This window comes from Hyaena hyaena, unplaced genomic scaffold (assembly GCF_003009895.1).
Source record: "Hyaena hyaena isolate Hyena2069 unplaced genomic scaffold, ASM300989v1 scaffold_345, whole genome shotgun sequence".
NCBI classification, from domain to species: domain Eukaryota; kingdom Metazoa; phylum Chordata; class Mammalia; order Carnivora; family Hyaenidae; genus Hyaena; species Hyaena hyaena.
Genome location: NW_024080976.1, coordinates 1,376,288 through 1,445,556, shown reverse-complemented (window position 1 = coordinate 1,445,556; position 69,269 = coordinate 1,376,288). Strand labels below are relative to the sequence as shown.

At 41.5% G+C, this 69,269-nt stretch overlaps 2 protein-coding genes across 3 annotated transcripts in view; one reads left to right on the top strand and one right to left on the bottom strand.

Moving 5' to 3' along the window:
• Positions 1-16,678: 16,678 nt before the first annotated feature.
• Positions 16,679-50,379, top strand: ZNF793 (zinc finger protein 793). Of its 2 annotated transcripts, none has more exons than XM_039249729.1 (6): positions 16,679-16,858; positions 16,993-17,207; positions 41,436-41,496; positions 46,468-46,597; positions 47,120-47,215; positions 48,944-50,379. In XM_039249729.1, exons 1-6 carry the CDS (start codon positions 16,847-16,849, stop codon positions 49,894-49,896), a joined length of 1,467 nt encoding a protein of 488 aa, XP_039105660.1. In that variant the 5' UTR covers positions 16,679-16,846; the 3' UTR covers positions 49,897-50,379. The 2 variants fall into 2 exon arrangements, with proteins under 2 accessions (XP_039105660.1, XP_039105661.1); XM_039249730.1 differs by lacking the exons at positions 16,679-16,858; positions 16,993-17,207 and adding exons at positions 29,227-29,318; positions 30,228-30,369.
• Positions 50,380-63,012: 12,633 nt separating this feature from the next.
• Positions 63,013-69,269, bottom strand: part of ZNF829 (zinc finger protein 829) — a 22,556-nt gene continuing 16,299 nt past the window's right edge. Inside the window, exon 6 of the mRNA XM_039249627.1 lies at positions 63,013-65,168. Coding sequence (XP_039105558.1) covers positions 64,189-65,168 — 980 coding nt within the window. The 3' untranslated portion in view covers positions 63,013-64,188. The remainder of the gene's footprint in view (positions 65,169-69,269) is intronic.

Below are 69,269 nucleotides of genomic sequence, written 5' to 3'. Positions count from 1 at the left end.
CCTTCTCTGCCTGACTTATTTCGCTCAGCATAACACCCTCAAGGTCCATCCATGTTGCTACACATGGCCAGATTTCATTGTTTCTCATTGCCATGTAGTATTCCATGGAATAGATAAACCACATCTTCTTGATCCATTCATCTGTTGATGGACACTTAGGCTCTTTCCATGTTTTAGCTATTGTGGAGAGTGCTGCTATGAACATTGGGGTACACGTGCTCCTATGCCTCAGCATTTCTGTATCCCTTGGGTAAATTTCTAGCAGTGCTATTGCTAGGTCATAGGGGAGTTCTATTGTTAGTTTCCTGAGGAACCTCCACACTGTTTTCCAGAGAGGCTGCACCAGTTTACATTCATGGGTGGGTTTTTTTAATGGGATCTCTTGTTCTGTTCTGTTGATCAATGTGTCTGTTTTTATGCCAATCCCATACTGTTTTGATTACTGTAGCTTTGTATTATAGTTTGAAATCAGTCAGTGTGATGCTTCCAGTTTTATTCTTAGTTTTCAAGATTGTTTGGCTATTTGAGATCTTTTGTATTCCTTGTGAATTTTAGAAATTGTTTTTTCTATTTCTGTGAAAAATGCCATTAGAATTTTGATAGGGATTGCATTGAAACTGGAAATAGCTTTGAGTAGTATAGATATTTTAACATTGTTAACTCTCCCAGCCTATAAACATGTGATATCTATCCATTTATTTGTGTCTTCCATTTCTTTCATCAGTGTTTCATAGTTTTAGTGTACATAGTTTTTAGTTTTAGTGTACAAGTGTTTCACCTCCTTGGTTAAATTTATTCCTAAGCATTTTATCCTCTTTGATGCAAATGGAGTTGTTTTCTTAATTTCTCTTTCCAGTTGTTAGTGTATAGACATGTGAATGATATTAGCTTGTTGATTTTGTATCTGTACCTTAAATTAATTAGTTTATTAATTCTAAGAGTTATCTTTAGAGTTTTCTATAAGTAAGATTTTGCAAGGTACTTTGCAGATGTTAATTTTTATTTTAATTATAGGTATATATCATACCCCTTAGTAATCGATAAGGAAATTGAGGCTCAGAGAAATTAAGTAAGTTGCCAATAAGTAGCAGAACTTATTTGAAGCCAGTTTTAATTTATGTCAAAAATTGGGAAAACATTTCTCAAGTGATTAATTTTGTATCTCTAACCACACAAGATGTTTCACAAAGTATCCCTTGCCTCCCCTCCTTCACCCAGTGCTCATTTAATTATCATTTCAACTTTGTACATGTTGTGCACATTTTCAGAGAAATGGGCCCATAGGAAGATTTAGTGTCTTGCCCTGTTTTAACATGGTAAATGAATTAATGCTATAGACATGAGTCATTTTCACTAGGCTGTTTCACTCTTAAGTCCATCTTCTTAACTGCTATTCACTACTGTATGCCCCAGGGCTTGTGACATTTGGCTCAGCAAAAGCAACCCTGCTACATGTGGACAGATGACCCCAGATCATGTTCCGCCTTGGATGTGAATGTGCTCACAGAGCCTCACCTTCTTGAGTGCGTCTCCAGAGACACTCAGCTGAGTGGAGAAGGCCTACTCTTCAGCAGGCTACACGTGCACACTAGTGTTCCGTCTTCCAAGATTTTGTCATATATGCTCCCTTGGAGGCCCCTTTCCAGTTATCTTTTCTTTTTTTAAATATAATTTTTTAAGTTTATTTTACTTCTTTGGAGATAGAGAGAGAGCACAGGAGGGGCAGAGAGAGATAGAATCCCAAGCTGGCTTTGCACAGCCAGCATGGAACCTGATGTGGGGTTTGAACCCATTAACTATGAGATCATGACCTGAGCTGAAATCAAGAGTCAGTCGCTTAGCTGACTGAGCCACCCAGGCCCCTCCAAGTTATCTTTTCTTTTCACATTTATATTTGTTTTTATTTCTTTACTGTTATTTTATTATGATTTCGTAAAGGAGGAGAGATAAATGCTACTGTATTTCTTTTGTACATTATCTCTTCGTGTCCCTTGCATATTCTTCTGTTGAGGTTTTCAGCTTATGAATTTGTAAACAGTTTATATATTTGAAGAATAGTAACTTTCTGGAGAATAGTACAATCGTTTTGTTTTGTTTTTTTTTTCTTCTCTGCTAACTTACTCTTGATACACTTGTTAGAAAATGCCAGTAGAGTACAAAATCAACGTACAGAAATCGGTTGTATTTTTATACACCAACAATGAAGCAACAGAAAGAGAAATCAAGAAACTGATCCCATTCACAATTGCACAAAAAGCATAAAATACCTTGGAATAAACCTAACCAAGGATACAAGAGATCTGTATGATGAAAACTATAGAAAACTTATGAAGGAAATTAAAGAAGACACAAAGAAATGGAAAAACATTCCATGCTCATGGATAGGAAGAATAAATATAGTTAAGATGTCATTACTACCCAAAGCAATCTACACATTCAATGCAATTCCAATCAAAATTGCACCAGCATACTTCTCAAAACTAGAACAAACTATCCTAAAATTTGTATGGAACCACAGAAGACCCCGAATAGCCAAGGAATACTGAAAAATAAAACCAAAACGGGAGGTATCACCATCCCAGACTTTAACCTCTACTACAAAGCTGTCATCATCAAGACAGTATGGTATTGGCACAAAAACAGACACATAGACCAATGGAACAGAATTGAGAACTCAGAAGTGGGCCCAAAAGTATACAGCCAACTAATCTTTGACAAAGCAGGAAAGAATATCCAATGGAAAAAAGACAGCCTTTTTAACAGATGGTGTTGGGAGAACTGGACAGCAACATGCAGAAGAATGAAACTAGATCATTTTCTCACACCCTGCACAAAAATAAACTCAAAATGGATAAAGGACCTGAACGTTAGACAGGAAACTATCAACACCCTAGAGGAGAAAGCATGAAACAACCTCCTTGACCTCCACCGCAGCAACTTCTTACTTGACACATCCCCAAAAGCAAGGGAATCAAGAGCAAAAATAAACGATTGGGACCTCATCAAGATTAAAAGCTTCTGCACAGCAAAGGAAACAACCCACAAAACTAACAGGCAGCCAACGGAATGGGAAAAGATAGTTGCAAATGACATATCAGATAAAGGGTTAATATCCAAAACCTATAAGGAACTCACCAAACTCCACACCCGAAAAACAAACAACTCAGAGAAGAAATGAGCAGAAGATATGAACAGACACTTCTCCAAAGAGGACATCCAGATGGCCAACAGACACATGAAACGATGCTCAGCATCCCTCCTCATCAGGGAAATACAAATCAAAACCACACTGAGATACCACCTCACGCCAGTCAGAGTGGCTAAAATGAGCAAATCAGAGAACTCTAGATGCTGACGAGGATGTGGAGAAATGGGCACCCTCCTACACTGTTGGTGGGAATGCAAACTTGTGCAGCCCCTCTGGAGAACAGTGTGAAGGTTCCTCAGGAAACTGACAATAGAACTCCCCTATGACCCAGCAATAGCACTGCTTGGAATTTACCCAAGAGATACAGAAATGCTGAGGCATAGGAGCACATGTACCCCAATGTTCATAGCAGCACTCTCAACAATAGCTAAAACATGGAAAGAGCCTAAGTGTCCATCAACGGATGAATGGATCAAGAAGATGTGGTTTGTCTATACAATGGAATACTACATGGCAATGAGAAACAATGAAATCTGGCCATTTGTAGCAACATGGATGGACCTTGAGGGTGTTATGCTTAGCAAAATAAGTCAGGCAGAGAAGGACAAATATCACATGTTTGCACGTATAGGAGGATTAGGAGGAACTTAACTGAGGACCATGGGGGAGAAGAAGGGGGGAAATGGTGGGGGAAAGGGAGAGAGGCAAACCATGAGAGACTCTTGAATGCTGAGAAACAAACTGAGGACTGATGGATGTGGGGGGGAGGGGGGTATGGCCATGGAGGAGGGCAGTTGTGGGGATGAGCACTGGGTGTTATATGGAAACCAATTTGACAATAAACTATTTGTGAAGAAAAAAAACCAAAATAGAAAAAAATTAAATTAAATTAAATTAAATTAAGTTAAGAAAAAGAAAATGCCAGTAGAGGTTTCAACTTTTGTAACTTTTCAAAATGGTTGTTCAGGGAAATGGATCCTGAGACTAACTGGCTGTAAATTGACTCTCGTACAGATGTGGTTTCATCTTTGTTTTTACCATCTTATGGAATCCATACAACCTAACCATGCTTGGGAAGATTTCACCAATGAAAGACATTGGGCCAAGAGTAGCCTATCTTTTGTATCTCTTCTACCAAGAACTCAGAGCATGTTGTCCTGTAGGCAACTGGAAAGATCTTGCATCAGCTGGGCTGAGGAATATGAATGCTTAACTGCCCGCCAAGGATGTGTTGCCTCAGACCATCCACATTCCCTAGAAGTTATAAGGAGGTATGCCTTGAAAGGTATAGTATAAGGTGGCTCTGATAAAAGTAAAGCCTCTTCTGCATTTATCAGTGGATATATACCCATGAGGAAGAGAATTAGAGGAAAGAATGAACAGAAACCCACCATGTGTCTCATGTTCCCTGTGATACATGTTAACCTTTCTCTGTTCATGGGAGATTAAGACTTCTGGTGTTCAAGTGACTTGTGGTTTGACTATGTTCCAGTTCTTTTTCCATTTAGGTTTTTTTTTAAGGCATCTTCTAGCCAGTGTGGAAGGAATGTTCTACATTAGCAGATAAGAAAACTAAGTTGGTTATAGGAAACTTTATCAGAAAGGAACTAATGGTCCTAAAATATAGAGCTTTGATTGGACCACCTACCGGAATTAGTTTGAAATGAGCCATGAAGAAATCCCAGAACACTATCTCTGTGTCACTTCTCTTCTCCAAATCCCCTGCTTTACTAGGGAAGTGGTTGTAGTGAGTGTTCAACTCTAGTTTGAAAGCCCACCCTGATTTTATTTTTCCACTTCAGAATAGCACCAGATTTGTCTTTTTCTCTGTCCAATTGTTACCTACATAAAAATTCCTTTCTGAGGCCTGGTTTTACTGTCATAGCTTCTTAGCCCAGCACCTTGATTTAGCGTCTTCCTTTCTAATCCATCCATTATGCCACTGCCTGACTTATCCTAAATGCCAATGGCATCAGATTGCTTCCCACTTAAATACTTGCTGTCATTTTCCGGTATCTGGCTCATGACCCATATTAACTGAGACTGACTTTTCCTGTTTCTAGCCCTTCAGTATTGAATATCTAGCAGTTTGATACTGTATTGTTCCAATTATGATGTGTGTTTTAGTAGGAAATTGGTGATTCTTGAAGACAAGGGTGGTTACCTGTATCTCTTTTGAATTCACCACCACATATAGTTGATCTTGTAAAAACTTTCTGTCAAGAGGCACAGTTCCCAGATGGCAAAGTGCTGTTGTGTAAAAAATGTTTAAAAAACAAAAATTACCTTGGTGAGCTGACGAGAAAGTCACAGCATTATGACTGGTACTTGGACTTTCTTTAGCTTCAAACCTACTAACTCACATAACTGGGTTTTCTCAGCTATAAAAGGAGAGAATTGGAATAGATTATCTTTAAGTTCTTACTCAGCCCTAAGGGGTTAATTTTCCTTCATTCGTTCTCTTGATCTTTCTCTTGAAGTGAAAACTGATAAGCTGTTTCTAGATCTTGAGCTAGATTTCATTCATTTGTCATTCTTTCCCTTTCAAATGTTGCAGTTTTTTTCTCCATACATGGTGCTAATGGAACTTTGGATTTGCAGTTTGGCTGCTTTTAGGATGTTAGACAGACATCCATGCCATTCTGTTATTCCTGCTTTCAGCTTCCATTTATGAATGTAAAGCTTTCAGTTTGGTGTTGGTTCAGCATAATTCTTGCTCTTCTGCAGCCATGATGAGGTGACTGACACAACAGAATAAGTTTTAGCATGGATTTTGGCAAGCAGTGGATAATAACCTGTGATATGACAACATCCACGTTTCTCTTGTGACCTGGAAATGTTCCTCTTCCTCTGTCAACCCCAGATTTAATGCTATAATCATGGACTATAATAAAGAAGAAACACTCCAAGGAATGCCATCAACCTTCCATTCTGTTAGACATCCTCTGGTAATCTTGCCTTGTTTTCCATAATACAGTGAATTACAGATTGATCTTTCACGAAGAACTGTGTGATTGCTGGGTGTATTAAACTTTGATGTAACTGAGGTTGAGTTGCATGTGGCCTGCTAACCACATCAGTTTTTCCTCTAACACAGACTACTGAACAGAATGATGAACTCAGTTCTGGGCATGCCTGTATGGGTTATAAAGATTATAGAGGTGCCTGGGTGGCTCAGTTGGTTAAGCATCCAACTTCAGCCCAGGCCGTGATCTCGCAGTTTGTGGGTTCGAGCCTCACGTCGGGCTCTGTGCTGACAGCTCGGAGCCTGGAGCCTGCTTCAGATTCTGTGTCTCCCTCTCTCTCTGCCCCTCACCTGGCACATATTCTCTCTCTCTCTTTTTCTGTCCCTCTCTCTCTCTCTCTGTCTCTCTCATTTCCTCTCTCCCATCTCTTTCTCAAAAATAAACATTAAAAAATTAAAATTTAACTTTCTCATCACTTGCAGCCCATTGACAAATACTTGAGGCTGGCAGAGTGAAATGTTTCCCCAGGAATTGGCTACTGTCTTAATGTAAATGTTTTGCCAGAGGAAAAAACAACTTTAGCTTGGCAGTAGCTAGGCCTCCAGTAATCTGTGAGTCCTTAGCATATGAAAACCTCTTGGTAAACTTGCCAACTGACTTTACCTTGCCCAAGCTCATGGTATATAAACAGGCATTCTTCACAGAAATCTTAATAATAATAATAATAATAATAAATCAGAAGCAATGCACTGAGGGCCAAAGTTGTTCACCTCACGTGACAGTGGAATGAAGCTGGAACTGTTGACATGACCACCATTTCCTAGGCAAGCTTGGTGTCCTGAGAGTAAGAAGGAAACCCTTGAGGGGCTGGGATAATTCACAGACAAATCTGGGAGAATTTTCTGATGTTAATCATGGAGTTGTGACTAGTTCCCAGTGACCTGGGATAGGCTGAGCCACAGGAGTCCATGGAACTCTTCTTCAAGACCTGCCTTTGTTGCCGAATCTGGTGAGGATCCCTGGCGGAAGAACCAAGTGGCACTCGGAGATCTTGGAAGAGAGGAGGTTTATTTGACACTGGTGGGCTCAGAGGAGATCATTCTCCAGAGGTCTGAGCCCAGAGCATCAGCAGAGGGAATAATTTATAGCCTGTTAACTTCCGCATTCTTCATTAATGCATGCGACAAGCAGGGTGGGAAGAAGTACCCTGAAGGGGGAGCCTTTGATCAGGTATAGGTATTTCCTTATCCATCCTGTCAGCCATCTTCTAACAGATTTTTCCCTATCATTAATTACCCCCTTTGACATCCCTTTAAACAGATATAGTCTGTATTAGAGGGCATCATCTTTATTAGGGACTGGTACTTTTCCTTAGTTCCCTGACTTTGCTTGTGACTATTCCTGACTGGTTTACAAAGTAACAGCATTCTTCTCCAAAGAAGATGCAGATGCCCTTTTTCTTGGCAGAGAAGAGGTTAAGTGCCCCCAGGAGGGCATTTCCTGCCAAGGAACTTACTTGGCTCTTTAGGGACCCTAGGGAGTCAGCCTGTTGTTAGTCCCACAGAAGAGCCTATGCCTCCTATGCCAGTCCCTATGCCCATGGCTATTTCTGCCCCTAGGAGTACAGGTCTGAACCTTAAGGCTGAAGGTTAATCTAGGCACAATCTCTTTTTCTTAAAGTGTGAGGCACATACATCAGTACAAACACTTCCCCAAAATGGCATTAGCAACCAATGGCAGGCAACCCAACAAACCGAAAGAGATTACACTACATTTAAGCTTTTAAACACCTCAGATTCTTTCACTGAAGGTGCCCTGTTTTTAATAAACAGGGCCCAGATTAGAAGCAATCAATACCAACAGAACCTCCTATCCATAAGAGGAAGGTGAGTGTGAACAGGAACCTCTCAGTTTTCCCCAGCTTTCTGGGGAAACCTCTGCCAATCCAGTGGTAAAGAGTAAAGACAGTCTATCTTATCGAATTGGTGATTCCTCAAGCTTCTGCCATGCATAGACCAGCCAGCTTTCAGGGTATGGCTGGAACAGGGCTGAAGATCGGACTTGGGTCCGTCTTCCAAGTTTGGGACTCCTCAGAATTGGCCCTCTTTCGACTCTGGAGTGGTGGATTCACTGTAAGGGTTCTGGTCCACTGTGGTTTGAGAGGGTCTTTTTCTAGTCTTTGACCTAGACTGAGTTCCCTGGTGAGAGGAGGTGTACAAGAGATTCTAAAGAGATTGGGACCCTTTCAAAAGGGAGAAACCTTGAATTCCTGGTGTGCAACGGACACACAGGAAGGCCAGGGGCAACAGGTCTGGCCATGGGAGATCTGATGCCTGACAGAACTTGGCTAAGGTTCCCTTGAGGTTGTGATTCATCTGCTCTACTTTCCCTGAACTTTGAGGTCTGTAAGCAGTCCACCAGGAACACAGGCCTGTTAATGCTGTAGGTTGTGGCTGGTAAGCCAAACCAGGGGACAATTTCTTCTTTGAATTCCTGGTCGCAGCACAGGTAAGGGAGGGAGCTACATCTACCTCCTTATTAGCTGCTATCTCTTGTAATTTCCAAAGACGCTCATAAATTGATGGAGGCTCTATCAGTTTAACCATTTGGTTTTTGTCCTTTTCTTTGCCCTTGGGCAGCCAGGAGCGCCTGAGAAATGTCACACATATGCCACCTGGGGGTGGTCAGGTAATGCCAGCTGGTGTTTGGCCCTCAGTTTTCCTTGGATGGATGATTCCCATTTATCCAGTCCACGTGTGTTTGTTCCTTCAGAAAAGAGTGAGCTTGGCAGGAGACTGTGGTATTCTCTTTATTCCCAGAATGATCCCATGCTCATGGGAATGAAGATCTTTGGCTTGCTGTGTATCCATTGCCATCCCCTTGCTTTTTTTAGTCAGTCCACCACTGTGGGGAATTCAAGGCCGGACCCAAGAGCAATGTCCCCTCATTTTCATTTTCATCTTGACTCTGGCATAGGTAGGGCAAAAAGCCTCTTGGGACTTGCCTTTTAGAAATATTTTGACAAGGCAGAGAAGGACAAATATCATATGTTTGCACGTATAGGAGGAACTTAACTGAGGACCATGGGGGAGAAGAAGGGGGGAAATGGTGGGGGAAAGGGAGAGAGACAAACCATGAGAGACTCTTGAATGCAGACAAAAACTGAGGACTGATGGATGGGGGGGATGGGCATGGAGGAGGGCACTCGTGGGGATGAGCACTGGTTGTTATGTGGAAACCAATTTGACAATGAACTATTTGTAAAAAAATTTTTTTTAATTTTTAAAAATCCATTCAAAAAAATATTTTGACAAGAAAAAGACATGGGGCACTTGAAGGGGCCGGATGAAATGGTGGTGTATATGCAAAGCCAGAGAATTGGGAGGAAGCATCCTCCATTGTGGGGAGAAGACCAACAGAGCTGGTCAGTTTCATGTCTGCTGAAATGAAGACCTTTGACCCATCGTGTATCCATTCTAACCCCCTAGCTGTTTTTCTCAGGTGGTCTGGAGTCACATTGAAATGTGGTAGGGCTTTCACCCACACAGCGAATGCCCAGGGACTGGTGGCCAGCTCCCACTCCATTCCTATGCTAGCCTAGAGTAATCTGTTTCTGCTATCCCCCAATAACAATTAACTGTCTGTTAATGACCCTGTGGCACTTGGCATTGATGGTTACCTGCTATGCCTCCCTGTCCTGGCTGCTTAAGATGACTTCATATGGTAAACCAAATGATTCCCAGGTCAGCATTTAGCTTCCAGAACTGGCCAGTGCATTGCCCATTCAAGGAATACTTCCACAGAGCCTGATTCCAAACACATAAGTGTCAAAACCCATTACACTGAAACCACTGGTGGCTATTCACTGTAGGTCAGGGTAAGAAATCCACTTAGTACCAGAAGCTTCTCATCCCTTTCTGAAGTCCCAAATGAAGAATTATTGCAAAACTGGTTGCCAGGGTAGCCGGCCAATGGAGGATTCCTCTGTCCCAGCCACAAGGTGTTTCTCATTCCCAAGACAGCCAGCTTGCCAAAAGAGTGCTGGTCACTTCATTCTCAGATTTATTCCATTCTCCTCTGATCAGGAGAACTTTGGCACTCCATGTATCCATTTCTATCATTTGGCCCTGGTTCAAACTAGGTCTTCCCTGTGAGACATTCATGGCCAGTGTCCAAGAGATATCTCCTCCACCTTTAGCTGGACAGTCACATTGAACACAACTTACTCGGGGATAGGTTGAGCAAGGGGACCTCTTGAGACTTGCCTTTCCTAACTGTATTGACAAAGGGATGCCTAAGGCATTGGTAGGTGCCCAGAACAGAATTTCTGCCCCTAGACCAAGTCCAGAGGAGCTGGGAGGGAGCTGGCCTCGCTTGTGGGGCCAGAAGGAGCCTAGCTACTCATTTCACTCTCAGCGTTATGCTGTCCTCATCTGCAGTGAAGAAGGTGGGCCATTGATGTCTCCATTCCCATCCCCTTGCACTTTTTCTACCTAGGCATTCACTGTGGGGATACAGGGCCAGAATGTAAGAGCCAGAATGTCCTCTCTTGTCAAGTGGGGAGTTGGGCCACCTTCTCTCAACGTGGAGAAAAGTTGGGCAGCTTGGGCCCACCCACAGGGCTTGCCTTTCAGCCTTACTGTTGGCCACAAGAGACATAGGGCATTTGAAGGAGCCCAGCACAGAATGTTTGCATGTAGCAGGGACAGAGGAGTGGGATGGGGCCAGTCTCAGTTCCGCAGAAAGGGGGAATGAAGCTAGGCACCGTATTCTAAGGTATATCCTACCTCTCTCCTAAAATAAAGAACTCTGGCCATCCATGTGTCCCCATCCCTTTGCGGGTTTCCTAACGAGGTTTTGGGTCACACTAGGGGACATGGGGGTGTCACTCACATCAAAAGCACTCAGGGATTCATGGAGAGCTCCCCGTTACTGACTGTGCTAACCAAAAGCAGTTTCTGATATCCCAAAGGGAAAACTGCTCTCCTTTTACTGAAAATGTGGTGCTTGACAGCCTGCCTGCTGTCAAGGTGGCAAGCTGATGTTTACCCTGAGTGTATTCACCGGGCTCACTGAGCTGCCTTCATTCTGAAAAGCAGAGGTCTGTCAGATGGGCAGTTTGCTCCCAGACATGGGTTGGCTCAGAAAGAGTCCAGTCAAGGACTCCTGCACCAGAGCCTGGTTCCAAACCCTTGAAGTTCAGCAGGGACACTGACCTTGAATCCCTGAAGGAATATTGCATCTATAATTGATGGAAAGGGTAGGAAAAATTGCAATGGACATAAGAATTCCTGCCTTACCAATGTTCTGGATGAGCATTTCTTGTGGGGGGTTGGGGAGGAGGCCTTCAGGTATAGTCAAGGGACATTTCCCTGGGCCCAAACCTGATGTGTCTTACACATGAGATTATGCTAGTCGCTTTATTCTTTGTTTCTCCTATTCTTCCCTGGAAGAAAGAACTTTGGGCCTCTGTGTATCCATGTCCATCTTTGGTCTTTTGTTCAAACTAGGTTTCCTCTGGTAGGCATTTGAGGCCGATTTTAAGAGTAATTCAGTCTCATTTGAACTGAGGACTTGGGTCAAATTCTCTGGACTCTGGAAGTCTTTGGGCTATGAGGCCTTTCACCACTTGTGTTTTAGAACTATGAGTGCATCAGGAAACCTAGCCCACTGGAGGGGCCCAGCATGAAATGTTTGCATGTATGCAGGCCCAGAGGAGTTAGGAGAAAACCAGTCCTGCTTCTGGAACAAGAAACCACTGAGCTATACAGTACATTTTTAGTTGTATCCCATTGTCATTTGAATTCCAGGTGAAGGTTCCCACTGAACAGGGCTTCCTGGTAAAACCAGTGGTGTTTTTCCCTTTCCCCACTGCAGAGTTGCTTCCTATTCAGAAGACAGCCAGCTTCAAATAGATTATACTAGTCCCTTTATTCTTTGCTTGATCCCTTTCTCATAGAAAAGGAAGAGCTTTGGCCCTCCATGTGTCCATTCCCATTCCCTCACTTTTTGTCTCTTTTTCTTAAAAAATTTTTTTTAAACATTTTATTTATTTCTGAGAGAGAGACAGCATGAGCAGGGGAGGGTCAGAGAGGGAGGGAGGTACAGAATCTGAAACAGGCTCCAGGCTCTGAGCTAGCTGTCAGCACATAGCCCGACACAGGGCTTGAACCCATGAACTGTGAGATCATGACCTGAGCCGAAGTCGGATGCTTAACCAACTGAGCCACCCAGACGCCCCTGTTTCTTTTTCTTTTAGCCTTTTTTTTTAAATAAAGATTTTTCATTTTTGGAGGGAGGGAGAGAAGGAGAGAGAGAGCCCATGAGCACAGTGGGGGCATAAATAGGGAGACAAAGGATCCAAAGTGGGCTCTAAGCTGTGAGCACAAAGCCCGATGCAAAGCTTGACCTCACAACCATGAGATCATGTCCTGAGCTGAAATCAAGAGTCAGCCACTTAACCAACTGAGACACCCAGGTGCCCCATCCTTTGCTGTTTGTCTAATTATATCTGAGTTCCCACTAGACACAGTGGGTGCCCCAAGAGTTATTCATTTCTAACAACCCAGAGGAAAGATTGCTCTGCTGTCAGAGAGCACTTAGTGCTTGGCCTCAGATTCTAAAAAGCACATAATCCATGCATACGAGGTATGTTCCAGGACTGCATCAGTGAGGGAAGTGGCCCTTCAAAACATAATGTGCCACAGGAACGGTTCCAAACACTTGAGCAACAGCCCGGAGCATGAACACAGTATCCCTGAATCCCTGCTGCCTCTTTCCCCTGATGGGAAGGGCAGGAAAAACAGCTAAGGACAGAAGCTTTCCCTGTCTTTCAAAAGGAAATATGCAGACCTCTTGCAGACTGGGCTCTCAACAGGTTTCCCTTTAGAGGTTTAGTGTGTCTCTGGCCACAGGTGTTTCTTACTCCTTAGACAGGACTTTGCTAGGAAGTTGTCATTCTAGACAGTTTATTCCAGTCTGTGTCCCATTCTCCTCAGTAATGAAGCACTTTGGCCTTCCATGTTTCCATTCCAATAAATATATTTTTTCTATTTGCAAAGTAGTTTCTCCCTGGGTGCCACTCAGAGCCAGTGTCTCAGAGAAATATCCTTTCCTTTAAGTTGGGGAATCTAGCCAAGTCCTTATGTCTCTGGCATGGGCTGGGACACAGGAGCCCTCATCATGTGCCTCTCAGAAGTATGTTGACAAGGTATAGAGCACTTGAAGGTGCACAACAGAGTGTCTATGTGTAGGCAATGCCAGGGTTTGGGAGGGAGCCAGCCTTATTTCTGGTTGAAGTCTAACTATGTTAGACATTTCACTCCTAGATTCATCCTAATCTCCTCTGTGATGTAGTACCTTGGCCTTCCTTCTAGGCCTTCCCATCCATTTTCTGTTTTCATAACTAGGTCATGGGTCACAACCAGGTGGAATTGCACTGTCAGCCACATAACCAAAATCCAGGATTTGTGATGAAATACCTCTCTGGTTCTGTGCTGTGTGAGAGAATGAGTTACTGTATCTCAAAGAAGAATGACCTTCCTGTCCATGAATGGCAGTTGCTTGACTGGCCCGGGTCAGCCAGCTTGCCTCCCTCCCCAGGCTGATTGAAATGTCTTCATCTCCTACGGCAGATGGATCAGGCATGCACAGTAGACTGTAGGACAATTCAGCCCAAAGAAAGCCCTTACAAGGAATACTGCACCAAGACTTGGTTACAATACCTAGAGCACCAATGGGACCACTAACCTACCACTGAATCACTGCTCTTTCTATGCCCTGAGGGTAGGCCATGCAACGGAGCCAAGGTCAGGACCTTTCCTTCTCTTTCTGAAAGACAAGTGCAGGCCTCATGCTAACCAAACACCCAGGTGTACGCAATGGATGTTTCCCTATGCCCCTGCCGTGGGTGCTTCTTACTATAGACAACAGTTAGCTTCTCGGGAGATTGTGGTAGGCGTGTCCTCAGCTTCATTCTGCTCTCCTTTGTAATGAAGCACTTTGGCCCTTTGTCTATTTGTTTGCACCCTTTTGCTCTTTTTTCTCAAACCAGGATCTTGCTGGACTCCATTCACACTCAGTGTCTCCGAGGAATATCCTCCACTTTAACCTGGGGGCCTTGGCTGAGGCCTGGGGACTCAGGCATAGATTGGCAACGGGACCTCCTGTAACTTCCCATTAGAACTCTGTTCACAATGAGAGGCCTGGCGCATCTGCAGTTGCCAAGCAGGGTATGATGGATGTCTGCAGGCAGTCCCAGAGGCTTGGGGAGGCACTGGCCTTACACATTCAGCAAGGACAAACGAGGTCGATAGACATGCCCAGCATTTTCCCATTCCCATCTGTAACTTAGAACCTTGGTCTCCCTTGTAGGCATTCCCACCAGTTTGCTATTTTATAAGTCTTGGGTCGCATTGAGGGATGACTGGGCTTTCACTCACTTCACACAAGCAGAGCCCAAAGATTGGTACTAAACTCTCACTTTGGTCCTGTGCTATGTGAGAGCAAACAGTAACTTCAAATCAAAGGATGACCTTCTTGACGCTGAGTGCTTGGCATATGGCCAGCTCTGGTAAGTGCAGTGAAGGGTAGACCTGACTTCATTCTGTCTCACAGATGCTAGGCACACTATGCTTCAGGACCCAATCAGCACCAAAAGGGCTCTTTCAAGAAGTACTGCATCAGGTCCAGGTTCCAAACACTTGACATCCAGCTGGGAGCAAGAACCCCTTGCCTCTGCATCAATGGTGCATCTATTTCCTGATGGGAAGGACAGGAGAAACCACCAAATCCAGTTTTCCCTCTGTTTCTGAAGGAAGAATACAGACCTCCTGTGGAATTTCACTCTCAGGTATAGCCAAAGAAGGCTTCCTTTGACAACAGCCCTCAGGTGTTTCTTACTCCCCAGACAGCCTGCCAAGAGAAGGGAGCAATAAGTAAACTTATTTCTAACTTTAGCCCATTCTCTTCTGCAATGAAGAGGTTTGGTCCTCAGGGAGCCTATTTGCATTTTATTGCTCTTTTTCAAACTAGGTTCTACCTCAGAGCCATTCAGAGCAAGAGCCTCAGAAGAATGTATTCTGAACTGAACATCCCAGAATCCATGGGTCTGTGTCAGGTACACAGCCCAGGTCCAAACAGTGGTGTGGAGTTCCCAGTCAGTTCCTATGCCAATCGACAGCTCTCAGTGTTGTGTACCCCAGAGGGAAGCAGTCTCCTCTAATTTGGGGGGCTTGGTGGTATGTCAGCTAGAGTAACTGCAGGGATGGGTGGCCACCTGGCCTCCCTCACCTGGCTGAGAGAGGTGTCTTCATCCTGCAGATTAGATGGTTCATGCACGTGTACTCTGCTCCAGGCCCTGGATAGTGCCCAAGGGGACTTTGAAGTGACGATGGGACCCAGGCCGGGTTCTAACCACTTGACCATCAGCCAGGAGCCCCAAACTGCTAACACTGAATCACTGCTGTCCCTGATCTCTAATGGGAAATGGCAAGAAACAGAGCCAAAGCCAGGGCTTTCCCTCTATTTCTGAAGGAAGATTGCAGGCCCCTTGCTCCCAGGCTCCCATGGGTAGCCTGTAAAGGGCTCCCTTCACCAAAAACCACAGGTATTGCTTATTCCTGAGACAGACAGCTTGCTAGGAGATGGTGCTAGTTACTTCATTTTCCCCATTATCCCATTCTCTTGCCTAGTGAAGGACTCTGGCCCTCCGTGAATCTATTTTCATCTCTGTACTCTATTTTCAAACTAGTTTCTCTTTGGGGTCCATTCTGCATAGTCTCTCAGAGGAATATCATTGGTGTTCAGCTGGGGATCCTAGTCCCATCCTTGTGACTGTATGGTAGGCTTGGTTACAGGGCCCCTGGCAAGTTGATGTCAACATCATGCAGGCATTCAGAGGCCTAAGGAATTGGAGGGGCCCAGGTTAGAACGTCTACACTTTAGCTTGGGCCAGAGGTATGGGAAGGGAGCTGGCCTCCTTTCTGGGCTGAGGGAACATGAAGTCACACATCCTCTTTCCAGATTGTTCCCATTCCCATTATAAACATTGAACTTTAGCCCTCCTTATGGCCACTCCCTCCCATGGTTTTATGTCTAACTATGTCCCTGTTTAGACTTAGGAGCCATGGATCTGTCACTCACTAAACCCATGCCCAGGGATAGCTTTTCACACAAGCCCCTGCTAATTGCAGCAGTTAGACTTACTCAGACTTGGATTTACCTTCCAACTGGGGCACAGAGGGGCCAGTGGGACCACAGGGATCGGGGACGGGTGTAGATCACCACCACAAGAAGGTTTCTGGGTCAGGTGCCAAGGCATGAATAGCCCTGTGCATCAAGGCAGTGCCATAGCAACCTCAGTGGCCCTGCAAAGCCATTCTGAGGTCATCGTGTGGCAACCATGGCATGGGCCTGAGCAATAGTGTATACTCAATAATAGCAACAGTGACAGTTCTGGCTGGCAGGACTAGGTCCACAATAGCCCCAGGGACAGTGGCAGAAGGCAGGGACTGGCAGATAGGGTGGAACCCATTGGGGCAGCACCTGGTGTTTGCCTCCTTACCAGTTCCCTTCTCCCAGCCCACGTTTGGAGGATTCAAGTGCTCTCACATGTGTATCCTTGCATGAAATGTATATGCATGGTGTGATGTGTTGAAGAATGCCAGGAATAACCTAATATAAGGATGTACAGAATCAAAATGCTGGCCAGTGTGCAATATGCCTGGAAGAAATGCAGAATGAGGTACTAGAGCAGGGTTGCCTTGCCTACTCAAGTATCATTTAGGTGGCACTGGTTTAAAATAAATAGATCTTGCCCTGAGCATCATCACATACTGTAATAACTTCCCATTTTACAGTTATTCTTATCTTTTCAAGGTGCTTGAAACCCTGAGAGGCTCTGAGGATCTGTCCATGGCAAAACAAAATGAAAACCACAGGCCTGCTGGGCCCAAACCTGAGTTCTGCAGGACTGGTGCAGAGATGAACAAGCATCCCATGAAAAGTATCCTGCTGAAGAGCCAGGGGCCTTTTGGCCCAACATATGCCACAGTCACAACGAATGGATCAGGATCCCCACTGGAGAGCCCAGGGTATGAATGTACGACAAACACATGGAGTGGACCCCAGGGAGGGCTCACAGTTAAAACAGAGCATAGGGGTGACAATGTGTAGTGGGAAGGCCAGAGTTCTGAATCAGAGACAAGAATGACATAATGCAGAGAGTGACCTGACTAGCATGGTCTTCCCCAGCTCACTGACTGACTCAGGAAGGAGAAACACTTGTGAGCTTTGGCAAACAGTGCCATCTTTCAGTTCCACCTGAAAGCCCTGTCAGCAAGGAGCCTGCCCAGATTCTTTCTTCAGAATCAGAGGGAAAGACCTGGCTTTAGGCATGTGTCTTACCCTTGCCATCAGTAATTAGGGTTAGCAGTGATATAGGTGTAGCAGGGATGTGTCCTGAATGATGGAAGTGTTGGAAGCAAGTCTTAGTTCAGGATTCCATCCAATGGTACTTTCTGTGTTCAGGTACCCATCCTGCCCACATGAAACCGTGCTCTTCTTCAAAATGAAGGGATCTCTATTAGTGAGGGAAGGGAGGCCCACTGGATACCCACGCTCATGCATACCCTAGCCAGCTAAGCAACACCATGTTCAGGGAGAGAAGGGCCAGGTTTCATCTGGGATTATAGAGCCATATACCTTCAATTTCCTCAAGAAATGACTGAGAAACCATCACCATTCATAACAGCCATGGCTCCTGAATATGAATGGAGACCTAGCCAGGAAAGCAGCCTTGGGATGTGTATGAGTAGAAGCAGTGCCAAAGTTCTGCATCTCCAAAGGGCTGGCATCCCTCAATGAAAAAGATAGCTTTCCTAATCAACTCTTGATCCAGACACGAGACCAGCTCCTTTCCTACACCTTTGGCTTAGCCTACACACAAACATTCTCCACCGGTCTCCTACAGGCCTGGTGATGCCCACAAATCCTAAACCCGACCCCATGGTGCCTGTGGTCAAACCTATTGCACACTTACCAGGATTGCACCAGACTCCCAGCTTAAAGGGAAAGGACATGCCTCTGAGACAAAGGCTCTGAAACAATTCCAGGGAGACTCTTGTATCCACAGAAGAGAAATTATTTACTATAGCTATACAGCCTCCTAAGCAACAAGAGCTCAGGGACATGTGAATCAATGTCCTCTGGGACATGAGACACTCAGAGTCCTCTATTGGGTCAGGAACAGACTAGAAACTCATTTACAATCCTTGTAACTCAGATGTGTATGGGAGAGTCACATGGTCTCGGTGTGTGAAGTGAGACCAAATTAGAAAATCAGCAATGGGAGAGAAATGACTGCAAGGTGAGTCAAAGCTGTCCTTTCAAATGGGCATGGGGAAAATCGAGGAAAGAGACCTCTGCCTTCCCTTCCTTTTGTCTCACACAGTAGGCGAGATCCACCACTAACCCCTGGCTTAGCCTTCCCACAAGCAGTCTCCCTGGGTACCTTGACATACCTTAGGTTTGGGGAGGGCCACATCATTCTGAAACCAAATTGAGAAGGGCCCAATGCAACATCTCTGTTACCATCCCAAGGACACCATGAACCCTCCAAACTGAAAAAAAGAGGATGTTACTCTAAGACTCTGCCTTGGAATAGTCCCCATGCAAACCCTCTTTCATCACAAGGACTAAGTGGGTGGCAGTGGAGATACACACTGCCAGAGTTGTTCTTCATGCATGAGATTTGGAGATTGTTGAGAATGAAGCCCCCAGTGCAGTCTCCTATCCACCAGGTTATATCTGGAAAAAGAAAGACCTGTGGGCTTAGCCATGGGAGCCCCCCGAACAACTACACCTGAGCGCCCTGTAAGCAAGAAGCTTGCATTCTTTCTTTGGGAGCCAGTAATTTCTGCATTGTTCTATCCCTGCCACGATTTCCATCAGTTGAGGGAGGCAGCAGTGCATGAGATATAGTTCTTGGGTTATGAGGGCTCTTGCTCAGTAATCTGCAACAAGGGCTTGGTTCCCTAATTCCTGGCAAGGGCTTTTCCAATGCTAACCCTTCCCAGTTTTACTACCCATGTGTAAACTGTCTGCTTCCCAGAATGAAGACAAGTCAGTTATCAGGTCAGTGAGGCAAGCTGGCTCCCCTTCACCCTGCATAGCACAGCAGGCCAAGCACCAAGCACCTAGCTACTAAAGGCCTTCTTTTCTTTGGTAGTGCAGAGCCTGGTAGCCCTCACTGAGCACAGGAGCACAGTGAGATTGTGAAGCTACCCAGGGGTGCCAGCTGAGGGAGTGATGGCTACATGGCTCCTAGGGAGAAAAGAAATAAATAAATTGTCAGAAATACAGTAAGGGGAAGGAAATGGGAGCCAAATGGGCCAAATCTCAACACTTCCTGTGGGAACAAGGATCCACCTGGAAAGAAGATGCCTTGCATCTATCCTCAACCCAAAAGGATACCAGCTCCCTGCCAAATCTCTGTCCCAGCCTATGCACCAAACATCCTCTGCTAGTCCCTTTCAAATGCCCTGGGCCTCTGAATGGCCACATAATTTTGAAACCCAGTGAATTAATGAAGAAGGAGCCCTGTGGCAAAACCGCTCCCCCAGTCATAAGGACTGGATCAAATTTCCAGGTGGAAGGCAGAGCATAGGACTCTTGAGACCCTTACTCTGAGAGGATTGTGAGAAGAACCTTGATTCTACAAGACAGCAAAGATGTGTCAAGGTGGATAAGGAGGGCAGGAGTTCTGCAGACCTTGGATGGGTAAATCTATTGAGAAGGGAGTGCCCAGCACCAGCTTCTGGCAATCTGGCCCTAAGAAGAAACACCAGAAGGCATAAGAAATGGCGTCCTCTAGTGTCTCCATCTGGGAGCCCTGTCAGCAACAGGACTGCCTTCTTCCAGAAAGACCTAGAGATCCCTGGGGCTTGGTCTGTTTTTCTTGCTTTTCCCATCATGAAATGGAGTAGGCAGTGACAGTGCTGTAACTTTGGCTTCTGGTGTACTTCTGCCCATCATATCCATCGAGACAGGTAGCAGAGGTTCTGAGATATGAAGAAGGTGCCTCCATGTGACAATCAAGAGGTAGGGATGAGGCCTTGGTGCAGTATGTATTCAAAAGGCTTTTTGTGCCCTGATAGGTCATGGACCTTGCTGCTGCATGTGCACAGATTGTCCGTTTTTGTGAATGAGGGTAGCTCCCTCCATTAGGGGTCCATATGACTACCCATTCCCACAATACTGTTGCCTGCCCAGCACCAAGGGCTCTGGGATGGTTTTGTGAGTTCGAGCCCCATGTCAGGCTCTGTGCTGGCAGCATAGAGCCTGCTTGGGATTCTCTCTTCCTCTCTCTCTGTCCATTCCCCACTTGTGCCGTTTCTGTATCTCTCAAAATAAATAAATTTGAAAAAATAAAATTCTCTGTTACAAAAATAGTCAATACCCATGCCTGATATTCTCTTAGTGCAAGCTCTGCTCACCTAATGGCTAGAATGAATTCCTTCCACCTTGCTTTGTTTTAGAAATACATCTTTCAAGATCAACTATAAATGGAATCTAATTCTATCTAAGCCTAATTCTTCCCCCAGCAGATAATATGTAAAATAAAGGTTTAATATTTCCTACAGAGAAAGAAACTCCACTAAAATGTGGACAAACCAAGACTTGCCAAATGACTATGTAAATACAAGGTAGGAGGGAAAGGCGCATTGGGAAAGGTCTGAATTCACTAATGCTCCTTCACTTACCATGGGCTGCCATCAATCAATGAAAATAAAAGGCTCATGAACTCTATGAAAGAAAACATATGTGGAGAAGGAAAACACATGTAAAAACAAAAAACAAAAATATCAAATGAAACAACAACCCATCACGTGTGATGACTTGCAAGGGAAAATCCCTGTGAAGACAGAAGGCCATGAAAGACTTGCCAAATGAACATGGCTACACCAGGTAGGCCACCAGAACCCACTGGGCAGGCAAATCCCATCCTCTTCTGTGGACCTCAGCATTCAGGCTCCAGCTGTGCTTTCCCGCTTTCTAGGGTACTCGTCTTGCGAGAAATATACGATGAGGGGATAAGAAAGTCACCAGGAGAGAAGACACCAGGGGCAGCAGTAACTCAGACCCTCCCCTGAGTCTACAGATGCACCACAGGATTTGGTTGCTTTGTCAAGGGGAGGATGATGGTCCTTGACAGAAGGGAGTCAAGAATCGGTCAGCGGACAGCCACAGAGGAAAGAGCCCTGGGTCCTGGAAGACTTCTGGGAAGTACCATTGCCCCTCTCCAAGGAGGCAGGTACTGAGCAACTGGTATGCCCCACTGGGAGGGAGCCCTTCCACAACTGGGCCTATGTCCACTAGGGAAGGGGGTGTTTTTTGTGGTGGGGGCAGTGGGGTTGCAGACCCGCAGGGAGGGATTCCGGAAAGACACTGGGAGAAGCAGAAACTGATGTGTGTTGCCAGGGCATGGGACTCCTCCACCCACGTCTAGGCCTCAGGGTCAATGGATTTTCAGGTGACAAGGCTATGGGATCTTTATCACCTGGGCCACCAGGTATCATCCCCAGCCCACCTGGCCGTACATCGGACCCCATTCCTACCCACTCCATTGAGGTTTCGGTCCACTACAGCAGTCTGTAGTGTCCGCGTCTGGCCATCAAATCTGGCCGCCACAGCCGTAGTTCTAGAGGTCCACGATCTAGGAGAACCGAGAAGAGTAAAGCAGGCTCAATCTCCCCCAATCCCGGGTTACACCCTCCTCTTTCACCCCTCCCCACCGCCCACAACGCTTCAGGAGCCCAGCAACTCGGAACTGAGGCCTGGCCTCCCGGCCCAAGTGCGGGCAACGAGTGTCCGCCAGCTTCACCCAAACCACCACCTTTGCTAAGCGAAGTGCAGAAACTTGGAGGGGGGCGCCCTCTGGCGGTAGCGGTGGACAGGCTCAGGCACAGGCTGTGGCTGTCCTCTAGTGGGTCCAGCGGAGGGAAAGAAGGGAGGGGTATTTACAAAATATGTGTTATTTGACTGTTTATGTTATTGGTAAGGCTTTCAGTCAACTGTATACTATTAGTAGTTAAGTTTTTGGGGAATTAAGTTGTATCCAGATTTTCAACTCTTTGGGGGCGGGGTCAGTGCCCCTAACACCCCCATATTGTGCAAGGGTCAACTTTATAAGCAGATTGGTCTAAACAGAGTAGTTTTGGACTAGGGATGTTACTTTAGTTTGGGTTTAGGCCCGAGGGATTCTTATAGAACCCCCCATTCTACTTCTGTTAGCCCACAACTGTGAGGCCCAAAAATGATATGAATTATATAGTAGTTACAGTGATCGTTAGCCTTTCTTATCATTAGTGAGTAGATAACATTGTATCACTTGCTCCCCATAAACCCTACTCCCAAGACCTCTCAACTCTTGCATCTGTTTGGATTATAGGGTTTATTTCCCACTATATCCTTAATATGTAGATGTAGTGCTGGATATTGTTTATTTCTAATGAACAGGGGAAGTGCAAAAAGAGAGGGAGATACAGAATCCAAAGCAGGCTCCAGGCTCTGAGCCGTCAGCACAGAGCCCAACACAGATTCGAACCCATGTAACATGAGATCATGACCTGAGCCAAATTCTGATACTTAATCAACTGAGCCACCCAGGTGCCTCTCTACTCTCTCTGCTAGGTTTCACTCATGTGATTCTGTTCCCTTGCATGACTTGGTTATCTATGACAGCTTGCTGGTCATTGTCCCTAAAAAGTTACTTGTGGAGGCAGAAGCATAAGATTGGTATGCCCACCTGCAGTGTGGACTGTCATTCATCTTGCCAGGTATTAGCCAGCCCAACTCAAACCAAATTTGAGGTTCCTTAATTAATTTAGGTTGTGAGTCCATAATTTCCCACATCTAGTACAATTGAAAAGAAAGAAAAATAGGACCTTGTTCCAGGAAAAGCAAGTGATAATTGCTGGCAATGGATCCCAATCATTGGTATTTTTAAAGTTTTTGAATTTTTAAAATGTAGCTACAATTCAGAAGCACTGGACTTGAGAGACAGGCAGAGTACAGGGGCCAAGTTGTAAAAGTAGAACATCTTTAGATTTAAACAGTATGTCTAAACATGATCTTTAGTCATGGTCCCTCGTACATGGCACCGACCATAAGCTAAAGACAAGAATTTACAGTTTTTTTCTTTTTTACTTTTAATATAGGAAAATACAAACATTTACAAAAATAGAGATAAAAGATTAATCGCTATGTATTCATTATCCAGATTTTAGTTCTCAATATTTTGCCAATTTTACATTAAGAAAAGTTATTTTTAAAAAAACTAGGAAATAAGGAAACATTACTGCATCAGCCTGTGTGACTCCTCAAAGTCATACTAGAGCATGGTCTGAAAATCCACCCAAGGTTGGGACGTCTGGATGGCTCAGTTAGTTAAGTGTCTGAATTTGGCTCAGGTCATGATCTCACTGCTCATGAGTTCAAGCCCCATGTCAGGCTCTATGCTGACAGCTCAGAGCCTGGAGCCTGCTTTGGATTCTGTGTCTCCATCTCTCTCTGTCCCTCTCCTGCTCACACTCTGTCTCTGTCTCTCTCAAAAATAAATAAATGTTAATTTTTTTTTTAATAAATGTTGACCCAATGTCTAATAGGCTATTCTAGAGAAGGGTTTCCTAAACTCAGCACTGTTCACATTTTTGGCCAGATAACCCTTTGTTGTGGAAGGTTGTCCTCTGTATTGTAGAATGGTTGGGGGCATCCATCCCTGGCTTTTGCCCACTATGTGCCAGTATCATTCTGCCCATTCTTCCCCTCCCACCCCCCAGATGGTGACAACCAAAACCGTCTCAAGACAATGTCCCCCGGGGATTAAAATTGCACCAGTTTGAGATCCTAATACTCTAGTGGAATGGATGTATGATTGCCTTTTTACTAAGTAGAATTCATACTGTATAGCTAGGTATTCACTTGCAGAAAATTGATGCATTTCATGTATTAGTCTATTACAGATGCTAATTGATCTGCAGAAAAGATAACCTTAAAGGTCTGGTTTTATTGCCCTGTAGGATATGAAAAGTTTTGTATCTAATTTTGTAATCTTATTCCAACAGTCTTTTTTCCACTAACTTGGCTCTAGCAAAGCCATGATTGCTCCACCATGCAGGACAAGAGGAAATACACTAATAATCCTCTCTGATTTGAAAGAAAAATCTCACATGTTTCAGGACTTCTTTAAGAAATCCAAAGACACCAATTATAGTATTTTTACCACAGCATCAGTTATCTATTGCTATATAACCAATTACTCCCAAACTCAACAGCTTAAAACAAACATTTACTATCTCGCACAATTTGTGAAAGACAAGAATCTGGGAGCTGCTGGCTAGAGTGCTGACTGAGTCTCTCATGCAGTTGCAGTCACTCTATTGGCACGGTTTGCAGGTCTGACCAGGGCTGCAGGATCTGCTTCCAAGAAGACCCACTTGGATGGGGAAGGCATCAGTTCCTTCCTGGCTGTTGGCAGATTTCAGTTCCTTGCTACATGGGCCTCTGAGTAGGCTGTGCCAGCGTCCTCATGACATGGCAACTAACGTCTTCCAGAGTAAATTATTTGAGAGAGAGCAAGAGAGAGAGTGAGTGAGAGAGAGAGAGCACGTTGAAGACAGAAGTATAATTTATAACTTATTCTTAGCAGTGATGTGCCATCACATCGACTGTATTTTATTAGCCTCCCAGATCAGCCCTGGTCCAATGAGGAAGGGAACTACACAAAAGTGTTAACAGCAGGAGGTAGCCATTTGGGAGGCCAGCTGCTAGAGCAGTTAGTATGATGACCAACTGGAATTACGATTTTTTAAAAAGCTATTTTCATAAGACAAAGTAACTATTCCTAGAGACTCCAATGTCTGTGATGTGTAGAACACTGCTTTGGATGCTATGAAATGAATGTTGTCAGTATGATGCAGGCAGGTTGGGTCTGAGGACCGACAGGATGGTTCCACAGAGGTTCCACAAGAAGGTCCTTGGCTTCATGCAGGATAGAAGTCCAATGAGAGCTGGAGAAAGTGAAAACAGAGTTTATAACAGAAAATAGCAGAGTGTCTGGGAGACTCAGGAAGGTAAAGAGAATGAGTCATCTTCGCTTGTGGTTAAGTGTTTATATTGGAATGGGGTTTAGGGTACTCAGTTTTTCAGGAATCCAGGGTAGGGTCCAATCAAAGGGAAGAGTCTTATGAACAATACGTGTTATTTTGTAAATCACCAAAAGTAGGGGATGTTGATGCCAGGATGAGCAGAGGTTTGTTTGAAGCTACGTCCTGGAACATATTTGGGATCTGGCTCTTACCGAATGTCATCAGATGTTTGGGGCATAGGACAAAACTCAGAAAATGATTACCTTTCTCGCTTTCCCCCTTGAAGTGGGAACATAGCCTCTTTGGCTTATTCACAGGCAAAGTATAGAACCTGAGTAAATGTGGGTGCCTGAGTGGCTCAGTAGGTTAAGTGTCTGATTCTTGACTTCAGCTCAGGTCATGATCTGAGATGGAGCCCCTTGTTGGGTTCCATGCTGACAGCACAGGGCCTGTTGGAATTCTCTCTCTCCTCTCTCTCTGCCCCTCCCCCTGCTTGGTGCTCTCTCTCGCTCTCTCTCTCAAAATAAATAAATAAACAGAAAAACAAAAAGAAGAAGAAGGGGCGCCTGGGTGGCTCAGGCTGTCAAGTGCCTGACTTCAACTCAGGTCATGATCTCGCTGTTTGTGAGTTTGAGCCCCACATTGATCTCTGCACTGACAGTGTGGAGCCTGCTTGGGTTTCTCTCTCTCCCACTCTCTGCCCCTCTCTTGCTTGCTCTCTCTCTCAAAATAAATAAATAAACTTAAGAAGAAGAAAAAGAACATGAGTAAATGAGACCTAACAGAAACTCTGAGACCTTGCCCATGAGACAGGCTAGAAGTGCTAGAGCTTTAAGGTCTTTGCAGTAGTACCCAACAATGAGGAATGAGAGATGATGTACAAATATCTCAGCTTCAGTGGCCCTTGAATGGGGCAACTTGTATCTCCACTGTCTTTAAGAGTTCCCCACAGGATTGAGCCCCCATTGCTCACAGGGATAAGCTCCTCATTGATACACTCTGTATTGGGTTCCACTCCTCCTTTGTCACTTTCCTATCCCCTACCTGCCAAATAAACTGTCCACACTCACATCCTTGTCAGCATCCGGGGTAAGCCACTGTTAGAAAGAAAACTACAGGCCCCAGATAATGTCACTTATCCAAGCCTCCAAGCCAGGGCTTAATAATACCTAACTTAAACTGTAGTTTCAACCTCCCATAGAAAGGTAAGTCTTTTTTTTTTTTTTCTTTTTTTTAATGTTTTATTTCTGAGAGAGGGAGAGAGAGCATGAGTAGGGGAGGGTCAGAGAGAGAGGGAGATACAGAATCTGAAACAGGCCCCAGACTCTGAGCTGGCTGTCAGAACAGAGCCCGATGTGGGGCTCGAACCCACTAACTGTGAGATCATGACCTGAGCCGAAGTCGGATGCTTAACCAAATGAGCCACCCAGGTGCCCCTAGAAAGATAAGTCTTAACTGATGAGGGAGCATGAGGCTGGCTGAGGGGTAAAACACAAGCTAGCACCCTCACCCCCACCCTAGGTGGGATCTGTTGATATTCCTTGGATACTCCTGGTACCCAAGAACAAAGGAAGGGATTTAAGTGCTTGCCATGGTAATGTGGGAAATTAAGGCAAATGAAAAATTAAATTCCCTTACTGCCTACAGCCCATTGACAAGTCCTTGAAATAGGCAGAGTGACCTCCCTCTAGGAGCTCTGCTGCCTCAAGGATGACACTTTGCTGGGGGCAAAAGAGACCGTGGGTTAATATTGTCCCAACCATGAGGATCCTGTAAGTCTACTTATTTTATCTCAACTGCCCCAGGATATATGCTGGCAATCCTGCTCCAACCTTATGGTCCCCAATATGAATCTGAAGGGTCTCATGACAGATTTTATTAAACAGTGATAAATGATGTTTCCCTAGCAACAGCCAGCCCCTCAAGGTCCTGGAAACCTTGCTTCCAAAATTCCTTAGAGACTTACTCTATCCCTCCTCCCAACCTGAGGGTATATAATGAGTTACCTGTCACAACCCCTGTGCAGCTCTTCCTGCCTATGGGTCCTGTCCCCATGCTTTAATAAAATCACCTGTTTGCACCAAAGATGTCTTCAAGAATTCTTTCTTGGCCGTTGGCCCCGGACCCCATCATCACCCCAAAACTTCATCATTAACCAGTCAGGAATTTTCTGATTAGCACCAAGGAGGTAAACCGTTACTTGGGCCTTCTCCATTCCCCGACAATGAGATGTTAGGGATTAGCTCACCAGGGACCACAGTGAGAAATTAAACTATCTTGTTTCTCCCAGCATGCTTGTTTTCCAGCTTTATGAGTCCTTGAGAACTTCCCTGTTCCTGGAAGCCCACCAAAGGTAACTGAGCAGATGTCTGGGAACAAAGAAAATCATCAATGTTCTTGGGAAATTGCAGAGTTAAGCAAACCCCTGTTAAGTCATGCTTGAACAATTACAAAGGTTTTCTAAGTTCCTGTGACCACTTCTTAATTGCAAGAATAGCCTACCAAAAGGTTGCCCGCTGGCAGTATAAACTGGTTCTTAAGTTTGGGTTAGGGACAGAACTTTGTGGACTATCTCTGTCTCCTTACTAGCCGCAAGTAGTAAAAACCATTTGTTCAAACCAAAAGACGGGTTAATTCTTTGGCTGAAGCACTCCAAGCCAGGTGCCCTTTGTGTTCAGTGACAAACCTGATGACTCACATGGGTCAGTTACCCACCTAAAGGAAGGTGACCTTGCCTGGAACAATCCTTTTTGCTAACAGCTTTCTTGCCCCCTCCCCTCCTATAAAAAACTTCCATTTTGTACAACTTCGAGGAGCTCCTTTTGACTTGCTAGATGGGATGTGGCCTGGTTCATGAATCGTTTAATACACTGAACTAGATATTCAAATTTGCTCTCCTGAATTTTTATTTTGTAACACTACTTAAGACAAAGTCCCTGTATACCTGGCCCAGCATTAACACAAGGCAGGGAATTATGTCTCTTTTCATTTTTTTTAATTTCCTATGGGATCTCTCAAATCAGCAGCAACATAGTGTTAAAATTCTTAATTTATTTAAAATAGTTGAAATCCTAAAAAAAAAAAAAGGGTCCCTGCTTTCAACATTTTCTTTCAATAAGAGCCAATAACTTCTTAATCGCCCTCTCCCGTGGCTCCGCCTTCACCGTAGTTCTCACCCCTTCCACTGGTGGCCTCGGTGTCCCCAAGGGAAGAGCTTCTCTTCTCCGGTGCTCTCCAACTCCTAGAGTTGTTCCAAGAAAAGTTTCATCTTGTTTTGGGGAGCTCCTCCTATGAGGCGGCCCCACCCATTGCACGTAGGAAACAGTATAAATGTACGAGGCCATCTTACCCCAGCGCCAGCTCTGCTGGAGACAAAGAAAGCTTAGCTTGGGGGTTGGGGCGCCTCCATATTGCTCACAGCCAGTTTTGGCGTCTGAGATGCTAAAAGCTGCAGGGACGTCTGTGTTTACAACTCCAGAAGCACTTGTTTCCCTCAGCCCTAAAACAGCTTAACCCTCTGGTCTAACAAAAGGCCTAATCACCGCTGTACGGCAGAGGTTTAAACATGGCTGCCCCCAACAAGGCGTCAAGAGGGCGCGGCCATCAGGCTTCCCGTTAAAGTTCAGAAACCCAGAATCCTGTTTGTTGGAAGATTGCCAGGTGGAGGCCCACAGCCTCAAAGTAGGGACTGAGTCTGCGCACTGGCCACTCGAATGGGAAGAGATTATACTGCGGTGAGGCGCCGTGGTACGGAGATCAGTTTGGGGTTATGGGCGCAGATCCAGGAAAAATGGGAAAGGTCAGTATGAGAAACAGTCAAAATTAAAGACTTCTTTGGATAGTAATCGGACGGCTACGGTGGCCCTTCTGGGTCAGTCATGGGTGTCCGTGTCAGTGACGAAGGTACTGAAGGGGTTAAGTGATTGGACTTGTGAACCTCGTGGGGGGTCCGTAGGGGCGGGAGGAGGTTTGTGGGAGTCTGTGGCAGTGTCCGTGAAGATGGATTAGAAGTATGTGGGAATCAATTACTGAGGGTTCTCGATTTCTTGATGCACAGTGAGTGGGGATCACTTTATAGTGGTCTTTAGGGGCCTGGGGCCAAGTGGGGTGCTTCAAAAACATTGATTTGAACAGCGTTAGAGAGCAATGATCGGAAGCCTTGAGAGGGTCAGTGATTGGAGGTCCTGAATTCTGTTTGGGTACCTGGAAGTGATGATTGCGGAAACTTTGAGGTTAAGTGATGAGAAGGGCTAATGGGGACCAATGTTTAGAGAAATGCTTTCGGCCATCAGTTCTTAAATCATGGATAGGAGGAATCTGAGGGTATTAGTTTGGACTTCTGTAAATCAGGGAATGGAAAACATACGGATCCATGGAGGTCATCGATTATGACTGTCAGTAATTGTGGGGGGAGGTGGGTCTGTGGGGGTCAGCGATTGATCTTCAGTCATTGGGATATCATTGGAGATATTCGTGATTGGTGATCTGTGTAATTCTCTGTTGGGCAATCAGAATGGATCAGTGAGCTTTGTAGTCACTGGCCAGTGGTCTTTGATGGTCATATTTGGACATCCGGAAGTATCAGCGACTACAAGATCCTTTGTTGTAGATTGGGGCACCATATATGTCTATGATTAGGAAGCTTAATGGGTGTTAAGAAGGATTGTGAAATTTAGAAGTTGGGGATGGGAGAGTTAAGGATTTGAGGCTGCAGCTCTGCATAATGGGAGCACACTTCACCCTGTGACACTCTCCAGCTGATGAATAGTCACTTCAGTTCAGTCTCAACCAAAAGCCTAAATCAAAACTCTTGAAACCTTCTCCCTTTTATTGTTCCAGCATTAATGAAAGTGCTTTCAAAGGACCAAGTGTTAAGCTTATCTAAAGTAACATGTTATTAAAGATGTGGCTTCTATCGCTTTTGCCAAGGAATTAGTGCATATTTCTTTTAATGTTTCCTTTAAGGTCCTTTCTGGCAACAGTAATAATGTATCCATCTGTGACAGCATCCCAAGAGTGAGTCTAGTTTCTGGAAATCTATTCTGACTCCATGGCAGCTAGGATGGATGTGACTTTGCCTGTGGTTAAAAAACAAAAAATTTACTGAGTAAGTATCTAAACTGATATTGTAAAAGATTTGGCCAAAGGAACAAACTTTGAGAGTGTTTGGAAAATACTTTTGTCTAGGCTTAACTTAAAAATGTTCTCACTACACACACTCCAAAAAAAGGTAATTAAGTGAGGTGATGGAAGTGTTAACACTATTGTGGCAATTATTTTGCAATATTTACATATATCAAATCATGGCATTGTACAACTTGAAACTTCTACAGTATTATATGTCCCATACCTCAATGAATTGGGGAAAAAAGAAAAATATATAAGGAAAAGAAACTGGATCTGGAAGTTACTGTGTTCTAAGAATCTTCTTGCCTTGTTCTGTATTTTTTAGGCATGACACGTTTGACTTCCTTGAATCTGTTCCTTATTAATATTCTGCAGAATAATTCAGTAAAGATAAAAATCACAAAATCAAAACTTAAAGCTACTTTTAGAAACTGCTCTTCACAGAAATTGAAGTCAAACTAATGGTAGTTAAGATGGGCCAAGATAAGATTACAAATAAAATGGAAATAAGACTTTACCATTAGCTTATGAAAGGGTGAAATGCCGAAACAATATTTTATTTTTTAAAATATTATATCCGATCCTCATGTAGTCCTCAGACAAAGCACGATAACTGTAACATCTTCTGAAACAAAGGAAGCTGAAAGGTAAGGCAGGTAAATATCTGTAAGAAGCTGTGCACATCAAGCTTTAGTTTTTAGAGCAGATAGTCTCTGTTTTCAGTTGCACAGAATCAAAGACAGGTAGTTGTTTTGATGCAGAAATCATGAGCTTAGAGAAGGAGTTAGGGTGTTTTCTTTTTCTTGTGCTATTTTCCTTCGACACCTACAGTGCATTTAGTGCCAGGTTGGGGAGCAAATAATTTTTAAAAATTTATTTTATTTTATTTTGTCTTACTTTATTTGAAAGAGAGAGAAAGAGTGTGCACACGTGAGCAGGGGAGAGGCGCAAAGGGGAAGAGAGAGAGATGTGGGGAGAGAGAGAATCTTAAACAGGCTCAACCCTCAGCCCAGAGCCTGACCTAGGGCTCGATCCCATGACTCTGGGATTATGACCTGACCCAAAGTCAGAAATCAGATGCTCAATCAGATGCCACTCAGGTGCCCCATCTTCTTTTAAACGTTTTACTGAAGTATAAGATACATACAGAAATATACATAAATGTTCAGCTCAGTGAATTACCACAAAGGGAACACTCTGAGGTAATTATAATTACTAGCACCCTGAGAGCCTCCATAATACCCCTTCCCTGTTACACCTTGCCAACGGGAAACCATTTTCCCAGCTTCTAATGTCACTGATTAATTTTGTCTGTTTGGACTCTAAATAGAACATTTGGGGCACCTGGGTGGCTCAGTTAAGCGTCCGACTCTTGGTTTCAGTTCAGGTCCTACTCAGTGTGGTGAGTTCAGGCCCTGCATTGACATGGAGCCTACTTAAAAAAAATAGCAGGGGGAACACTCATACTGGGTGGTAGGAAGAAGGAGGCAGTATGTAACTATGTGTGCAAAAGGTTTTTTAAGTTTGAATCCAAATTATTTCATTTGTACCACATTTTTCCAGATAATTAAATAGGCTTTTTAAAAAATTGAGTGATAACATACATATAGTGAAGTATGCTTATCTTAAGGGTTCAGTTCAGTGAATTTCTACATTGAGGAAGATTATGTAAATTCAACCCAGATCAAGGTGTATACATCATCTCTAGCACCTTGAAGCCTTTTGTATCAGTCAGTACCCACTGCCACCTCCGGGTCTAATATAATGGATTATTTTCACCTATTTTTGAACTTGAATTAGATAGAATCATAGAAAATAATCTGAAGGCAAAACATTCATACCATGGGACAGTTTTGTCCAAAACTCTGAAGCCATGGGGCGCCTGGGTGGCTTAGTCAGTTAAGCATCCTACTTCAGCTCAGGTCATGATCTCGCAGTTTGTGGGTTCGAGCCCCGTGTCAGGCTCTGTGCTGACAGCTAGAGCCTGGAGTCTGCTTCGGATTCTGTCTCTCTCTCTCTCTCAAAAATAAATAAAACATTAAAAAAAATTTTTTAAACCCCAAAACTCTGAAACCACACCAACACCAGAACAAAATTCTCATCTGTAGTCCTAGCTTAGCCGTTTGAGATGGTCTGTTTTCTGTTAAGTCTCTCTGGAAGCCCAAAATATGCACAGTGAAGTGGTCCCTGTAGGTCTGAAGTAGAAGTGGAATAAGGGTTCTATTAATGGAGTTAACAAGTTGAGGACGGCTTTTCTCTGTAGATACTCGGAGGGGTCCAGAGACCCCTGGTCAAAATCTCTTATTAGCCTTTGGAGACTGACCTTTGCCAGGCAGAGACCTGAATAAAGCAGCTTGAAAGAGTCTCTGTAGGGGCTACCTGTCCTGAGGCTCAGCAAATATAGGATATTCTGCAAGGAGTCTTTCTCAAGGAACCTAGACCTGGTTGATTCACTCTGGGCAGAGGAGAAGCCTCTGTCCTTCCCATCCAACCTGACTTAATCAGGGAAAGCAGCTAAGCTTCTTCTTTGACTCATGATTCTCCCCATCTTGGCTTACCTTTCCACAAAGATAAGGGATTTTTGTTTTGATTTGTTTTGAAATAACTTCAGACTTAGAAAAGTTTCAAGAATAGTACAGAAGTCTTATTACACCCTTCATCCAGATTCTGCAATAGTTAACATTTTCCTATATGTGCAAATAATTTCATTTTCTTGTTACATGTATATATATGTAGATTTGGGGGGGGGGTTCTGAACCATTTGATAGTTACAGACGTGATGGTCCTTACCTCTATGTGTGTTTCCTTATATGACCACAATATAATTATTGAAAACCGCAAGTTAACATTGAAATAGTATTATTATTATTATGGTGGTAGTAGTATAATCTACAGACCTTATTTAGATTTTTTTTCAGTTGTCCCAATAATGTCCTTTATAGCAATTCTTTTTTCAGGTTCAGGATTCAAATTCATGATTATATGTTGCATTTAGTTGTCGTGTCTCTTTACGTTAAAGTTGAAATATTTTCTCAGTTGCTTTTTGCTTCTTTTGAACTTGACATTTTGAGGAATACAGGCCAATTGTTTTTTATAAGATGTTCTTTAAGTTTTTCTGATTCTTCTTCATGATTAGAATCATGTAGGGGTATCTGAGTGGCTCAGTCAGTTAAGTATCTGACTCTTGACTTTGACTCTGGGCATGATCTCCTGGTTCATGGGTTTGAACTCTGCATCAGGCTCTGCACTGCCTGCTTGGGATTCTCTCTCTACCCCCCTCTCTCTTTGCTCCTTCCCTGCTCTCTTCTTGCACATGTGCTCGTGGTCTCTCTCTCTCAAAATAAATAAACTTTTAAAAAATCATGTATATTTTTAAAATCTTTTCTTAATGTTTATTTTTGAGAGAGAGAATACAAGTGGGGAAGGGGCAGAGAGAGGGGGAGACATCTGAAGCAGGCTCCAGGCTCTGAGGTATCAGCACAGAGCCCAATATGGGGCTGGAACTCACAAACTGCAAGATCATGACCTGAGCTGAAGTTGGCCACTTAACCAGCTGAGCTGCCCAGGCACCCTGAATCATGTATAGTTTTGACAGGAATACCACAAAGTGATATTGTGTCCTCAATGTGCCATGTGTCACAAGAGGCAGGATGTTGGTGTGTCCTATTGCTGGTAATGTTAACTTTGATCACTTGGTTAAGGTATGACTACTATGGTCCTCCACTTAGTGTCTTAGAGGGAGATATTTTGAGACCATGTTAAATAATCTCAAATTTTCATTCACTAATGTTAGTATCCATTAATATTTTTTTTTTCCTTGAGAGAGAGAGAGGGAGAGTAGGGGAGGGACAGAGGGAGAAGGAGAGAGAATCTTAAGCGGTCTCCAGAGCCAGCTTGGAGCCCAACATGGGGCTCAGTCCCACGACGGTGAGATCATGGCCTGAGCGGAAATCGAGAGTCCAACACTTAACTGACTGAGCCACCCAGGTGCCCCTCCATTAATGATTTTTGCCTGAATCAACTCCTACTATTATGGTTGTCATATGATATTTTTCTAATTGTACTGTTTCTTCTACATATATTAGTTAAAGCTTTCCTTATTCCCCTATGTATTTATCAGTAAAAATATAATAGTGTGGCCTGGTTACATATGATAAAATAGGAGCTGTAGATAGGAAACTTGCAAAGCTGGTTAAAATGTTGAGTTAGACCATGAGCCTGAGCTCAGACCTTCTTAATCACAAAGAAAACATCTTGGGAGATTGACTAGTTACAGAGAAAGGGCTGTCAGATCATGTGACAAAAGGACTCACATAGACAGGAAACTGCTAGGGTCCCACTCTGGGCCAGGTAGATTTCCGTGATGCTCGCACAATGAGGGGTTGGGAGCTGGAGAAGGAAAAGAAACGAATTGTGAGAAATATGGTAGAATTGCCAAAACCTGATGAAATGATCCATATGTGTTATAAAATCTAAGTGATGGTTTCATTTTTCTGTAACAGTAAATCTTACTGTATTTTTTAAAAATCAAGATTGAAAAGGTCAGTTAATATAATAGGGGATAGTGTCTTCAATTATTTATACCAAACTGTGGGTAGTTTTCTACGGTTTTATTTTCTGTCTCTTTTTTAAAAAATGTTTATTTATTTTTGAGAGTGAAAGAGCACAAGTGGGGGAGGAGCAGAGAAAGAGAGGGAGATACAGAATCAGAAGCAGGCTCCTGGCTCTGAGCTGTCAGTGCAGAGCCCAATGAAGGGGTTGAAAGCATGAACTGTGAGATCATGACCCAAGCTGAAGTCAGATGCCTAACCAACTGAGCCACCCAGGTGCCCCTTTATTTTCTGTCTTAATTAAACATTTAATTGAGAGAGTTAGAAAATATATATGAGAAGTAGAAGGAATCAATAGCTATAAAAGGGGGAATTAATGAGTTAAAGTAAAAAGGGGAAACTAATAAATCTAATTTTTTAAAAAATAATATAAACCATTAGCAAACCTTATCAAATCAGGAGGAAATGAATGGGTGAACAAATAGGAATGCAAAAAATAAATAAATAAATAACCATGTTATTAAAAAGTATTTTTGTAAAACTTTACATTAATATATTTCAAAGCCAGGATGCAGAAAATGTTTTTCTAGGAATATATGGCTGTACAAAACTTCTATACAAAGAGAAAGAAAACTAAAAGATCAGTAGCTATGAAAGTTCAAAGACTCCAAAAGATTCCTGTACATCACCTCCTGCCATCCTCTATTTCTTTTTTTTTTAATGTTTATTTATTTTTGAGAGAAAGAGCGAGCAAGCAGGGAAGGGGCAGAGGAGAGACGGAGACAGAATCCCAACCAGGCTCTGAGCTGTCAGCACAGAGCCCGATGCAGAGCTCGAACCCATGAACCATGAGATCATGACCTGAGTTGATACCAACAGTCGAACGCTTAACTGACTGAGCCACCTACGTGCCCTCTCATCCCTGTTTCTCTCTCTTTTTTTTTAATGTTTATTTTTGAGAGACAGAGCATGAGTGGGGGAGGGGCAGAGAGAGAAGGAGACACTGAATCGGAAGCAGGCTCCAGGCTCTGAGCTGTCAGCACAGAGCCCAACTCAGGGCTTGAACCCGCAAACCACAAGATCGTGACCTGAGCCAAAGTCAGATGCTTAACTGACTGAGCCACCCAGGTGGCCCCCAAAATAATCTGCTTTTTAAAGAAAAGCAAAATTACTAAATAATTCTACCTTATTGTTGAAAGAAGTTAGAAAAAAAGTCTCCTTAATTTCACCATGTGCACCCAATTACTGTTTCCTGCCTTTCTTATTTTAGTCTGTGTGATACTATGATTTATAAGAAGAAATATATATTTTGTCCATTTCTGGTAGAGGTCTTCTGAAACCCTTGGAATTTCCTAAGTGATAAGAGGGATAGAAGTGTTAGTCATAATTCACCCCCTTTCAGCCATACCTGAATTTTGTATTAAATGAGGTAACTTATAGAAAGCCTCTACAGATGAGCTTTTAAAAATTATTGTTTTGGGGGCACCTGGTTGGCTCAGTTGGCTAAGCGTTTGACTTCTTACAGTACATGAGTTCAAGCCCTATGTCTGGCTCTATGCTGGCATCTCAGAGCTGGAGCGTGCTTCAGATTCTGTGTCTGTCTCTCTCTCTCTCTGCCCCTCCTCTGCTCATGTTCTCTCTCTTTCAAACATAAACATTAAAATAAAAATTATTTTTATTATTTATCATTCATGTTTTCACAGATAAAGAAACTGAGCCCTAGGCAGGTAAATTGTTTGGCCTAGACTCCCCCTAGTCAGTTAGAGGAATTGCTTGGTTCAATCTTCTGTCTGAATGATTCCAAAATTCAGTCTTTCCAGAAGTTCCCTCTGCCCTACACCCAAAGCAAAGCCATTACTAAGCTATGTCTCCTGCATAGTCCTCTGCAGGCTTCTTTCTACTGAGCCTCAGAGAGTATTGGGGAGGGACTGTTGGATGACTCTTACCTTGAGGTCTTTTTATCTTCAGGTAACGTGAGTTCCCTGTACACCTGTGGGTCCCACCACCTCGCTGACAGCAGGGCTCCACAGGACCTTGGCCAAGTCTACAGAAGGCTCTGGCTGGGGCTACAGCTGAGGGTGAGTTACTCTGAGAGATGGAGCTGTGAGGGACTGGCAGGCCGGCTAGAAGACCCTCTGGATCCAGAGAGGGGAACTTGGGAAAAGAATCTCTTCTGAAGGAGGAACCTAGGGTCCGAGACCTCTTTCCAGAGCAAAGACTCCTAAGTAGCAGGAAATAGCATCATCCCTGAGCCAGAAGCTGAGCAAGACTCAACTTGGTGTCATTCCTTCCAGAGACCCTCCATGGCTCATGGTAGAGAAAGGGTTGGGTCCAAGATTCAGAGAAACAGAAGTGGAGGGAAAAGCAGGGAAGGCCAAGTGTGATAGGTATGTTCTCTCAAGGGAAGGAGACCTCGGTCCAACACGGTGCATTCTGCATCTTGTAGTATGGGATGTGGCCAACCCACTCCCTTACTCTTACTGGTACTTTCTGGACTCTAGGTTGCTCCCTTGTCATTTTTGCCACCTTACCTGGCCTCTGGGAATATGGGGCATTCACTCCATCCTGACAAGGGGCAGAAAAATCCCTGGGTTCTCAGAGTTGTGGTGGCAGCAGATCTACTATAGCTATAGATTTCTTTTAAATAAAACTTTATTTGGAAAATTTGCAGGAATAGTACTGTCAGCTTTTATGTATTCTTCATCTAAGTTCACCTCGATAAATGTTTACAATCTCATCCTCTCTCTCTAAATATAATATTATAAATCTTTATTACTTTTATGTTTTTTCCTCAAGTTTTTAAGAGTATGTTACAGACATGGTCCTCCCAGTGTGCATTTCCTAAGAATGAGAACTTTTTTCTTATAAAACCAGCAGTTTTCAAAATCAGGCAGTTAACACTGATTTAATACCATTATCTAATCCACAGTCCATATTCAGATGTGAACCAATAATGTCACTTCATGGCAGCATTTCTTTTTTCATTCCGGAATCCAGTTCAGGATCACATGCTACCTTTAGTCGACACATCCCTTCGGTCTCCTTTAATTGGGATCAGTCCCTCAGTCTTTGTCTTTCATGAAGTGTCAACATTTTTGAGGAGCATTGGTCAGCGATTTTGCATTAGTGTCACTCAATATGATTTCATCTGTTTCTTCATGATTAGATTCAAGTATGCATTTTGGGCAGAATATCACAGAAGCGATGTTGTGCCCGTCACAGTGCCTCATATCAGGGGGCGCATGATATTATGTCTCATCACTTGTTAATGTCACAAGGTTAAGGTGATATCTGCCAGGTTTCTCCAAGGCAAACTTGCTATTGTTTTAAGTTCATTTTATTTTTATTTTGAGAGAAAGAGAGCATGACCCAGGGAAAGGCAGAGAGAGACAGGGCCAGGGAGAGAGAGAGAATCAAAGCAGGCTCCGTGCTAAAAGCATGGAATATCAAACTCACGCATCATGAGATCAATGACCTGAGCCGAAATCAAGAGCCAGATACTTAACTGACTGAGCCAGCCAGGCGCCCCCTCATTTTATAATTAATAAATATCTTGGGGGCAGATATTTAGATACTATAGAAACACCCTGTTTTTCACCAAGCTTTTGCCAATGGTTTTTGTTATCCACTGATGCTGCCATCTCATTTAAAGGTGAAGGAAGTGACTTTCCCAGGCCACAGAGCACAGGCCTCCAGATACCCATTCGCCAACAGGTTTGCCACACCACCACTCAGCTGGAACTTTGCAGCTGTGGAGACCAGGCCAAAGCTGAGTAGCTCAATCGAGAAGGGGGAGGGAGAGAGTGTATTCTTTTAGAGGATCGAGTAGTTCTCCAATTCTGGATTAACTGCCCCAGTTTGCTGGGCCTTAGGCCTTTCCTTCCAGCTTGGTCCCTAGTGGACAGTTCAGTTCTCTCAGGGAACCTCCTCCCACTTTCAAAGCCCTCCTGTGGCTTCCATCATGATGAAAAAAGCAGTGGAACATTAGTATGTAAATAATGAAGTACGTATCTGTGTGTGTATCACTTACAGATTAGAATAAGAAACATCCTGCAGACCAAATTGAAACACAAATAACATTTTATTGTATTTCATACCAAAAGTTTTTCTACACGTATATTTTTAAAATAATGAGGTTGTGTTTTTTTTTTTTTTAACTTGAGATGTAATGTGCATAGAGAACAGCATGTAGCTTAATGAATCGTTCCATATGTGCACACTCATGTACCCCTAACCCAGATCATAACAGGGAACATTTCCAGCACCCCAAAGGTTTCCCCCACCCCTCCCAAGCAGTGCCTAGTCAAAACTGTCACATAGGTTAGGGTTGCCAGTTTCTGACCTTCATATAAATGAAATTCAAACAATAGATCTTACACTTTCTTAAAACTACTTTTTTGACTTACTGGTATAACTTGTTTAATGTATTATGTAAGCAAAGACTAGTGTCTTCTGCTAATCACTAAACTAATTGGAAGCTTTTAGTAGATATATATTTTATTTAACATCCAAGGAAATCACCTTTTTTATTCTATAGAAGAGATAGGAATCTAAGTAGTTAATCTTAGCATCATTAAGACAAATTCATTATTCTAGCTTGTGAACAGGATGTTCCTGGAAATGTTCCATATCCTGATAATGTGGTGGTTATGTGGGTGAATATATTTGTCAAAACTCACTGAACTATACAATTAAAATGGAATCATTTATTATATGTAAATGATACCTCAGTAAAGAAAAAAATATTTCAAAAAGCATAATAAGCTCACTGCCCAGTCCTTCTATTACTGATCTGATAGCTAAATGCCTCTTTCACACTAACTGTGCTGTATGACTTGTACTGTCTGACCTGTACAATATTTCAAAGCATTTTGGTACAATTAAGAGAGAGTGGATATTTATTGTCCACTAAGAGAAAAGTAAATCATTAACTCATTTAGCACTCTATGTTAAGAATTTTTCCATGCGTACCCTCATGTACTTATGACCCAGATTATGACAGAGAATATTTCCAGCACTTTAAAATTATTTTCCTTTTTCGAAAGATGATTTGTCAACAGATTAGTGAGAAGATACTTGTGTAAAACAAAGCCAGGAGAATGTATTCATTTTGAAAGAATTTTTTCCCCTTGAAACTAGTGTCTTCTGCTAATCACTAAACTAATTGGAAGCTTTTAGTGGATATGGCCAGTTTGCCCTTAGCACTCCTCCTCACGTCGTTAGAACCTTTGAGTCTGGCTCCAGGACTCATCACTGAAGAAGTGTCTTTGCTTTCTGGCACTCAAGATTACAGAGGTGCATGTTGTGTTCTGTGCTCCAGATGTGGACTCAGCCATTTTCCAAGGAGCTCTGGTTCCTTTTTGGTGACCTTTGTGGAAGAGATCAGAATCTGGGTACTAGCAGATTTTTCTAGTTAGGATGACACCACCCCAAGTTACTGTGAGAACAGCCACAAAAGATACCATTTTTAAAATCAGGAGTTATCCCATTGATAATTTTAACATTAAGCATTCAAGTACACCATAAAATATTTACACTCTTAAATTATGACTTACCCTTTTTCTTTTATAATTTAACCCCCATAGTTATCTCTTTACTTAAACATCTTAATTAAAAGTAACAGTTGTTGGGGCGCCTGGATGGCTCAGTCGGTAAAGCGTCTGACTCTTGATCTCCGTTCAGGTCGTGATCTCACAGTTTGTGAGTTCAGGCCTCACATTGGGCTTTGCACTGACATCGCGGAGCCTGCTTGGGATTCTGTCTCTCTCTCTCTCTGCCCTTTCCCTGCTTACAGTCTTTCTCTCTCTCAAAATAAATAAATTTTTTAAAAAGTAACAGTTGTTTGTTCTCATTTGTTGAAAATTATTTTTTAACGACAACACTTAATAATATTCTGGATAAATAACAAGGTTTAGCCTTTAGTAATCATTTCTGCCATAGTTTAAGTAACTATTAGTTTTACTAATGTTACACAGTTATTTTATTTTGCTTTGAGTTCTTTGTAATAAGTTACAAAAGCCTTTTTTCAGTATATACTTCAAAAAAATAACATTGTTATAGAAAAAGCATCTCAAATATAGGATTTCATAAACACTAGTAGGTGAACAAATGCAACTTTAAAAGCAAATAAGAGGTAAAACCCAAGCATTTTGCCTTTAAGAGAAAACGTATTGTCCTTCTGCAGAGGTGATCCTATTTAGAGCATGAATGTGGCTCCATCTCACATGGGGCCAGTTATTTAAGTTTTAAGGATTTGTTCTTAAATAAATTTTAAGTTCTTACTTGATAGTAGCTTTTACTTCGGGGGGGGGGGTCTGTTTTATGTATTCACATTCTGAATTGAATAGCCCCATATTTTTTCTTCTACCACAGTGATTTAAAGCATAGGTTTTTGTACAAGGTTTACATAGGGACTTTGCAATTTCCAGGATGGGCCTGGTCCCTCACAGCTCTGTTCTTTTCTTTCTCCTCCTTCCCCCCCGCTCCCCTCCGCCAGTCTCTATCTTCACAGGATTCAAATCTTTTTCCAAGAACAGCAGAAAATGATTGAGTGCCAGGTAAGTGTGACATTTAAGTAACCTAGTTTCCCTTCTTGGGAAACTTGTAGAAAAAATATGTGCATTTCAAGCATATATACTGTCACAGGTTGGGTTCTTAGAAAACAGACTTAGAGATGGAGGTTTGCACACATGAGGTTTAGTAGGGAGACTCTTGGAACACCTGTAAGGAGTGAAGGAAGCAGGATTAGGCAGAGGGAGTTAAACAGAGCACCAGCTGATCTTACAAGATGCTTTAAAACTGGGATGGCCTCCACATTGTCCTGAATGGAGGCAAAGAGGCCTTTATATTCTGAAATCAACCAGTCATTGGTCATCTGCCCCATGGGGGGGGGAGGGGCTTAAGCTTGGGTGGGGTACCTCCCTTTGACCAAATGCAGTTGTAAAAGGTCTTAAGTCTGCAGCAGCCAGTCTTCTCCTAGCACTTGAGAGAAATACTTGGTCCTTCAGGAGGATTCGGGTGGAAAACCAGTTTTTCTCTCTACATGTAGATTCAGTGGCAAGACACTTACACATACTTCTCTACCCCCTTTTTTCCCCCAGTTAAAATGCTAGAGATTGTACATATTAGTACCTAGGACCACAGCCTTTTTAAGTTTTTAAAATTTATTTTTTGAAAGAGCATGTACTTATGCACACGTGGGGGAGGGACAGAGAGGGAATCCCAAAAAGGCTACACGCTGTCAGCACAGAACCAGATGTGCAACTCTAGCCTACGCACCATGGGATCATGACCTGAGCCAAAATCAAGAATCAGATGCTCGACCAATTGAGCCACCCAGGTGCCCCAGGGTTGCAGGAAGTTTTAACTCCTCTGTGCTTTGCAGCCCATATATGTAATGTAATAAAATGCTAAATTTCAGTTAGAGAAATTGAAAATACAAATAATATTTCTTTTCAGAGGGGGCAGGCAGGAAGGTTCCTCCTGGTGTTAATGGAAGTCCTGGTTTTGATCCAAGGTATTTATAGCCTTGATCTAGACTGGGGAACAGATGAGCTCTCCATTGTTTAAATTCATTCCCTTAACCGTCTTTACTAGTTTGGCAGCAGACAGTTGAACATCTTATTCCCCCGCAAGTCTCAGTGTGAAGTGTTCCCAGCTCCCCTTACCCTTCCTCACCATCTCTAGACAGTGAAGGGCCCTGTGTCCTGACAAGACCCACTCAGCCCTAGAGTTCCTGCATTTCCACCTCTTTGGAGGCCTCCCTCCAGCAGGGATATCTCTTTCTGGAGACTCATCCTTTCCCCTTTCCCAGATCTTTCCCCTGTCCCTACAACCACTGTCAGTATCTCCAACCCTAAAAACTATCACCACTTCCAAACCACAAAGTCCTTTCCTTTCTCCTCTGGCCTCCTTCATCTCCTGTAGTGATTTCCTTCTCTTGGTGTTTCCATATGCTTTTCTTATTCTTTCTTGTTTTTTTTTTTTTAATTAATTTGTATTTTTTAGAGAGAGTGTGTGTGAGAGGGGGAGAGGGTCAGGGAGAGAATCCTAAGCAGGCTCCACACTGAGCATGGAGCCCAACCTGGGGCTCAATCCCATGACCCTGGGATCGTGACCTTAGCCAAAATCAAGAGTCAATTGACTGAGCCCCCTAGGAGCCCCGTGTTTCTTATTCTTTCTTGAGTCCAGCATCCTTTCTTCCCGCCTTACTAAAACTTTTCTGGCCAAGATCCCAGGTGATGTTGCTGAGGCTGAAATCAGAAGATGCTTTTTGATTGTTCTGCTAAATTAGATTGCATCTTTTGCCCCCTTCTGTGTGGAAGGCAGCACTGTATACTGGGTAAGAGCACAGACTTTGGAACCAGACTGCTGAATTTGAATCCCAGTCCTTACCATCTGCATGACCTTGCACAAGTCTCTGAACCTCTTTGTGCCCCAGTTTCCCACCTCAGGATATGGTACCATCCCACCAGGCAAACCAGGACCCTAAGATTATCCTTGACTTCTCCCCACCTTCCCCCTCTCACACTCAGTCACTAAGTCATGCTAATTTTACACCTTAAGGTTACTTCCTGTGTTTGGTGAAAATGACATGGCCTTTTGGGTGCCAAATTACATCTATTTTGTTCTGTTGTATTCCATCCCATCCCATCTCATTCCCATTCCAATTAGCTCTGTTTGGGAAATATTGACCCAGAGCTGTCAACTGAGCCAGGCTCCGTGCTCTGATAAAAGCCTGATTGCTACTCTCCCTCTATCATGGTATGTCATTCTGGCATCAGAGAGGCTATCTGGTTGTTACCTGCTGTGTACATGGCCTTTGTATGAATCTTAGGGTCTCATGTGCCAGCATCCATGGCTTCACCCTGGTTTTGGTCCTGCCTTCCAGCTCATCTGCTTGGGCCACTGCTCAGGTGCGACTGTAGGACCCCACATTTTTCAGCGAGATGTACAGCCACCTCCTGAGGTTGAGCTGATGTCTGTGACCCAAAGCTCCATCTAGAAATCACATTGTTAGACTGTCTCATGTGGTCCAGAGCCTCCAGGTAAACAAAGACAGTCTTAATCTAGCAGAACATTCCAGGGGCTTAGAGATTAACTCCCAGGAGCTGAGTGCAATGATCAGACCTCTCTTTGGGCAAAGTTCATTCTTTACAGTCACTTGAAGATATATCATAGGTAGTTTCCTCTACTCACAGCAATAGAGGATTACTTTTTCTTACACCAAACAGTTCTCCAATTCTCTGTGGACACCAACTAGGTTTCCTATGATTTAATTCAACTCGGTGTTAGCACAGACCCTACAAGTTAGGGTCTCAGTCTCACAAGACTGCTCCCACCCCCCGATGCTAATTGCATCCCAGGTTGTCACCTGAACTTCTGACCAACTAGCTGTAAATCGGGGGTTCCCATGACCCCTTCCTTAGTTTTGATAATTTGCTATGACTCACAGAACTCTGGGAAACACTTTAGTTACTATTACAGGTTTTTTTATAATGGGTGCAAATGAAAAGCCAGATGACAAGGTACAGAATGGTCCTGAGCATATGAACTTCTGTCTGCGGAGGTTGGGGTTCCCAGATGTGTTCACCAACCTAGAAGTCCCCCAGAGTTTTCATGGGATTTCCATCATTGCTTAAATCATGGATTGGGTATCAGCTCAGTCTCTAGTACTGCCCACTCACCCCCACCCCCACCTAGAAGTAGGGGGTGGAAAAGGGGACTGAAAGTTCCAACCCTCTAATCATATGGCTAGTTCCTCTGGCAACCAGCCCCCATCCTCTGTGTCATTAGCACAAACTCATGTATCCTTGACTGGGGCCTGTTATGAATAACATAAGATACTCCTTTACCCCTATTACTAAGGAAGTTACAAGGGTTTAAGAAGCTCTGTTCCAGGAACCATGAAGGAAAACCTTAAATATATATTTTTTTAATATATCATAATATCACAGGTGACCTCTTTAGGTTAGTATCTGTGGGTCCTTCTTTGGGTCTCCAGCTGAACTCTTTAGTGTCCCTTGGGGCTCTGGCCTGGGCACTTTTCTCATCCTGTCTCCCTGCAGAGAGATCCCTCACTGACAACCTTAGCTACCACTTCTCTGCTGATGGCTCACAGAGCTTTAGTTCCCTTCCTGATCTAGCTTCTGCTACAAGACTCCTATGTCCATCCCACTGCCTGCTAAGCGTCTCCACCCATGTGTCCCCAGACACGTCTAATAACACATCCTCTTTGCTTCTGCTGTTTTTTTTCCACTTCTGATTTACCACCATCATCACCTAGTTGGCTTTGAGACACATTGCTGTTACCCTTACCCCTTTTCACTCATTCCCCACAACCAGTTAAGGTGCAGGTTCTGTACTCTTCTTTTCTCTGTCTCACTGTGTCTTACTGTGCTACTTGTGACATCATCTTCCACCTGCATTATTATGGTCTTTCTTTTCACTTCCCTCAAGGTCCCCCACCACATTTCTATTCATTCACTTTCAAATTATCTGTGAGTTCTGTACCTCTTCAGGCAGCTTTTTTATCCAGCCTAACAATCTCTGCCTTTTGGAGTGTTCAGTCATATATTAATTTGTATTATAATTTAGTGTCATTTAATATAATTATTGGTGTGGTTGGATTTGTATCTGTCCTTTTAGTATTTATTTGTCTGTTTGTCCCATCCGCTTTTGTTCCTTTATTTCTTTTCTGTTATGTGTGTGTTTGTGTAGATTAAATATTTTTTGAAATTCCTTTACTTCAGTATACCTCTTTGCACTATGACTTTAGTGGTTACTTTAGGAATTCAATATATATCCTTAACTTTCCAGTCTGCTTAGAGTTACTGCTGTACCACCACTTGATGTGCAGTGGTACATCATGCCTTCCATATACAGTTGTACCATGTGCTTTCTATATACACCTATTCCTTGATAGTTCCATTGTCTTAAAGTCCCTTATCTCATCACTCACAGGCCCCTCTATGCTCCTCCTGCTACTGAGTGCCTGGTAGCCTTTAAAATCACTGTTCCATCCCCATGCCGGTGTCCATGCTGCTCTCTCTGCAAGGATTGTAGTTTCTCCATCTTTCTGTAGAGGAGTCTCAGCAACATATATCCCCTAGCTCTGAAGCCTTACTAGCCCTTGAAGCATTTAATGGACCATTCACACTTTTCTACATGCTCTAACCTAGATGTCTTGCCATCGTAGCTCTTATACTTTCACCCTGATGGCCTTACATATTGCTGGGCTATCAGATCCTTGAGGTCAGGAACCATCCATGATTGTGTTTCCAACAACCAGCACTGGGTTATACACAGCAGGTCTTCAGTCAATATATGCTGACTCAAAGTGTATGTGGCAGTGGGATCCAGTGGGATAGTTACTTTTCCTACTATATATAGCCCAAAGCCAGAAATGTAAAAGGTATCCTAGGTAGGTAAATGATCATGAGAATCTCTGGCCTAGGAACATGAAAATTCCATTCCATCTACCCCTGGGTACATTTTTCCCACATGACTCAATGCCATTTCATCTTCAGCAGAGACCTGTGTCATTCAAAGACGTGGTCGTGGGCTTCACTCAAGAGGAGTGGCACAGGCTGAATCCTGCTCAGAGGGCACTGTACCGGGATGTGATGCTGGAGACCTATAGCAACCTTGTTTCAGTAGGTAAGAAGAACTCTGCCATAAACATAGATTATGCTTGATTAACCACCTTTCCTTTTATTAAAAGTAACTGAAGTACCTAGAGCCTCTGAAGTACCAAGTACTTTCTATGTGCCAGACATTATTTTAGCCATTTTTAAAATATTAACTTACTTAATCCTCATAAGAGCCCCATGGGATAGGTACTATTTGTAGCACTATTTTACAGATTTGGAAACAGAGGCAGATAGATGAAGTAACTTGTCCAGTGTTATTCACCTAGTACATAATAGAGCCAGGCTAGGATTTGAATCCCAGCAGTCTGGCTGCACAGTCTATATCTCTAGCCCTTGTACTGTGCTGCCTCCGTGAGTTTGGCTTGAGTTTTCAGTGGTCCTGGGTTGCTAATTCCTTTTGGGTTCTGGACAAGGTATGTGTACAGTCTTCTCCCAAGTCCAATGTCTGTTGTGCAGCCTTTAATGCTGCCTGAGTGGCCCTGAAGACCAAGGAGCTCAGCCCAAGGCCTGGATCATTTCCCTGGAACAGGTTATGAAGGCACTAAACCATATGTGATCCTCAAGCTGGAGCAGGAAGAAGCACCATGGATTTGTGAGGCAGCGTGCTCAGGCTGCCACTGTCAAAGTAAGTATGATAAATCCAGCAAGAAGTACTAGAGGAGGCTGGCACCTTTGGGATTTTGCTCAAGGTCCAGCTTTCAAAAGCCTTAGATCTTTGCAAGCCACTGGAGAGACACTTCTCTGAGAGCTTTAGCCTTCTTGTTGTCCCTTCAACCTCCAGGCACCCCACCTCCCTTATCCAGGTGTTCCTTCCTTCTTTAAATCTCACCTCTTCCTGTGCTCTTGCTCCATCTCCCTTTCTCCACAATCCCTTCTCCATCACATTCAGCCTTTCTCACAAATAAACTTCTGTCATTCCCCCGCTCCTGCTGGTACCTTCCTATTCCCTTTTCCCAGTTTCCAGGTAAAATGCCTCAGACCTGCCTGCCATACCCACACGCTCACTTCCCAGCCTTTCCCTAATCCTTTAAATTATCCCCTAGTCCTTCAGTTTCCTTAAGTTGCAGAAGAGGAAGTATTGAATTTAAGGTAACCAAAGACAGCTGGGTGGTAAAGGAGATGACTGGGTTTGGCCTGTCTTAACCACTTCCTTATAACATTCAGAGTAAGTGCTCCTTTCCTCTCAGCTTTGTAAAATACCACAACAATATGCATGGTACCCCCGGTGTTGGTAACCTACTCTTAAGGATGCCTCTGAACTTCTACTTCTCCACAAGAGTCATGAACTTAGTAAGAAGAGTCAGTGCTGTCTGTTCCCACATCTCTTTATGCCACTTACACTTGGTGTTGTCATCACATAATTGAATTAAATATTACATTATGAAAATAACACTCAAGGTATTTTCATGCTTATCTCCAAAATTATGTCTCTGAAATGACCACCATCCACCTTTCATCCACCTTGGTTGCAGTAGTAGCAGTTAACAGCATTAGAATTACTGGCCAACACTCAGTGTGTGCTCACTGTATGCCAGATCTGTTCTCAGCCTTTTACATATATCATCTCATTCAACCCTTACAATGTCTGTGAGGTATCCAACCTTTCTTACTCTATTTACAAATAAAGCAATAAGCAATCACAGAAAAGTTAGGAAACTTATCTGAGAACATACAGCAAAGTAAGGGACCGAACAGAGATTTGAACTCATGGTCACATTTCAGAACCAATACTTTTAATTGCCACACCAACACAATAGCGCCCTCTGGGGTGTATTTTGCCTCATTAAACTGTGCTCATCAGCCTTCCTGAAACATTGTCACCTGGGCATCAGCTGCCTTTCTTTTCCCTCTTTTAAGAGCCACACATTGAATAGCAAGCTGCCATATGACACTTAAACTCCTTTCCTCAGTAACAAGATTGACAAACTACACCCTATAGTTTGGCCACCTAATTTTGTGAAGAAAATCTTACCGGAACACAGCCATGCCCTAACCTTTACATACTGTCTGTGTTCCCCAAATACAGAGGGAAAGTTGAATAATTTTGACTGAGACCATATGGCCCACAAAGCCTAAGATATTTACTCTCTGGCCCTTTAAGAACATGTCTGCCAACCACTGGTCTATAATATTCCATCTTACTCAAAATTATTACTTTGTATACTCTATGACATGTTCCATTTCATTTGTGCCAGTTGTGAATCTCCTCATACAGCACCCTTCTCCGCATTTAGTTATGGTTCATGCTGTGCCTGTTCATATGCTGTGTATTGTTTAAATGTTTAGGGCATTTTTCAAGTAATTTTATTCCAGATCATAATAACAGAATAAAGGTTTGCTGTATTTTCTCCAGAAAACATTTGTCAAGTTAATGTCCAGAGGAAAAGACAGCAAGACATGATTTTGAAACAAGGGGCATTCATCACCAAGAAAACATTGCCCAAGGAAAGAAGCCATGAAGACAGTAAGTTTGGGAAAATATCACCTCTGAGCACTAATCTTTTTCCTTTAGTTCAAGACCCCAATAACTGGGACGCCTATGGAAAAAGTGTGAACCATAATTTAGACTCCATTGGTTTTAAGGGAAACTATTCCAGAAAAGAGGAGTGCTGTGGATGTGGGAAATTGTTACAGCATACAAACCATGATAGAAAACCTAATGGAGAAAAACTCTGGGAATGCAGTCATTGTGAAAGAGCTTTCAGCCACAACCCAGCACTTATGTATAAACCAGCAGTAACCAATTCTCTTGTGTACAAGCGTAAAAGAGTTCCACCTACAGAGAAACCCCATGTCTGTAGTGAGTGTGGGAAAGCCTTCTGCTACAAGTCTGAATTCATTAGGCATCAGAGAAGTCACACTGGGGAGAAGCCATATGGATGCACTGACTGTGGGAAAGCCTTTTCCCATAAGTCAACCCTTATTAAACACCAGCGAATTCACACTGGGGTAAGACCCTTTGAATGTTTTTTTTGTGGGAAAGCCTTCACTCAGAAGTCACACCGCAGAGAACATCAAAGAACACATACTGGAGAAAGACCCTTTGTGTGCAGTGAATGTGGGAAGTCATTTGGTGAGAAGTCATACCTTAATGTACATCGAAAAATACACACAGGAGAAAGACCATATCGTTGTAGAGAATGTGGAAAATCCTTCAGCCAAAAATCATGCCTCAATAAGCATTGGAGAACTCATACAGGAGAAAAACCCTATGGATGCAGTGAATGTGGGAAAGCTTTCTACCAGAAGCCAAATCTCAGTAGACATCAGAAAATTCATGCCAGAAAGAATGCCTATAGGAATTAAAATCTGATAATTGTGGGAAAGCCTTAAGCAAGGTATCCTATTTTATTGTATGTGGAGGCATTCATTTTCAGAAGAAGTCTCATTGATTTAATGAATTTGGACAAAATGTTTTACCATAAGGGAAGTCATGTTCTAATTATGATAGAAATTTTATACAAAGATTACAGAAAACACTTTATAAAAAATAAACATGGTCACTCTGGCTTATGAAAGTTTAAAAATATGCTAATGGAATGACAACAGAATGCAAAATATATGTGGAAGGAATTGGTAAATTATGGCATATTCCATAGTGAGCCACATAATAAGCATTATTTATATTTTGGAAATGTAAATGTGAATTTAATGTAATTTGTGAATGTCAAGCACATTTGTCACATAGTATGTAGAATGCCATTCACCAAACTTTTCCACTCTAAATATCACCATTGTTTTTTAGTGTCTTAACAATATAAAAAATAAGAACACTTGTTAATGTTGAAAAGGCAAAGCTAAGGAATAGTTTCACAACCTAATATTGGATGAACAAAATACTATAAACTTGATTACTCAGCACAGCCATTATTTGACAAAAAGTAGTGTGACCATGGTATATTGTGCACTACTTCTATTTTATTAGTCTTGCTTAATATGCCTTGCAGCAAATTAGTAGGAATGTAGTGTTTATATGAGTCTTATAATTAAGAAATGTTTCTTGCCAGAGACCAAAGATAGAATTTTTCTGTATTTTTTTTTCCTTTTTGCAAATTAATTCAGCAATATCCACTTTTCTTCCCTATCAATTTCCCTGTGAATATCCTGGTCACTAAAACCCAAGTTGTTTCATCATTCCAATCTTGGAAAAAAAATCTACTTCCTTGACCGGCCATGTCATCCAAGTAAGACAAATGGCCACACTATTCAAGAATTGCTTCCTGTGGGGCGCCTGGGTGGCTCAGTCAGTTGGGCATCCGACTTCGGCTCAGGTCATGATCTCACAGTTCATGGGTTCGAGCCCCGCGTCGGGCTCTGTGCTGACAGCCAGCTCAGAGCCTGGAGCCTGTTTCAGATTCTGTGTCTCCCTCTCTCTCTGACCCACGCCTGCTCATGCTGTCTCTTTCTCTCTCTCTCAGAAATTTAAAAAAAAAAAAAAGAATTGCCTCCTGTAAGAAAGCCTGGTCCAGAATGAGAAAGGAAACAATCACATGAGCACTGGTGTTATATGTAAGTGATGAATCACTAAATTCTACACTTGAAATTAATATTACACCGTACGTTAACTAACTATAATTTAAATAAAAATGTGTAAAAATAAATAAATTAATATTTGTAAAAAATAAATAAAAATGTGTAAAAAAATCACAGATAAAGATATGATTAAAAGAATGATAAAAGATACTTTATACAAATCTAGATCAACCTGTTTTTAAAAGAGGAAATAAATGCTTTTCTTGCAAAATATGTTAGGAAAATTGCAATAAGAAGTAGAAACTTGGGGCGCCTGGGTGGCTTAGTCGGTTAAGCGTCCGAATTTCACCTAGGTCATGATCTCGCGGTTCGTGGGTTCGAGCCCCACGTCGGGCTCTGTGCTGACTGCCAGCTCAGAGCCTGGCGCCTGTTTCAGATTCTGTGACTCCCTCTCTCTCTGACCCTCCCCTGCTCACGCTGTCTCTCTCTCCTAGAAGTAAATAAAACATAAAAAAAAAAAAAAAAAAAAAAAGAAGTAGAAACTTGATAGAAAAAGTACCACTGAAGAGTTTGGAAAAGTGATTAAAGATCTAGGATTGAAAAATGCTCCAGGGCCCAGATGATTTCATAATTAGTTGCATCTTTTAAAGAGTGATACCAGTGTTATTTGAAGTATTTCAGCTCATAGACTATGTTCTCCAGTTTTATGAAGTCAGAATAAGTTTTAACACCAAAACCAAATAAAGGTGTTTGAAAAAAGAAAACTCCAGGCCAGTCTTACTCATGAATTTAGAAACAAAAATTATAATTAAAATGATACCAAATAGAATTCAGCAGTATACCTAAAGAATGACATATTATAATGACCAAGGAGGAATTATTCCAAGAATGCAGAACCAATGCAGTAATAGGAAATAAATCAATAAAATTAACAGTTTAAAAGCTGACAAAGGGGCGCCTGGGTGGCTTAGTCGGTTAAGCGTCCGGCTTTCGCTTAGGTCATGATCTCAAGGTTCGTGGGTTCGAGCCCCGCGTCGGGCTCTGTGCTGACTGCCAGCTCAGAGCCTGGAGCCTGTTTCAGTCTGTGACTCCCTCTCTCTCTGACCCTCCCCTGCTCACGCTGTGTCTCTCTCCTCTCCTAAAAATAAAATAAAATAAAAAAACATTTAAAAAATAAATAAATAAAAGCTGACAAAATATTTAATAGAATTTGCAAACATTTCCAATCTAATAAAATATAAATTGAATTGTAATATATAGTAATGACTTAGGAGTTCCTTTACCAAAACCCAATAGCATATTTATGCGAAAACCATTTTTTGAAAATTAAGAATTTAATAGTATTAGGGCATTAGATAAGGGCATTCACTGCTGTCTATTTTTACTAAATATTGTGTTGGAGTTTCCAATGAAGACAGTAAAAACCAAAATTAAATAATTGGCATAAACAAAAAAGGGGAAAGGTTTTGATAATATATCAATAAATGAAGAGACCAGTAATTGTTTTGGGTTAAAAGATGATTTTCTAATAAGACAGTATAGAAATTAAAAGTTTTCTCTGTAAACATCTAATAACTTACATGCACTTCTTTTGGAATTACACTAAATGTCAGTGATTTTTTTTTTTTTTTACTTAAATGACCTTAAAATCCATATGGAAGAACAAATGCATAACAATCTAGACAAGAAAACTATGAAAAAGAATTTCATACCAGATGTCAGAATATAACACGAAGTCACTTTAAACAAATTAACAAAGTATTGGCAAAAGAACAGATAAACACAGCATTGGATCAGAATAGAAAATCTTGAAATACCTTAGTGTATATGAGAAAGCTCAATATGAAGGCATATGGAAAAGGTGGAATTTAAAGCTATAGGCGAAAGGAATAGTTTATTTAAAAAGAATTCTGGTACAGTTGGCTTTTACTCAGGAAGAAAGTAAACTTTGACTAACAGCCCAAACCATATGAAAAAATCCCAGTGGATTTAAGATTTAAATTGTTTAAATAATAAAATTCTTGAAGAAAAAATGAAATGAAAGATTACATGTACAATCTAGGAGTTGGGAAGATTAACTTTACCAACACAAGATACTTAAAGGCTATTAAAAAATATTTGATTACATAAAAGCATAATCTTTTGTATGGCAAAAGGTGCCTTCAATAAAGTCAATACACAATATTTTTGGGTGAAATATTTGCAAAGCCAATCAGAAAAGAGGTGCTTTTCAAATTGACAGGAAAAAGATAACTCAATGGCAAAACATGGCAGAGAAATGTGAATAGACAATTATAAAAACACAGCAAACCCAGCTGGCCGGTGGGCCTATCAAAAAATGTTTAGCTTCAGGGGCTCCTGGGTGGCTCAGTTGGTTAAGTGGATGACTTTGGCTCAGGTCATGATCTCGTGGCTTGTGAGTTAGAGCCCTGCATGAGGGTCTGTGCTGACAGTTCAGAGCCTGGAGCCTGCTTTGGATTCTGTGTCTCCCTCTCTCTCTGCCCCTCCCTGCTTATGCTCTGTCTCTGTCTCTCAAAAATAAATAAATATAAAACATTTTTAAAAATTAAAAAAATGTTTAGCTTCAGTGGTTGTTGGGGAATACAGATTAAACTCATAATGAGATGGGGTGCCTGGATGGCTCAGTGGGTTAAGCATCTGACTTCAGCTCAGGTCATGATCTTGCGGTTCATGAGTTTGAGCCCTGCATTGGGCTCTGTGTTGACAGCTCGGAACCTGGAGCCTGCTTTGGATTCTGTGGCTCCCTCTCTCTCTCTGCCTCTTCCCCACTTGTGTTGTCTCTCTCTCTCTCTCTTATTTCAAAAATAAACATTTTTAAAAGATTTAAAGTCATAATGAGATAACTGTATTCAATCAAACTGACAAAAAATAGCAGGACTGCTTTTTGCTGTCCCAACAAAAGTTCTTATACACCACTGGTGGAAACAAATCATTACAGCTCTTTAAAAAAATCAATGTGGCAACATCTATTATAACTTAAAGTACTTATGTCACTTTGAGGAATCTCTTAGAAGTAAAACCCCAATACATAAAGGACAGATGAATATGGATATTTATTATAAAATTGTTCCTAGTGGCAGTAAGACACTAGAATCCAAATAAATGCCTACCAATAGGGAAATTGGAAAAGGGAAGGAATTATATCCATTCTATATCAAGTTTAGATAGCCATTAAAGTGGACAAACTAAACCATGCAAGTGGACTTGAATAGAATTCCATAATGTTTTCTTGAGTGAAAAAAGCTAGGTACAAGTAAGTGTGTAAAATATGACCCTGTTTTTGTAAATCAGTGACAAAATGCCTCTAGGTGTTTATGAGTGATAAACATGTATCATATATGCATATATGTTTGTGTATGATTTTATATGCATGGAGAAAAGTATTGAAGAGTATACATTGGGTTGGGGGGAGGCGGGTGATATAGGTTGGTTTGAGGGAGCCAGAGAGGGAAATTGAAACCCAAAAAGAAAAAAAAAAAAAAGATTGATATCTCAAATGTGTAACTAAGTTATTTGAGTGAGGAGCTAAAACTCCGCTAATTTGTGGATATGTTCGTGCTATATTAAATGAAAAGGGCAAATTGCAGAATAATGTTTACAAATCTATTTTTTTAATTAAAACCCTGTATGTGTATATATGCATGTATGTTTATATGAACAAAGAAAAGTATGGATGGATATACACCAAGATGTTAACATTGGTTATCTTGGTAGGGAAGGGAAAAATAGCAGTTGTTTAATTTATATATCTTTGTATTGTTTTACTTGTTTCAACATACATATCTTTTGTAATTTGAAAAACAAAATAAAGGGGGAAATGTTTCAACGTGCGTGAAGCATTGCAAGTGTTTCTGTTTTCTGACAAGATGGCACCCTGGTCTGGTTTGTTACCTTTCCTCTAGCACAGTCCTTTGGATATCACCAAAGTAAAAGTAAATGTCTAGATTGTTACTTGTGCTTCTGAAAAGCAAAAGGAAATACTTTGAGAAACTCCCAAGTAGAGAGAGGTTTTTGTTTTTATTTTGAAATAAATTTTGATTTATAAAAAAAAGTTGCAAAACAGTTCTTCATCCAGTGTCTCCTAATGTTAACATCATATATAACCTTAGTACAATTATCAAAACCAGGAAATTAACATGACACAAACTAGTAATTAAACTATAGTCCTTCCCACTGATGTCTATCTAGTCCAAGGTCAAGACCCCACAGTGCATTTACTTGTTATTTCTCTTCAGTCTCCTCCAATTTGTGACAGTTCCTCGGTGTTTTCTTGTCTTTTGTGACTTAGGCACTTTTTTTAAAAGGAATACTGGCCAGCTATTTTGTAGAATATTCCTCAATTTGGGTTTGATCCAGTATTCTCTGATTACATTGAGGGTATGCATCAATACTACAGAAGTGATGTATCCTCAGGGCATAATACCAGAGGATACATGATGTTGATGAAATCTAACAGTCACCATTGATCACATGGTTAAGATGCTCATTGTTAGATTTCTACATTCCAAAGGTACTAACTTCCTTTGTGGTTAATAAATATCTTGGGCAAGATAATTTTGCAGAATTTTTTAAAAATACATTTCAGCAGGCCCTAGGCTCAAAATTCTGTTAGATTAGCTCTAAGGGTTTAAGTATCCCTGGTAATTCTTTTTTTTTTTTCTTTTACAAATAGTTTATTGTCAAGTTGGTTTCCATATAACACCCAGTGCTCATCCCCACAAATGCCCCCCTCCATGTCCATCGCCCCCCTCCCCCACACCCATCAGTCCTCAGTTTGTTCTCAGCATTCAAGAGTCTCTCATGGTTTGCCTTCTCTCCCTTAATTCTAATGGGGGGACAAGAGTAGACTTTGGATGTGAACCACACATCTAATCATCAGTCCTGAAACAAAACATCATCCTTACAGAACAAGTAGTAATGAGAAACACTGAATTATGACATTTATAAACACTGGTCCTTAGCTTTGGTAACCTTGGTGTGTTAGTTATCTAGTGCTACCTAACAAATGAGCACAAAATTAGTAGCTTAAAGCAACACACATTATCTTACAGTTTCTCTGAGTCAGAAGTCCAGATATGCCTTAGCTAGGTGCTCTGATTCAGGGTCTTACAAGGTTGTAGTTCAGGTATTGCCCAGAACAGTGGTCTCATCTGATCCTCAACTAAGGAAGGATCTGCCTGCAAGATCACATGATTGTTGGTAGAATTCAGATCTTTGTGAGCTGTTAGACTAAGGGCCTCAGTTCCTTGCTGGCTGTTGGCCAGAGGCTACCCTCACGTACTTGCCACATGGGCCTCTCTGAAGTCCAGCTTTCTAAAAAGAGTAGAGGTGCTAGAAATGGAGTTGTTAATTGATCGTGCTTATGTGAGGAAACCTCTATAAAAATCCCAATAGAATGGGGTCTGGGAATTCTGAGTTGATGAACACAGCCACTTACAGGGAGGGTGGCACATCCCACACTCAGGATCCTCCCTGACCTAGCCCTATGCATCTTTCCATCTGGATGTTCATCTATATACCATATCTTTTTATAATAAACTGGTAAATAGCAAGTAAACTGTTTTTCCTGGATTGTGTGAGCCGCTCTAGCAAATTAATCAAACCTTAGGAGGGGGTCTTGGGAACCTCCACATTATAGCTGATGGGTCAGAACACAAAGTAACAACCTAGACTTGTGATTGGCATCTGAAATATCTGTGGGGATGGGGGTGGTGAGGGGTCAGTCATGTGGGACTAAGCCCTTAACTTAGGAGTTCTGGTGCTATCTCCAGGTAGATAGTATCAGAATTGAGTTAAATTGTAGGCCCCAGGTGGTATCACAGAATTCCTTGGAGTGGGGAAACCCCCCATACATTAAGTGTCAGAAGTGTTGTGAGTGTGGTAGTAGCATGAGACTAAAAGAGAAACATGAGAAATAACATTTTTCCTACACCTCTTGTAAGCAGCAAAGAGCTGTTGCATTCCCAAAAAGGAACCTAAAATTTTAGTGTACGTGAGAGGTGTTGGAAAATCATTTCCCTTACACTCTCACCTTCTGTTGATTCCACTTTACATTTCTTAAAAACATTTTATTTTTGAGAGAGAGAGAGATAGCATGAGCAAGGGAGAGTCAGAGAGAAAGGGAGATACAGAATCTAAAACAGGCATCCAGGCTCTGAGCTGGCTGTCAGCACAGAGCCCGACATGGGGCTCGAACCCACGAACTGTGAGATCATGACCTGAACCGAAATTGGACGCTTAACAAACTGAACCACCCAGGCACCCCCAGGAGCTTTCTGATAAAGATGACTCTACCTTAAATGACATCACCCCAATCCAAGACCAAGATGATTTTACCCCTGCACTGCAAAGAGCTTTGCCTAGGATATCGAAACCTTCATTCCAGTGACACCTATGAACTGCCTCTCCTAAGGCAATGTCCTAAGCACATTTATTGCTTTTCTTTCTTGATATTAGGAATCCAATGATCTGTCCTGAGCTCACTGTATGTTTAACTCATTATCCTAATGTACTCTTTGCTCCCTGCCAAAATTTACACCCCTAATATCCCAAGTGTAAAGGAAAATCTGGTAGAGGTCACTACTATTTGTGTCATTCTAAAAATTAATGAAAATGATTGCCTTCCCCAGGAGGCAAGTGCCTCCAGGCAAGACTTTCCACATAGCCTGGCTAGATTCTGGAGACCTCTCCAGCCTTTTCTGAGTATGCATCCTTCCAGGGCGGGTGTGTGCAATCTATTTTGCATACATTTATTGGTTTCTACGAGGAGCTTGCCCTTTTGTCTGTCTACGATATTGCAGCCTATCAGGGAAGGATAGTAAATCGTGGTCTGATGCTCTTCCCTCTTAGTGGTACTGTAGACTCTGGCACACACTGATGTCTTTATTCTCAGAAATATCCTCAACCTGTCACTACATCCCTGTCAGTACTTGGATACAAGCAAGACAGACCCTTGGGTAGCCCCCCTAAAAGTCACTTAGAGAAACATTCTACTCCTTTCTATCCCGAGAGAAGATGGGAGTTAGGGTTTTCCAATCAAATATACCTTGGTTTGGGGGTTGGTGGGGCACTCTAATGAGAGAGAATGCAGAGTATCCCAAACTTCCTAGCAGGCTTCTATGCCATTGGCTTTGTGCTTGCTTGGAGTGCAAGAACCTCTTGACTGGTCTCTGGATTTCTCACAGTTATTTTGCGGATTTGATCTGTGTCTCTATAGGGGAAAGAGGGTCTAGGGCTTCCTATTCCACCATCTTGCAGATGTTATCTTGTGTGCAAGTTTTTGTGTGACATCTTGCAGATGTTATCTTGTGTGCAAGTTTTTGTGTGAATACAAGTTTCAACTAACTTGTAAGCAGCAAGGGACATGATTTCCGGATTGTGTGCTAAGAGTATGTTTAGTTTACAAGAAACTGCCAAACTGTCTTCCAAAGTGCCTGTAAGCATTCTGCTTTTCCATTAGCAATGAATTAGGGTTCTTGTTATCCTACATCTTAGCCAGCATTTGATGTTACCAGTGTTTTGGAATTTAGCCATTCTCACAAGTGTGTAGCGGTATCTCATTGTTCTAATTTACAACTCTTTTGTGACAATACTGAGCATCTTTTTGTATGTTTGTCATCTGTACATTTTCTTTGGTGACATCTGGATATTTGCCCATTTTTAAAAATTGGGTTGTTTTCTTATTGTTGAATTTTAAGAATTGTTTGTATATTTTGGATAGTAATCCTTTATCAGACAGGTCTTTCCCAAATATTTTCTTCTAGTGTATGGCTTTTCTTCTAATTCTCTTAAGTATCTTTTTCAGATTGGAAGTTTTAAGAATTTAATGAAGTACAGCTTATCAATCATTTCTTTCATGGATCATGCTTTCGGTGTTGTATTAAAAATTCATCACCTGGGGCGCCTGGGTGGCTTAGTCGGTTAAGCGTCCGACTTTCGCTTAGGTCATGATCTCGCGGTTCGTGGGTTCGAGCCCCGCGTCGGGCTCTGTGCTGACTGCCAGCTCAGAGCCTGGAGCCTGTTTCAGTCTGTGACTCCCTCTCTCTCTGACCCTCCCCTGCTCACGCTGTCTGTCTCTCTGTCTCCTAGAAATAAATAAAACATTTAAAAAAAAAAATTCATCACCAAACCTAAAGTCATCAGTATTTTCTCTTACTGTCTCTGAGTTTTATAGTTTTGCATTTTACAATTAGAACTATGATCACTGTTGCATTAATTTTTGTGAAGACTGTGTGTGTAGGCTTTTTTGTTTGTGTTTTTGTTTTTTGGACTTCAGATGTCCTGCTGTTACAGTATCACTTGTTGAAAAAACTATTCCCTATTGTATTGCCTTTGGTGCTTGTTTAAAGATTAGTATATTTGAATGGGTCTATTTCTGGGCTCTCTAATCCATTCCATTGACCTATTTGCCTATTATTTCATAAATACACTATTTTTGTTTCCGCAGTTTTAAGTCTTGAAGTTGGGTATTGTCAATCCTATACTTTTGTTCTTCTCCTTCAACACTGTGTTGGCTATTCTGGATATTTTGCCTCTCCACATAAAATTTATAATTTTAGTCTTTTGGTGAAACTATGCCACTAGACTGTGAATCTCACAGTCTCCCTTCCCCAGTGTAGGTGGGACAGGATGGTTAGAGTGGGCTGGAGTTGGGCATTTCTCTTCCACATGGTTGGATGCTAATAAAAACCTCACGAGGTTGTTGGGGACATGCCTTGTTATGAATGCTTTAGGTGTATTTCAAAATAGTGACTTCTCCTTCCCCTTGACAAAAGTACAATGGGGATTTTTTTGCCAGTCTTCACTATGAGAACTTGCTTGGCCTCCTGATGGTAAAACTCATAAAAGTGTGGTGCTCCCCTATGACTGGGACCCCTTGGTCAGTGTATTCACACTGAGCCTCTTCCAATTTGTCCAATACAGTTTAGGTTTTTCTACTACTGTGCTTTTTCACACAGAAATTTCTGCTGTGTTTCTGCTCTGGTAATTTTTTTTGTAGCGATGTTTTTATTCCCTTTTCATGTATTTTATAGGTATTTTCTTTGTAGATACCCTGGGGATTACATATAATATTCTAATATATCCTATTTTAAATTGATACCAACTTCAATTGCAGACAAAAGTTCTATCTATCCTTTTACAGGTGGTATCTTTGTTACTGATAACACAAATTACACCTTTATATATCATGTATTAACATAGATTTATATTTCATGCATTTTTCCTTTAAATTTTTTTTAAAATTTTGAGTTGCAAACCAAAATTACAATACTGTTATTATATTTATCCATGTATTTACCTTTATCAGGTATCTTAGTATTTTTAATGGCTCCCAGGTGCTATCTAGCATTTTGTAGTGCCTGATATTAGGAAGATGGAAAATACTCCAACCCCAAATTCCTAACTTAGCTTTATGATTTTTGCGAAAAACAGAAATCCAAAACATTTCCCAAAGATGTTAATAACAGCAATTAGGAGCAAATTGGATTTCATGTTCAAATTAGTTTGGATCATGCTCATATGAACCAGTTAAATGGGAGTTGTGTCTTTTTTTTTTTCTAACTGTATTATTTTGATATGGGCTGTGCCTCATGAGATGTAAGATTATAAGGCTATAATAGTTAAAATGCAGACATGCATGATATTTGGAGGAAGTAACTCATAAAGTCACTCATTATATCCACGTTGATTTTATTATGGCACATAACATTTTGTTTTTAATAAAAATATTTTATAAAAGATGATGCTGGGAATGGTCAAATTCTCAATTGTTATGGAGACTTTTTAAATTGTTTTTGAAAGAGAGAAAGAGTGCAAGCATGAGGGGGGAGGAAGAGAGAGGGGGACAGAGGACCTAAAGTGGGCTCTGCACTGACAGCAGTGAGCCCAATGAAGGGCTCAGACTCACAAACTGTGAGATCATGACCTAAGCTGAAATCAGACACTTAACCGACTGATCCACCCAGGCGCCCCTGTTATGGAGTTTAGATATACAAAATCCAGAATTGCCACAGAACCATCTTTTGTTGCATTTCAAGAATTCCTCCCTACCCAAAGTCTACTTGTTTTCTGGGTTTGGATAACATAGAATACTATGTTAACCAAATCAATGTTTTTTAGGAAGTCACTAGACCAAGAGTTGACAACTTTTTCTGTAATGGGCCAGATGGTAAATATTATAGGCTTTGCAAACCACTTGGTGTGTCAGAGGTACTCAATTGTTTTGTAGTGTGAAGGCAGCCAGAAAATATGTGAGCGTATGTCGTTCTGTTTTAATGACTTTATTTATGAATGCTGAAATTGAATTTCATAGAATTTCACGTTATACATATTTTTAAAAATTTCAACCACTTTAAAATGTGAAAGCCATTCTTAGTTTGGAGTCCATACAAATATAGTCAGTGGTCTAGATTAATTTGCTATCCCAACTTACAATGTGATAATTAAGGTTTTATCTAAAGTATTTGATTTGAGTTCAGGTAATGGGTTCAGATTGTGGTTAATCTTTGTATTATTTTAACAGACTGCTAGAATAAATTTGTTCACTCTGTACTATATGATACTAAATTATATTTTGGTGATCTAATTATTTTGACATCAGGAATATGGAAGATTCACAGCAACAAATGGCAAGCTTGTTACTTCATTTGATTTAGAAGTTCCTTGAATATGGATAGATTTTGCTGATAAAATGATCTGGCTTGGTGATCTCTTTAAGTGGAGCTATTTGACTACATTAAAACATTTTTCCCCCTTCATTTATCATTTTGGCCTATTAAGGGTTTACATCTCTTACTTCTGACAAATTACATTTTCCTACAAATATCGCATACTTTGTCTAAATTTCCAGACATTAGTAAATATAATCTCCTAATCATGTCCATAGTTCATGTATTCATGTGTCCTCTTTTTTCCCATCAGAATTACCAATGTTTTTATCTATATGTATTTTTTTCTGTCAAAGATATAATTTTATTTTCCTTGAATTATTTTTGTTAATTTTACTAATACCTTTTCTACATTGGAATGTAGTTTGATGTTACTCTTCTTGCTCTTAGTCTTATACATTTAGTTCATTTATTAATAATCTCTTGGTGTTTAAATATCAGCATGCCTAAAACCATAAAACAGAATCAGATGCTTACCTGATTAAGCCACCCAGGCGCCCCTACTATTTTGGTTTTTTGATGTTTTTTGGGAGAGAGAGAGAAAGAGAAAGAGAAAAAACACATAAGCAAGAGAGAGGACCAGAGGGAGAGAGAGAGAATCCTAAGCAGGCTCCACACTTAGCTCAGAGCCCAACGTGGGGCCTGACCCCACAACCCTGGGATCATGACTTGAGCTGAATTGGAAGAGTCAGACGCCCAACTGACTGAGCCACCCAGGCACCCCTTTTTCCTTTTAAACTTCACGCTGAATAAAGAATAAATGTTGGTGAGGAGCTTTTCTCCAAACATTATATCCATTGTTCTTTCTCATTATGAATTCTCTGATGTCAATTAAGGTGTATAACATGGTTAACATCCTTTCCACAAATAATAATGAAGATGTTGATACTAGTATTAAATAGCATCTGCTAGATAGTTACCATATGTTAGTAACAATCCCAACCATTTTACATTTCTTAACTCATTTAATCCTTGCAGCAATCCAACTCACACATTAGTGTGCGTATATATATTCATACACATATAAAATTATAAAGCAGCACTAACTTTTCTACAAGTATTGAAAGTATTTAGGTATTTGGTTGTATGTGCACATATTTGTAAGCGAAAGTAGTTTTTTTAAAAAGTCTGGAAGATTAAATAACAAATTGCTATCACTGGTTACGATGAGTATTGGCAATACTTTACAAGGAGAAAATACTGATCAGTTATTTCGATACTGAAATGTAATGTTTTTAAAGAAAAACAAAACAAAATAAAATAGCACTAAATTTGTATTTAGAAGGCAACTTTCATAACTGTAGAATTTCAGTGAGCACCAAAAGTATGCCAGTAGTATTTAGCAAAATGATAATCTATCATAGAAAAGAGTATTATAATACCATTAAAAATAATGATAAATAAACATTTATACTTACTGAAAGAGTAGCATGATAGAAGCAGGTTATGATACAGCATACACATCAGATTACACTAAAAAGGTCTGGAAGGATATGTTGTAATAATTTGAAAATAGTAATTTCTGTTTGGAAGGCTTACAGATCATCTATTTCCTTTGTGTGTGTGTGTGTGTGTGTTTTAACACCATGAAAATATGAGTGTTACAAAAGGGAAAAAGAACAGAGCTTCCTTCAAAAACAAAGTTACAGTTCTGCCAGGAATTAAAAGATAGCCCATGTAACATAACTTACAGTGTAGTATTGGTATGAACAGATCTATAAGTCAGACAGACCAATAGAAAAGATGGCTCTAAAACTAAGCCAATATAAATACAAATATATAACCAAGAAACAGAATAAAACAAGGGGGAGGAAAGAATTATTTAAGAAGTAGCTCGAGACAGAACCATTTTTGGAGGGACGGCAGGTGTAATTTAAACCTTAAATTTACATTTGAAAATACATCTAACAAGTTATATATAAAAACAATGTTAACAGTGTTATGGGTTAAACTATGTTGAAGCCCTAACCCCTGGCTCTTGTGAATGTGATCCTACATGGAAATAAGGTCTTTGCAGATGTAATCAATTAAGATAAGGTCATCACGGTGAGCCCTAATCCAATAGGACTCATGTCCTGTATAAGAGTCTCTTCTTATACAATAGAGAGACAGATATACACAGGGAGAATGCAATGTGAAGATGGAGGCAGAGACTGGAGTGATGCATTTACAAGACAGAAATGTCAAACACTGCTGTTATCAGAAGCCAGGAGAGGGACATGGAAGAGATTCTCCCTCAAAGTCCTCAGAAGGAACTAACCTTATCAACAATTTTGGATTTCAAAACTGTGAGAATAAATTTGTTTTAAGTCACCCAATTTTGAAGTACTTGATACTGTTACAGTAGCCCAAAAAACTACTACACTGCTTTATCTTTTTTTTCCCATTATCTGTTTTTAAGATTATTATTATAAAGATTATGAACAGACTTTATCTTTCACCCAGTATGAATTCCTTCATGGCGAATAAGGTCAGAGCGACTACCAAAGGCCTTTCCGCATTCCTTACAATCAAAGGGTTTTTCACCAGTGTGAATTCTTTGATGTCTAGTAAGGTTTGAGCCCTTATTAAAGGCCTTCCCACATTCATTACATTCATAAGGTTTTTCATCTGTATGGATTCTCTGATGTTGAATAAGTTCTGAGCTCTGAATAAAGGCCTTTCCACATTCCTTACATTCATAGAGTTTCTGGCCGGCATGTATTCTGTGATGGTTAGTAAGTGTTGAGGCACTACTAAAGGCCTTTCCACATTCCTTACATTCATAAGGTTTCTCACCAGTATGCATTCTCTGATGTTGAATAAGCCTTGAGTGTTGAGTAAAGGCTTTCCCACATTCTTTACATTCATAAGGCTTCTCACCAGTATGAATTCTCAGATGTGGAAAGAGCTGTGAACTCTTAGTAAAGGCTTTTCCACATACTTTACATTCATAGGGTTTCTCACCAGTGTGAATTCTCTGATGATCATTGAGGTTTGAGCAATAATTAAAGGCTTTTCCACATTCCTTACATTCATAGGGTTTCTCACCAGTGTGAATCCTCTGATGTTGAGAAAAATATGAACTACAACTAAAAGCCTTGCCACATTCCTTACATTCATAGGGTTTTTCACCAGTATGAATCCTCTGATGTCGAGTAACAAGTGAGCCACGACTAAAGGACTTCCCGCACTCTTTACATTGGTAGTTTTTTTCAGCAGAATGAGTTCTCTGATGTTGAATAAATTGTAAGTTCTGATTAAAGGCCTTTCCACATATCTTACATTCACAGGATTTCTCTTCATTAACAATTTTTTGATGTGGAATAAGAAATGTGGGCTGAATAAAAGTAGGCATGTCTTCATGGGGAAATATTACTTGACTAAAATGTCTCTTCTTTAGAGATAATATCTTGGTCTCACACATTGATTCCAGATCTGAAAGAAAATAAAAATGTGTATGTTCATTTTTCCTATCTTGAAAAAGATTAAAACTTCTAAAAAAGAGAAAGATTAAGGTGAAAATAATATCTAGGAAAGTAAATGCTTAAACAATTCTCAAATATAGCTAAGCAATTTTCTAAACTGATAACAAAAGCATGGACATTGAAGAGAGCCAACAGAGGAATTCAAGAGGGTGATTAGAGAAATAAAGGATCTCTATCTTGAAATACTGATGTGAATCAGAATCACCTGAAACTTCCATAAATACATCCCATTCAGGGCCACCCTCTATAGTATACAGTGATTCTAATCACATATACATGTTTATAAGCATATATCCTCACACACAGCATCATACTGTATGTCTTGTAATTTGTGGACAGTTGTCTGACCTATACAAAAAGATTACTGAGGAGGGCACCTGGGTGGCTCAGTCAGTTAAGCATCGGACTTTGGCTCAAGTCATGATCTCACAGTTCATGGACTCAAGCCTCGCATCAGGCTTGCTGCTGTCAGCACCAAGCCTGCTTCAGATCCTCTGTCTCCTTCTTTCTCTACCCCTCCCCCACTCGTGCTCTCTCTCTGAAAAACAAACATTAAAAAAAAAGACTTGAGGAACTAATGTGTTGAAATGTAAAAATGGGTGGGGGGTGCAGTCAGAGACTGTGCAAAGGGTGTGCTGTTGGCAAATTCAAATTGGGGTATAGCCTACAGCAAGTCTAAAGTGCTGAATGAAATTGGCAAGAATGGTAGGCAGGTGATAGAGCCTGATATACTGGGGTATTCACTGAAACTTAGTCCTGGAATTCTCTAATGCTGACTTTGGGAGAAAGAGGAATGGAATCTCTCTCATGGCACTGACTAAGAAAGGAGGCAGCTTGAATATGATAAAGAAGAGATTAAGAATGAAATATACTCTGTGAGAAGAGAGGAACTCCATGTCAACATTTTTTGTCATTCTGCATATGTCTCCCATGAAATCACTGCAAGTATTCATTCTGAGTTACAAATTTTAGTGAGTAGGTGAATTCATAAATATGGAACCTGTGAGTAATGAGGGTCAATTGTACTTTTAATTTAAAAGGAGGCATAATTTCTGTTAAAAATGACAGACTAGGGGGGTGCCTGGGTGACTCAGTCATTTAAACATCCAACTCTTGATTTTGGCTCAGGTCATGATCTCATGGTTCGTGGGTCTGATCCCCTTGTCGAGCTCCACACTGACAGCACAGAGCCTGTTTGGGATTCTCGCTCTCGTCCCCTCCTCCCCCCCCCTCAAAATAAACACTTTTTTTTAAAATGACTATAAGAGTTTACCATTGCTTGTTCATGAATACACAAGAAAATTACAGTAGAAGCTTAACAAGAGGAAAGAAAAACCTCACTAGAACAGTGAATACTGGAGAAGTGATAGTAGCAATAAAATTTAAAAGCTAGAAAGCCAATGAATGAGTGATAAGTGAGTCTGCAGACTACAGAAAGTCAAACTGAGCCTACAGTGGATGAATTCCACAGCACTAATTCATAGTACAGATCCCTACAAATGCACAAGGACTGGAGGCATCAGGTACTTCTAATAGTGGAATACACAGAATGGTGAAAGCTGAAGTATGAATTCAAAGATTATATTAGTAGTGAGATGCCTAGGATCCCTTCATGTATCCTATACAGGATTATACTTCCCTATTCTCACAGAAAACTAGAAACATAGAAAAATGGACCCATGGGGAATCTGGACTCAGGAACATCAGACATACACAACATAGTTGTGGGTATGGGTATTGAACTGAGGACAAAAGACTAACAGAAAATATATATGCTTGTGATAAAATAATATATCTAGTTTTGTTCCTGGAACAGAGCTTCACAAACCATTAGAATTTCCTGATGGGACAGTCTTTTCTTACCCACAAGCTCCTTTTGATTATCCCTGAGTTTTGCTATTGAGGTGTTTCACAGTGGGCACTTGGCTTCAAGGAAGGGGCTTGGCCACTAATGACTACATAATCAAAGCCCAATAAAAAATTCAGAGCAAGGACTAGGGGAAGCTTTCTAGACTATATGATGTACCAGGAAGGTGGCATACCTTGATTACATGGGAAAAGAATTTCCTATGCTTGGCACCTCCTAGACCTTGCCCTATGTACCTTTTCAGCTAGCTGTTCATTGTATCCTTTATATAAAATGGTAATCAGAAGTACAGTGCTTTTCATGAGTTTTGTGAGTTGTTCTAATGAATCATCAAACCTGAGGAGTTGTGTGAAACTCTAAATTTACAGTCGGACAGGCAGAAGTATAGGTAGCCTGGGGATCCCAGTTGCAACTGGTGTCTGAACTAACGGCAGTTTTGTTGAGTACCTTGCCCTTTAACTTGTGGAATATGATGTTAATTCCATATAGTATCAGAATTTAATTGAAGTGTAAAACAGCCACTTGATATCAGATAATTTGTGCAAGTCACAATACTGAAATAATTCTGTTGATTTCATCCCAATTTGACTTCCAGAATGCCTATAGGCTCATAACACCCTCAACTAGTAATGAAAGTAAAGGTCTCTTCTCATGGGAAAATTATGCACAAAGGAAAAGACCAAATTACCAAAAGTGGGGAGTCCCCAGTATATTAACCCAACCAGATCATCCTAAAATAAATAAGACCTAATCCCTATTACACAGAAGTTCCAATCATCTTTTCAGTATCTCATACTTAAAAATTAGTAGTAAGCCATTGTTTATCAGACATTTAAGAAATGTTTTTCAACATGAAAAGGAGCCTAAAAGAGAACAAAGTATCTGTGAGGGAACAATCAATGCAAGGAACATAAGAAAAGGTCAAAACATATAATGCATAACCTCAGAGAGAGAACAGAATTAAAAGGCATAAAACACTAAATAAAGGGACACTAACATACACACAAAGTTCTTAGAAATCGAAAATATAATAATGAAAAAATATTTTTTAAAACCCCAAAAGTTCCTCTCTAAACTCTGTGCACAAAATTCTGGCTTTCTTTCTCAACTGACCCTGGAAAAATTACAGAGAATTTGGTTTTGTGGAACTGATGCAAATTGTGAAATATCCTATGGAGACTGAAGACTGATATAAACTTGGGTGTGTGTCAGGATGGAGGCTACTTGCCTAGAAAGATGGTATGAGAGGCAAGGAGAGGCTAGCCTGGTAGTACAGTCTTTAAATTCTGAGTTAGCCTTTCCCTGAGCTGCCTTGACCACTGCAGCCTATGCCTTTAGCATAGAAATGGTGGCAACTGCTCAAGTTGCTGAGTAAGTAGGATAACCTAATGGCAAAGAAAAATACCTGTTGGATAGAAGAATGTGGCTGATCACCAGCTCTCAGGCATCTGCTCCTCTGCCTCCTACGCTATTAAAACCCCCTTGCAAGAGCTGGTGGATTACAAAAGGAAGGCATGCTTTTCCATAGATGTTGCTGCTTTGTAAATGCTGAAAGATCAAACCCTGATAAGAAGAATTACCTGGCAGAGCAGCAGCAAATAAAAGTTATCAGCACTGAATCTTTAGGTCTTAAGGCTCATCATCCTGAACTTATCTCCTTCCATTTCTTACATCTACCTAGAGGGACACAGACCTAGGTCTACCTCTTGGTCCTTCCCCAGGTACACTGCCAGACAAGGTAATTGATAATCTCTTGGGAACATGAACTCACAGGCCAAAATGGCCATACAACAGAGGGTATAAATGCTGTTGAAATAAGACCACAAACTACCATGATCATCTTTGACAGATACAGAGAAATTGTAGGATGTGGCCAACACCTATTTATGATAACTCTGAGCAAATCAGCATTGCAAATTAATAGACGTAACTTGGTAAAAGTTATCAGAATTATGGCAAAAACTGCAGTTAAATGAAGAAACTAGATACGCTCCCATTAGAACAGGAAAAAGAAATATTACCACTACCAATGTTACCAATTAAGACAGTCTCAGTTATCATTGTAAGCAAAGAAATAACAAGTATGAAGATTGGAAAGGAAAAGATAAATCTAATAATATGATGATCTAACTAGAAAAATCAAGAGAATACAAACCTAACTTCAGTAAAATTGCCAGACATTAA

Excerpts from the sequence above, each read along its gene's own strand:
- ZNF793 (XM_039249729.1), top strand. Across the intron at positions 17,208-41,435 it reads TCCCCACTGGAGAGCCCAGG|TCTCTATCTTCACAGGATTC; the intron begins GTATGAATGTAC and ends CCCCTCCGCCAG. Across the intron at positions 41,497-46,467 it reads AGAAAATGATTGAGTGCCAG|CAGAGACCTGTGTCATTCAA; the intron begins GTAAGTGTGACA and ends TTTCATCTTCAG.